The following is a 72,089-nucleotide window of genomic DNA, read 5'->3' on the forward strand; positions in this document are numbered from 1 at the left end:
CGAAGTTAGTATTGGATGATTTTATGAAGGACCTTAGTTTCTTACTGATACTGATTCGGGATGTCTTTCCTTCTTGGGATTTGCTTTTTTTCTGAACTAGTTTCCTCCTTCTGTTGTATAACCTGGTTATGGCAGGGGTCCACCAGACTGGTTTCCTTCTCTTAGGGGAGTGAGTCTTAGTCTTGCTAGGGATGGCACGATCCATGCATCCTTGTAGGTGCTCATTGTAAAGGATTCTGCATCTTGGGCAGTGTTATCCTTTAGCGTGGGGGCTGGGAAACTTACCACCTCTGCCTTAAGTAAGGTGAAGTTTGCTTTAGAAAAGTTTTTCACTGTGGTTTCCTTGGTTGGGGTGGTGTTGGGGTGTGGACATCCAGGGTGATTAGTTTATGGTCTGATCTAACCAGTGATGGGTTGACCTCTGGTACGGAACACCTGTCGCCCATGGTGGTGATGACCAGGTCCAATATGTTGTGGCCTCTGGTAGGGGAGTTTACCAGCTGATCCAGGGCATTTGAGTTGATAAATTCCAGAAGCGCTGAGCCTGGGAGTTTGTACTTAAGTAGTTTTCCAAGTTAATGGTAGGGTAATTAAAATCGCCCAATGTCAGGGTGTTCGGTAGGACCTTCATGTTTTCCATTGTCTCCAGAAAGGCAGAGTGGTGGTCCTGGGTCATGGATGGTGATCTGTAGCAGGCCACAATTTGCATTGCAGATTTGCCCAATGTTAGTTGCACATGGATGATCTCAGGTATCATGCTGCTCCACTAACCTGGAGGTGTGAGTATCCTTGATGAATACGGATACACCCCCTCCTTTTGTGTTTCCATCCATGTGCTGTAGCCGAAATGTGTGGAATGAGTTGTAGCCCAGTAGTGCTGGAGTGCTCTTTGGAGCCTTGAACCGTTCTATACCCCTCCTTTTCTTTTGTCTTCAAACATTGTATAAAATTAATCTATGTTTGCGGTATATACCTCCTCATGACTGTACTCTTAAATACGTAATTGATTGAAAAAATTCATTGCTGTAATGGAGCTTTTCTCCTTGGGTCTCTGCGAAAAAGGGCATTTGCCCAGCCAGACCAACCCAGTTAACAATGGCAAATAAATAATAAATAAATAAATAAACAAATAAATAATGCAGTACTCTGACTTTCTTCCATGGCCCTGTAGAACTTGCTTGTTCCTCCACAATGCCCCTACACATGTTAGTTGGCAAATACTGACATAACATCAGGGTAGGTTGGAAGGCATGCCTCCTCTGAGCAGCTCTGCTGACACCCCTGTATGGTTCTTCACCCTCATGATGATTGTGGGAGACTCCACCAACTATGGTGACCACTCTGATCAACGTTCTCACCCTCATCCTGCCCTATCTCAGATGGCTCTGAGTCATGGCTATGTGCAGGCATACTGTGTCCAAACTGGTGAGGGGATGTGGGAGCCACAACCTCATTTTCAGACATGTCCTCTGCAGCCTCAGACTGTGCCTCTTCCTCACCATCACCATCAATTGCTACTGATACTCCAGCATCATGGGGTGGGCACCCACAATAGCTTAGAAGATGATCTACACCAAGAAGAAAACATTACCAAACTTATGCTATGTGACCTTGAGCGAAGTAATAATAGATGCAAATGTAACTAGAAATTTAAGTAAAGTAGATTAAAAATCACTATATAAATGAAGAAAAAAATATGCTCATACTATTTGCAGATGGTTGTGGAACTTCAATACCAGTTGTGTAAAGACAAACAAAATGGAGATGCATAGAGGTATGATAATTAATAAGAAATGACACATGACAGACAGTCATTTAGAACTATAAAATAATTTATTTTATTATATATGTATGTTTGGAAATATATATTTATAATGTATATGAATGGCATACCTGGAGAGTCAGCAGTATATACCCTTTGGTTGTCTTCCACCTCTGTCCCGCTGTCCATCACAGCATTGAGTAACTGCTCTGAGCTGCCTGGATTCCTTACAGTCAGTAGGAACTCTTCCCTCTGAGCGAGTGGTGTTTCAGCAGCAGGACCATCCTCAGTAGTTCTCAGCTCCCATGAAAAAGTACTGGCTCTCTTTTTTACCATTGTGATATGTCAGTGTCTCAGTGTCTGATAGACTGGTAATCATGACCACGGCCACCCACAGCATTCACATTAACCACCTGCTGCCAGACATGGTCACAGAAGGATTTTTCAGCTATAGTTTTCACCAAGATGTGTAAAACATGTTGATAGTGGGCGTAGGCTATTATCTCCTTCCCAGCATTTGAAAATACAGGTTTATGTGGTCCATATTTTTAAGTGCCATATCCATGTGCTGAACAAAGACACACTATCAAACAAATGTTCACTGTGATATTGTTTCAAACAAATTAACTGGAGCTTACAAGATGATCGACAATAGGCAGAAAAAAGTTTTAATTTATGCAGGCATAATTGTTAACAACTTTTTAATAATTAATCTAAATGAATACACACATCTAACAAATAATGGTAAATTCCACCCCCATAACATAAGTAAATAAAGGGAAATAAATGTGTTTATGTCTGGGATATATAACAGTATTAGCAATGAAACAAGAGCTTATGAAAATACACTTTTAAAATTATATAATATTCTATATTTAGATGTTTGTAAAGGATGCTAAGGACATGTGAGCAGGACATAACTGTGGTATATAATACAAATCAATAATCATTGTAAAAGCAACTGATAAACCTTTCACACAAAAATAACATTGCAAAGTATAGATGGCACTCAGTAATGTAATAAAATCCTAAGGCTTCCTACAAACAGACTATCCCCCCAACCTAGCAATCACAAATGACAAGAGCACAACCATCTAATAGGATAAGATTTGTTTCTGTCAGGCATATACAACTGTAACATAGATTGTTTTTGGAAATGTTATATTAACATTGCATCCTCTCCTAAGTTAAAAATGTGTGTACATCCTCAGAGAAATGTTTCCTTACATCCATTTAACATATGCTGAAGATCATTGCAATAGCAAGTATTATATCTCCATTACAAACACCACCCGGAAGAGTGCAGACAGCTTTCAATTTTCTAGGAAAGCTAAAATTATAACTGAAGATTACTTATAAAGAACATGACACACCTTCACAAAAAGTGTAATAAAGTTCTCCAAAAAGAATGCAATTGCAGCAAAATAATGCAATTGCAGCAATTTAACTCAGTCAAATGGCAATCTCTTAAGCTTTGATGCAGTTTAATGAATACAGGCAGCTTTTTCTTAGCCCCAGGTCGTGCTTACATCATGTAGATTGACCCCTCTGGACATGTGGAATATGTAAACCAGATATCAGCTTGTTGTCATTCCTGAATTGTTCAGTATGCTCTAAGTGCTTGGCAGGTAAACATGGTGAGGCGACCTACACAATGCTATGCACATGCCCTAGCAGTGCAAGAGTGAGTATTCAAAACTATGACTACCTAATGGTTTGCAAGTGTGATTTGTGAGCAATACTGTATGACTAATCAAGGCTTTATCACTCCTGATACTTGGATTTACACTTTCAGAGAGTAGGTCAGAGAGAAAAGGCTTCCAGAAAACAATATTACACTGACTGACTCATAAGATAACCATGATATTACCTTTATGAAAATATGATCAACGTGTGCATTTTTCTTGTGTATGACATGTACAACATGAGTTCATGTAAACTCCTGTGTGACCTCTTTCTCAATAAATGTCATGATATGAAGGCATGATGAGGTGTAACAGAAATGCAAATCATCATGTGTCAAGCAATGTTAAAACAGTCAAAGTTTCAGGGTAAGGGCATAGGTGCTTGTTTCAAATATGGATAAGTTGACTTGCCAGTAAAATTAGCAATTTTTACTATCAGCATTTCACTTTTAGAAAGTCACCTCTTGGATAAATCAGCACACTCTTTATGTTGTTCCATTTTTATTTATGTACCAGCTCCCTTTCCTGAGGCTTGGCATAATACAGTGTTAACCATCAGCAATGACTAGCAGTAAATGAGTTAACAACTCAAGGCAAAAATTCAAAATTTCATTTGGCATGCCCAAAGACTTAGCCATCAGTATTACAAATGGGACTGGGATTGAAGCACTTCAATTAGCACTCTGAACAAAACAGAGTGCAGAAAATATACTTATTATGTAGCTGTCTCTGTGGCTCAATGTGTTAATGCAGTAAAGACTAAATAAGAACAGATGCAATTCACTGTTTTACTCCAGATTGCAGATTGTTTAACTGGGGGGTTAGAAAAAATAGTGGAAATGACTTTTTATTAGTAATTGAACATGAAGTACAATTGACAAGTTGCCAACTGAAACTTCTCTCAGCTCTGTGTAATGACTGTTAAATAAACTATATTCTTTGAGAAATATTTTAATAAAAACAATGATCATAGTTAATTTAAAATAAACTTGTGCATATATAATGTTAACAATATTTATTGGGATAAAATATGACTCATTACAATTTGTAACATTAGATGTGTGGGACAGTATGTCATGCTAATTATGTATGGCCCTTTCCTCAACAAGTGTTGCTGAAATCACTGAAATCAATGCAAACAAAATGTTTTACAGGAGTACATAATTCACTCAAAATATAAGTCCAATAATATTACACAACAACTCAAAGTCAGGCACATACATGCTTGTCAGAAATAGAGCCCCAGTCATGTTCAAATTGTTCCCCCTCAACAATCTGAAAATATTATTTATCCTGTGTCATTAACAGTTAATAAACAAAATGCCAGGAATCAGATTTTGTTTTTTTGTTTTTTTTGTCATGGGTTTAATCAGTTCTCAGGTGCTACCATTCACTGTTAGTGAAATGTATGACCCACCAACCCATTATTTCCCAGTTTATGTAAATTCATCTATTAACAACACTGATTATTATTGCCATTATTGAAAATGTCATGTCACATCTGTCTGCTTCAAGACTAGTATTGAACATACCAGAGAGCATGGTCACAGATGTCAATACAGTATTGCAAATGTAAATCAGTTATCATCAGCAAAAATCATTTGATAAATTCATAGTGGCACATGAGTAGATACACAAGGCATCACGCATGGCCAAGTCCCTCTACTATGTTTCAATGTTTCACACCTGCAATGTCTTCTGAAGCAATCATACACAAGTTGTCTGCCAAACCATTTGTGTACTTTCTATCACGTAAATGTATTTGGCAAGGTTGTTTGTCATTTCACATAGACCGGTACATATGAGATCTAAATTGGACACCAATACTGTGCCACTTTTCTTGATATCCTTGAGAAGACATGACAGATGATGCTGAGCATGGTGCTCAATTTAGAGCCCAAAGGTGGTGTCAAAAGGAGTCAAGGTTCTTTGATGCACTGTTTGTAAAGTGCTACCACCTAAAACTTCTACAGGATGACTATGCCAAGTCTCAGTACAAGATTGAGGCTTGGAATAGTTTGACCAAGGCTGTCACCAGTGCAAGTAGCATGCCATGCACTGAAGAACAATGCCATCAGCATTACAGAGACATGAAAAGGTACAGACAGGACTTCCTGGGCAGATGGGTGACAACATTTAGAACTGCTGACACCCTTGAGTTGTGTAAGTATGGTAAATCATCACCTTTTAATATAATATGATGATATTGGCCTAGAGGTTCCTATCCACTTTCTTTTAGGACGTACAGTAAGAGAACAAACACAATCTTAGATTAGATAGAATACGTAGAAATAATACAGATTGTTGGCTTGAGTTTGTTTTTATTTTTCTCTGGTAGATGTTTTCGTTTTTTTTTTTCTCTACCTGATTAGTACGATATCTATTGTTAATATATGATGTGGATATTTGAAATGGAGCTAAACATTGGAAGCAATTTTGTACATAATGTAAATAGTGTGTGGATTGTATTATGGTTTTGAAAAATAATAAAAATGATTATCGAAAAAAAATAATATAATATGATGGATTGCCAAGGCATGCAGTATTTCACTTTTTTTCTGTTCTGTACTGCTTCTGAAGACATTGAATGGAATAGGAAGGCTCATTAGAAATGGCTAGCATGCCTCAGAGTGGCACGGGGTAAGTATTGCTCAGGTATGAATGCCAGCAAAATTACAATACATCAGAAATGTAATTAACTTTACCAAATTTCAGGGTATCAGTACAAGTGAGTGGAATGACAAGGTGACTGACATCCAGATAATTTTTAAGTTCCATTGTGATGTTATAAGATGTAAGACAGTCATTCAGTCTTATGCGTATGTCCCTGATCATGCTCTCTACTTGTATATAACTAAGTATTTTATATGTTTTAGGATCTGCCAGCATACTCTTCATGGACTTTGTATAAAATTCCCTGTCCATTATGACTGCCATGCCTCCTTTGTCCACTGGACGTATCACTATCTGACTATCTGCTTTTTTTATCATTTTTTGCATTCCTACTCTAATTAGATGAGGTATCTTACACTTGGGACATGGTCATGTATTTTAGGAATCACCCTCTACTAAAGTCCTTTTTTAGGGACTTTATTAGACGGTAGTGTGTAGCATGAGCGCATTTAGTCATTTATGACCAGCAATAATGTAGTAGTTATAAGTGGCCATATGGTATTTCAGTGATGCACTGTTTAGTTGGTGACAGCTTACTATATACTCCATGTTTTTACATGGAAACTCACTATGTTATGTTTTTTAGATGTGTCTGCATTAAATAGGTACATGCCGTAATGACTGGATATAATATGCAGTATGAGCATGTACAGAAGGTAGAAGGTTGAAATGTATTTATTTAGAGTGGCGGAACATGTAAGACATGATGTTATAAGTTTTTATATGCTCCACATGACTGTAGAGTTTCTTATAGAGCTAGAATGAATTTGAGATTGAATGTAATATGCTGTATACATGTTTATTTTTATTTTATAATGATATATTGCTTTAAATTCAGCATGTTAGTCATGTAGATATATGATTACGTTTTTATGACATGGTTTTACTCTGGCATTGTGTGCGATGATTAGAAGCACCTGTGGGCATGTTAGCATTTAGTGAGTATATACTCAAAGTATTTTTATGTGTTTATTTATATGATCTGAAGAAGAGACTCGAGTAGTGGTGAAAGCGCTAACCTAATTAAATACTATTCATTTATACTTAAGTGTGCAGAGCCATTTGTGCATGAATAAGGGTACTGTGCTTTGCTCCACTGTTTGTACATTTTTTGCTTGGGTAGTATTAGTGTTTACTTGCAGTGGTTCGTTTATCCATAGGGTGGTTTGTTTTGCTGTTTTTATTATTAAAATGGCTACAGATGTTTGCCAAACTTTATCCAAATTTAGAGGCAAAAGAATGTTTTTTTTTCTAACTCTATAGTATAGCAACTGCTAACCATATGAGTGGGTAAAATACAACAAGATAGTTGTATATAAATGTGTATGAACTGAACTGAGTCTTTTTTGCCATGGAAAAGATGCTTACAGGTTTGTTATCTTATACAGACCACTTAAATGCATGAGTTGGACAGGATCCTACAGGCTATACATAATGTATTGTATTATGACAAGTATGTCATTGGTTCATAGGTTCATGGGTATACATTAGGCTAATGACTACCAGGGCCTTTCTAAGCCTAGTCATGGAACCCAACCCTTTTGCGTCCATCTGTATCATGGTCATTTATTAAGAGTGGCCATGTTAGGAAGTTACTAGAGGTTATGTGGGTGGGGTATGTTAGTTTGGGCAATACTGTCTGCCCTGTCTATTAAAGATATGAGGGCTAGACCTGGGGTAAATTAATCCCTGATTTTGGAACCAGTCATTTTTCTGTGTTAGACCCTCTTGTAAGATTTTTATGCCATGGCAGTAATCTATGATAGCTCCCAGTTTACAGTCATCAGTCAACTTGACATTAGCCTTTAACTCCAAGAAGTAGATGTCAAACAGGAGTGGTCTTAGCATAGAGCCCTGTGGTACCACATTGGCGATCAGACTCTTAGTGGAGGTGGTCTCACCAATCTTGACTTCCTGAGTCCTATCTGTGAGCAAACTGGCAATCTGGTGAGTTATATACAGGTTTATGGCAAGGTCAGTGAATCTGTCAACTATACCTAAGCATAACACTGTATCAAACACCTTAGCCAAGTCCAGGTAGGCAGGATACACCACTTTCTCCTCATCCATCACCTTGGAGACCTTCTCAAAGAAGTATACCAGATTTAGTGGACATGACCTTAACTAGACAAAGCCAAACTGAGTTGGGTTGAGTTTCTGAAGGTTGCTTATGTCTTGATCATTCCATGATAACATCTTCCATGGCTTTGCATATTGGACAAGTCAGACTAGTAGGCCTGTAGTTTTTGGGGTCAGTTGATAGTCCACCCATGTGAGTTGGAACAAGTGTTATAGTCCTCCATTCCCATGGTACAAAGCCTGTTGATAACCCCATCAAATGCTTCACATTATTATTATTGTTTTTGCTGTAACTTTTTACAGGTAGTTAGAGAGCAGATTTTAGAAATGGAGGATAACTCTACACATTAATACATATCATGAAAAAAAAAATATTCTGACTGCATTTATTCTTATGCATTCAGCAGGAGTAGTAAGTCATGTTTGTATAGCTGCCTGAGGACACTTATAATAATGTTTTACAGACATTGCCTGTATCCAGATTTAAATGTCATTGATAGTATTTTATTTTACGTAATTAGCAAATGATACAAGCAAAGTTAACAAATATGTATTTGAATATTGCTATTTCTTTTTGTTTGTATTACTTAAAATGTTCATGGACAATTTGGTTGAAAATAGTACTACCTCAAGTGATATCTTCTTTCTGATGAACAAACATTAAGCAAAGTAAATAGAAATGATGTTACTTTATGAGTGGAATATCAAAATTGTGAGGGATGGATGCTGGATAATGGCAAAAGCTGGGTTAGGAAATGTGCCATAAACATGAAGAAGAAGGGTGTAAGGATGTAAGGATTTAGCAGATTGTAATAATGGTCTATTTCTGGAAGGATTAGTATTTTGATATTTGCTAGAGGCATTGCAGCCATTTGGGATACATTAGCTAGGTAGCACAAAAGTACTGCATTTTAAATGGCTTTATTTATTTTTACTAGGTCAGTAGCAGAAGATCCAAAATTTGACATCTGAGATGATTTGGAAGAGTAGTTTTAAAATATGTACCACTGGTGATTGCAGTGTTTTATAGCTAAAATGATGTATTTACAATGGTGATGTGTTAAGAAGAGTGGCTAAAATAAATGCAAGATCTTTTTGATGCAAGTAAGCATTGGTGAAAACAAATTTCTATTGGTGCTTTTTACATGATATTTGAAGTGGCTTGAGGATAGGGTGTAGGAGAAATAGAGCTTCAGGAGGATTAGGGTGGGTACACAGCATATCACGTCAGATAGCAATGTTACAGTTAGGATGGGTACCCAGCATACTGAGTCAAATGGCAAAGTTATAGTTAGGATGGGTACCCAGCATACCGCATCAGATGGCAATGTTACAGTTACAATGGGTACCCAGCATACCTCATCAGATGGCAAAGTTACAGATAGGATGGGTACCCAGCATACCGCATCATATGGCAATGTTACAGGCATAATAGTCTGTTTGCTGAGGCATGGATAACACTGCCAATACTATGGTAATGTAACAAAGAACATTGATCTAATAACAGGGAAGAAAATGTAAGCTACATGAGAAATATATGCAAGTAAGGCAAAATTAGAGGTATGTAAGGTAAAAGGGGAATATGTAACTAAAGGGAGTGGACAAACAATATGTCTCCAATTTATCTTCAAATATGATGGCACTTACCCTCAGAAATCAAAAATCAAGTTTCCATTGAAACCTTTATAAAAGCCCTTAAAGAACATCTATACTCTAAAACCACTTGTAAATTTGTTCAAGGCAATGGGTAATACTGATAAATTAACTACCCATTACCTACTTAGATATCGTAACTGCATATACTTTACTGCCTGGGGATCTTATCTTGCAATTGTTATGTGTTTACCACATGCATCATAAGTATTTGTAGATATATAATGTGTTTGCCAATGTTTTATTGTAAAATGTAACTGTTTATTTTTATTTACCTGTGTACGCTGTCCTCATACATCATATTGTTAGGTTGATGTTTTATACCACTTGTGATACCCAGGTCATGATGGAAAATGGTTAATGAACCAGTTCACCTAACCAGTTATCAAATGGAAGGAAATAAATAAATAAAACAGATTGTAAAATAATATTTGAGATAAATATTATTGTAGTGATTTTACCTGTAATGAAATTTGATGACTTATTTAGAATTATTTAGAAATGTGTCCTAGCAAGACTTCCTAATATTTTTAGAAGTATTAAATACCACTTAGAAGTATTAAATACCACTGGCAATAAATTAAAAGTTGTCTGGTGCAGGGCATGAATGTATTCTCAACTATATTTAAAGTGGATATTTATTTGAAGAAAACAGTACATATTTGTATATTTTCTCTTTAATTTGCTTCTCTAAGAGCAGCAAAACTCTGTCATTAAATAAAGATTATGGGCCATGGTACAACTTTCGAACATAAAAATGAAACTTTATGCTAGTAGTGGAATTGCTGCTTATCATTTAATAGTTTGTCATGGAACTGCGCTTACAGTAAGGCAGTAATTGTTTGTCTCTTATGCAATCATTTCTTAATACTTTTAATTTAATCCAAAGATGATAGTGTTTACTATTTATAGAAATATAAGGAAAAAATATACAATTTTAAAAATGTGAATATTTCATGATGCAATTTGCCCACTGAGGCAGCACTTATTTATTTCATTACCTCCCCATCTCTTTAAGAATTAGACCACATACAATTGGTACTAGGGGAAATGCAGTTTTTGTATATCCTTAATTAAAGATGATTTTATATTATCCACTTGTTACATGATATAGCTGAGGCCAAGAAAATACATATTATTTTTCCAGGTGATTCTGCATTGTGCCCTCAGAGACATCCAGACTTCTGTGCCATCCCATCAGGATACCTGACACAAGATTCATGTGTCTGTGTTTGGGCCTTATTCAGCAATTGTGATCTTCAGAAAAGTATTTAAGCCATGTGGTGGGGTCATCATTCAGTGTGGAAATGGCTAGTCAGAATCATTTATGCAATGCATTACACTTTTTAGTTACTGTTGTTTCTTGATGCCCCCATTTTACCAAGACTGTCTTTTTTACTGTTAAATAAATCTTGTGTGGCACACAAGTTTACTAGCAGGATACATGCCATACGTAGCCTTGAATGAGAGCCTAATATGATATATATATCTGGCATATATGAGTATGACATGCATTTCTAGGGTACTTGCAGGATATGTTGTTGTTAGTAGCATTTGTATTGCATATTACCTGGCAGTCAATGAATAGACACCCTTCCTATTCATGTATGAGCATCCTTCCTCACCACCTGTGGTCTGTAGCATATGAATTCAATAAATTGCATCAGCCACCACCAACTGACTTGCCACTCAATTAAATACTTGTATAAAGATTCATCTTTTCTGAAGGATATCAGTGGATGTAATACAGTACCCCAAAAGTCTCAGCATGTAGGTGAAAACCTGTCCTGTAAGACTAATGCATGTGACTGGAATATGCTTTGTGCACAGCTGTAGACCATTGAGATGTGTGCATCACTAATATGGAGAATACTGCTCCAACTATGGTTACAAGTGGGATCAGTCAGCCTCACACTTAGCTAAGGAGAGGCACACACAGTACATGCCATTTTTATGATGATATTCTGATGGTTTACGTTGTGCTCATTTGATCTATATTAATAAATCCTTAAGTGTATGCATGCAAATGTGTATGCATATGTGTGTGTGTGTGTGTGTGTGTGTGTGTGTGTGTGTGTGTGTGTGTGTGTGTGTGTGTGTGTGTGTGTGTGTGTATATATGTGTGTACCTCTCTCTCTCTCTCTCTCTCTCTCTATATATATATATATATATATATATATATATATACATATCACTATGAAAAATTATCCGAGATCATAGTAAAAACCCTCCTCATGGAGTGATATATAACTCATTTGGTTGAGTCCATGTTTGGCTACTGAACATAAAAAATAGCTAACTGAGAAACACAGAAAGATAAACAGTGAATGAGACAATCAACAGATTACAAAATCATTGAAAAAAAATGACATAGAATGGCCATAGTTGGCCAACATCTCGCACACAAACAACCAAGATGGGGAGCTATATATACCAACTCCAAGCTCTACAGTGGGGAAAATGGAAATTTTAAAAGGTTTCCCTTAACTTACCTGACATATGGCATAATTTCCTGGTTGTTAGCCAACTATGGCCGTTTGAAGTAGTGTTTTCTGATGCTGCTTTAGTTCGCTGATTGTCACGTTTGCTCTTCTCCTTTTGGTGTTTTGCAGTTTGCTTTTTTTAAGATTTGGTAGCGGAAGATAGACCCTCTTTGGCTGACAAGTTTGTGTAGGTATAAAAAGAATGACTTCACAAATGTGAAAGCACATTTGGGTCATTTGCATATGGCAGAATTCAGGTTTTACATAGCCTTGGGTAGGACGAGTGTGCAGAAAAATGAAAGTTTCACTTAAAAGGTTGTGGTTGTGAAAATGTGAAAGATTGTCTTGAAGCAGCTAGTGTATATATTTATATTTCCAGGTGAGAGTTAAAGTAAGGGTTAGGTAATGAGAAAAGTTTAGTTGTTTGTCTATTTGGTGTTACACGTCTCATGTAGTAGTACTGTTAGGGAAATGTTTTTTGCCAGTGTAATGTGCAGGATTTCTTTTCATGTGCATGCTTCAAGGATTACCTTGGAGTGGGCCTCTCCTATACTTAGGGTTAGCATAAGGGCACAATGTTGCAGGAGGTGAGGTCATTATATACCTATTCATTAGCTATCCTTGCCTCATTTTAATTAGCCTCTGTATTTCTCTTGCTTTCATCTGTCTTGCTGGCAACCGAGGCACACAACCCACAATAAGCAATGCTGTCTCTTGACTCAGCAGTCACTATGCCACAAGATATATATCTAGTATAGATAGTTGGGTGTATATGTATATTTTATATCTGTATCTATATGTGTGTGTATGTGTATGAATATATGTATGTATGCATATATATATATATATATATATATATATATATATATATATATATATATATATATATATATATATATATATATATATATATATATATATATATATGTAGGTATTTAGATATAGTTATAGACAATGGGATTGTACCGCCTAGTAAGCACTGCGGCATATGAGTTGTTGTCTTTAGGCGTTATGGGAGTAAGATTCCATGTATGTGCCCTGAACGGAGGTAGCCACTTACTTCCCCTGTGAAAAAGGGAAAAAAAGGAACAGTCAGAGAGACAGAAAGGCTTAAGGAAAAGCCTGAGAGATTGTGAAAAAAATCAGACTGAGAGAGGCAAAGCAATCTGAAAGCCTTGCAGTTGCACAGGAAAGTAATTAACTTTGATGTGCTTGTTTTCTACATAATGAAATGGATTGCCTTGAATTAAATAAAACTGAAATAATGAACAAAGGTATAAGTTTGAGTGCAAAACCTATTGGTTGGAGTATAGACTGTGTTTTCTATATGTGTTTAGTGGGAAGTTGTGACATGTCAAAAGTGTAAAGTGTTCCATCATTGTAAGCAATGGATTATAAAAGCGTGAGCACCAGGACCTCTACATCATAACCCAGAACTCATTTCTATCAGTAGAATCCTGGCTTACCATTTTTCAACTCATTCTAAACCCAAATAAAACCAAACTCCTCCTCTTCTACCCATCAAGAACACCTACAACACTCCCAGTTTTCACCCTAGTGTCCATAAATAAAGCTATTATCACCCATGTGACACATACCAAACTGCTAGGGGTCGAAATTGACAACAACCTGAAATTTGATAGCCACATAGCCCAAACTATACATAAAGTTCATAAAAAACTAGGCCTCCTTTACAAAAACAAGAAAATTTAAACCAGATCTACAAAAGCTGCCATTACCTGGACACACCTTCTGTCACCCTTACTCTACGCCTTCCCTATACTAACCAACCTACATAAATCAGACCTTACTAAACTAGACTCATGTTACAATAAAATATCCAAATTTGCTACAAACTTGCCCTACAAAACACACCACTGCACACCCCTTAGACAACTAAACTGACTAGATCTTCCTCAGCTCTTCCAATATAAGCAACTAACCTTCACCCATAAAATACTCCATGAACGAGATAAAACCCCAGCCCTTCAAGATCTCATATACACTACCACTATAACACTCTGTTCCAGTGACAAACTCCTAGTTAAATCCGCCAAAGCTAACAACTCAGCTGGAGAATCCTTATTTTCTAACATCATTCCTAAAATATGGAATAAACTACCCACTTCCATCACTTCCATCGGCACCACAGTACAATTTAAAAAACTTATATTCATTCACTTAGAAAAATCCTGACTTTGCTCTTGCTACTCACCTGACTAACTCTATATTCTCCACTTTTTACCCGCCCTCTGACTTTCTTTACATCTACACTTGACAGTACTATCCTATTATGCCTTCTTCCTTACCTATATATACTTACTCTTTTACCTCAAATGATTTCAAGTCTTCCTCAAAAACATCATACTGTGCTTTCTAATATATATGCTGGTCTAGTTTGTATAATACCATTTACTCTTTGATGTACAAATTTTGTTAAAATTGCTAAGGTGTCATCTCTTTTGGTTATTTATATTTGCAATGTGTACTTTCATTGTTGACCTGTACTCTGTAATTTTCTTGTGGTATAATGTTGGTTTGTTTTTCATATTGTTGGAGCTTTTCTCCCTGGGCCTTCACTGAAAATGGACCTGTGTCCAGTCGGACTTTCCTGGTAAACAAATGTTAAATAAATAAATAAAATAAATAAATAAAAAAAATAAATAAATAATAAATGAAAACAGTGGGCCAGATTAAAAAGATTCATGGATCTCACTGGAGTGCATTGAGTTTGCAACAAGATTTGTGGGAAAGCAGGCAATATACAATTATGTCTCAATATGAGACAATTACCTCAGCATAATGCAGCCATGACTGTTAAGCAGTAATGTCTGTGCAATGTCAGACATAATGGAAACTTCATGCCAAAAAAATTGTCCATAAGGAGATATGGTCCCATTAACAAGGTGTGTGAATGACGTACATAAAACCAAATGTACCTGTCTTTACTATCCAGTAAATAAATGACATAACGTAAAGGAGTATCAGCAATATCCCCAGTATGCTATAAATATCCACAATATATTTTGGATTACATCGTAATATGCAAAAAATACATGAAAAGTACTACATGCGGAAAAGTGGCATACATGGCTACAACTGCCAGCAATAACTGTATCTAACAAAGGCTGTAGGACATGGCAGGGAGCACAAGTAATGAACATACCCTCGGGTGAATTAGGGTGAAAGAAAAGCAGATGGATGATGAGGGTGAAGAAGAAGGCCAAACAAGAGAGATGAGTGAAGAGGAAGGTCAGAGGGAGAGTCAGGGGGTTATGAGTATTTTTTTTTTTTTGTAGGAATAGGTCTCCTTTTTTTCTGTAGGAGAAAAGAATATTTGGAAAAGTGGCAGAAATTTTATGAAGGGAAATGGTTGGATAAAAACATATAACAGATATCACACTGACCACAGGGCATACAAAGATAGGGAAAATGCAAAAAGAGTAGGTAAGACACATAGACAATGAGCATATTGACTACACAGCAGGGGTCAAGAAAAGTTAACAAAAATGGTAGGGATGCATACCAGCCATGGCGCACAGCAACAATACATTATGTACCCATGCAGAAACGCAGAGTGTGATGTTACAAACTGTGTAACAGTCATACAAAAAGGATTATGACTAATGATGGGCATGTGACAGGGAGCATAACTGGGAAATGTTAACACTGCAGTACACAGTAAACAACAAACATCACCATTCAGCAGGATGCCTGTTGGCAGTGAAAAGGTAATCCACTAAAAAGCAAGAGAGATTGCATTAACAAAATAAAATCTAGGAACACAATAGCAGAGGTCAGATTAGAACCCCCGACCCTTAATAACTAAATAAGCCTACACATCCCAAAACTGGACAGGAGACCTGGGACACTTTTATCACAAGAGGTGTTACATGGCAAGGAAAACATACATGGTGTTCAGATATGTAATGCTGATATGTGTCATATAAGTGAAAAGTCCAAATGAGCGGACACATTCCTCCAACAATGGCATAAGTTATGCTGCCTTGCAGAAAGATCATGCTGATAGGGATAAACTAGAAAATATCAAAGAAAGATGATAAATGAATTTCAGCAAGCATGTTCATTTACAGGTATGCAGGAAGTATGGAAAGTAAGTCATGAGAATACATGGCACTCCAGTGAAGGTCACGCACAGGTGGAAACATCACAATGACCACCACATTGTGTGGACATGAACTACATATGTGTGACAGCCTTTCATGGTGCCAGAGTTGTCCCACAGGTACAGCACTCCTATAGGCCAATGATGCTACAGTACAAAAGGTGCACATAAACAAATACTTAAGACATGCAGTTGTGTAACACATTGCTAAAAGATATAAATGGTATGGAAAATGGTCACATTATGACATTAGTAGTAATGAACATCATGTCCGAAAAAGTTGTCACATAAGAACACAGGGCAGGAACATCTGAGTAAAACAATTACAAATGCATGTGTCCACAACACAATACGGTCTGCAAATAGAGCATAAACAATGCTAAAATGTACTAAAAAACAAAAAAGCAAAACATAACTAAAAAAAAAACAAAAAAAAAAAAACACAAAATAAAGTGGGGGGGGTTTGCCCCCCCCCCCACTTAAAAATACCAACTCCAAGATCGCACCACAGTGGAGGAAATGGCAAAGTCCCAAAAATGGCCCAGTTATTTTTTTTTCCTGGGAAAAAAAAATTGCTGTTCTGTGCTTTTGGGATTGCACCTTTTTGAAAAAAAAGGTGGATTAAACAGTGTTCGCTAAGTTAAGCGTTTGCTGATTTAATAGGAACCCATTACACAATGATCATGCCTGGAATTGACACTTCTGAAAATGTATCATAATGCAGATAATTGACATGGCCCCATAAGATCCGAACTGTGAAGTATGCATCAAAAGTACATAGTAAAAGCATGACCGTAGTATGGATAAAGATGCATAAATATCAGCATATAAGTGAAAGCAAACCTAATTAGCAATATACTGTGGTGACAATATTACATGAGTAGAACACATAGACAAAGCTTATGGTCTAGGACAAAGCTTATGGTCTAGAGGCCTCATCTTGATTGGGTAAAACATCATGGATGATCTCCCGAGTGATCTCCCAGGAGGAATCATGCACGGTGGATGCCATGACTTGGAAAAATGTGCCCATGAAGTCCTGCATCTGTGTCTGGAAAACATCTATTATGACATCATGGATCTGGTCTCTCAGGTCATCCTGATGGGGTGGTGTCACCACCATCACTTTGGCTGGAAATATGGCCTCTTCATGTCATCAATGTCTGGCTGTCCTCTCTGGTCCTTGGATTCAGAATCTGCTGGCAGATATTGAGCATACCAATTTCATCTCCTGTGGATGGGTAGTCTGCTTGGGTCCTTGACTATGTAACATGACAGTAACATAAATCTGTCACATTATATTAACAAGCCAAAACAGTACCAAATAACATCAATATGTATGACCATGCACAATTTTCAAAATGTGCAAAGTATTGAATTACTCATTCATGAGACATGTGCATATGATCCCTTTGGTAGTTGTGATGTAACAATGTGGATTATATTCAACCTTAGCACAGTACACATTTGACAACGACAACACAGGTGCAAGTCAAAAGTGTCAGCAGTAATGCAGGCATCAAAGTTCAGGTATAGTCCCAATAATGTGACAGTTAGATGAGGGAAGAAACCAAATGACATTTTGCAGTTGAGAATGGATAGTCTGTCAATGGTTCAGCTGTGTTAGACATCCAGTCATAGTGCATACCATGCATAGTGGACATGTAATAGAACAGAACAATGAGATATCATGCAACATGTCCATACATCACCTACAGTGGCCTGCACACAAATACACACACAAAAACATGAATATCGCTGGTTTAAATTCATATACCAAAGAATGGTATACTCAGATGTACCACAACTGCATAAGCCATAATCAGTAAAGGCATCAACCATAGTACACAATCATTATTGAACAATGTCAGCTGCAGCACAGAATATCTATAGTGACATGACACACACACACACACACACACACACATGCACACATTAATATAATCACTGATCTCTGATGTCTGTTAACCAAATGTAGTGATGTGCATACATGGATAGTGTCATGCTATACTAAATCTAACAGCATTTGCCAATATGGCTGATTACTACAATTATAAGGAAGTTGTCAACTTGTACACATCGCTGCCCTGAAACAAAGGCATGTGTAGCACTAACATCAAAAGAAGGCATAGATGACTGTAATCTTTGCAGATATATATGACTACTGGGTGACTGTGCCTCCCCTAAACAGAAATCCATGCTGTACTGTGATACACTTATCTGAAACATTTAGTAAGACAGCAGAAATAATAATGGGGTAACACATGTCATATATCTGCACAACACACGCACACAGAGCTACTGCACAAAGATGACAAGCAATAATCATAACTTATATATGAGGCCATTGTGCACATGTTGCAAAAAAACCAGCAAGATAGCCAGAATTGCTCATTTCAAAGACTGACACTTGAATGTCACACTCCACTGCAGAAGTTGTGGTTTCCATAATAAAATGCCATAGAATAATGTAGCTGTGACATGTAGAACATGTAAAACATGTTGATGAACTTTGTCTATCATATGAAGCAAATCCCCACATGTGAACACTGCATGGGAGTGTAGCGAGGGTTATGTAAAGCAGTGAAACATTGCATTATGGATACAATGCATACTGACAAAATCTTAAGATAACATTAAGAGTGGAATGTATGAGTCAGGGCTTTACGCATTATCCTGACAATATATAACATGGCCATATTCTGATATATGTACATAACATATGTACATGCATATTGTTGACATTTCATTTTTATATGCAATTACCTATCATACAACACATGCAGCTCATGCAGAAATATTTGCTTGTCATCATGAAACAGCTCATGTTCATAGTGGACATCACTGAGCAACCTCTAGTACTTCAATGCACATCAGAAGTGCAACTTGATATTGTATTCAGCAAAAACATATGTAACGTTGCTAAATGTTACAACACATAAACAGTTGCATGTATACTGTTGTGCATGAAAAGCAGAACCCAAACCCAACATAGTGATACAACTCAGCCAACACCCTTTACAAGGTGAGATGATGATGATGATGAAACACACACACACACACACACACACACACACACACGCACACACACACACGCGCACACACGCACACGCGCACACACACACACACACACATGCACACACACACGCACACACACACACACACAACTTCTGCACAGTCGAGATGTGCACACCATGAAGTTAACTGTGTACATCTGTTATACATGTAAGGTGTTTGTAGCATTTATTCATAAACCAGTGATAACATCAGGAACTGTAGTTTCTGCTGTCAGTAGAAAGCAGCAAACCATCAAATGCACACAAATTGTATGTGAAACAAACACAGCTATACTTCAAGGAGAATTACAACACAGATGACTAGTTAGGTTCTGCCAGCATATGTAGTGTCACCTTACAGTAGAGAGTTTTAAATGTATTGGCAGACTAAAACCTGCAAAGCAAAATGTAATTACCTTTAAAATTGATGTGATGAGGTTGGAAGTAGCCTATTGGTGGGCATAAGGTACATCTTCTATATGTATTCATGCACTGGCAACTACTGAGCATTTGTTCTGAGCACTGTACACTTATGCCAAGTTATTGGTTAATGAATTGAGATTCAGAAACTCATGCAGACACAATTCCAAAATATTCTGTTCTAATGAAACCCACTAATTCTGTATGCTGAACATAGTACTTAATTGCTTTGTGCACTGAGGTATTCTTACTGTTAGTTATGCTTGCTTGTCTCATCTTATCCATAAGGTAAACTTTCATGAGTTCAGCTGCTTGTGTTTCTATAGTCACAAATTGAGCCTGTCTTGTTTTGGGATGGTAAGATTGTCTTATGTGTACCACACAAGTCATATTACACAGAGTTTTTACTTAGACATTGTCAGTATATGAACATGAAGTTAGATAAATGATACAGGTTGGCCTTCTACTAAAGTCATTTGTAGGGACACATTTCTATCATCCCCAGTGAACTGTTATTACTGATGGATTACAACCATGTCAGCCAGGAAGGCAGTAATATCTGTTAGTCCATTGCAGTGTTTGCTGATGATGATAGGTTATGAGAGTGCCCATAAATTATACTTACAAAGTATGGTTTGTGGTATGTGCATATATAGTGATGCTGAGTCTTATACTGGAAGCTTCCATGCCATTCATTGTGACTGCAATGACAACCAGATGACTTATAGTGACCTGTGTGGTGATACTGTTTTGAACTTCTCTGCTTTTTCCATGTTTTAGTCAAAAAAATTCTGTTTGGATTTTTAGTTTATCCTGGGTCCTAAGTTTTTTTTATTTTAATTGTTTATACAGTATTTTGCACTTCTATTTCTACAAGTAGAATTACTAGTAAAAGTTATCCATTTGTATTTTAAACCCTGCTAAACTACAGTCTTGTAGTTTTACTCAAAGTTGTGGCATGACTGTGAACTGCAGCCAGATTTTGAGCCGTAGTCATTTATTTTTGCATTTTTCCATAAACAGTGCTACTGCTAAATTTTTGCATTGTCCTGACCTTAAACTGTAGTAGAAGTTCAACAGTGAGATAACTGTCTTTGTGCTAGTTTGTGCTTCTGTGCTTTTATATTCTACTTATAATTTACCTGCTTAATGTTGCAGTCTGCGTCTGCCCTATCCACTACTAACACATTATGCTGAGGTTTCTGAAAGAGCTCTAATATTGTTGTTAGTTGATTGGGTGCCTCTGTAGCTGGCCTGCCTTAATTTAATTCCCAACCCTCCAACTCTTTTGCTGTGGTGGTTTTAAAAGTCTGTGTCTCTTACCTCCACCTTTTATGGTAATCTGATTTCCAAAATCACTCCTTCAGCTCTTTCATTACTATTTTCTGATATACAAGCTCTTTCTACCCATTGTTTTCCACAGATTCATGATACTAAGTGCCCAACCAGCAAACCAGTGTTGTTCCTGACATAACCTCCTTTACTACAATATTGTCTCTTGCTCATTTTCCTAGAGCTCATCATAGCCTGGAATCCTAGCTGGTGTTCCAGAAGTATGTTACTATTATCCAGTGCCATCCAGGCAAAGTTAAGGACCTTTGATTGCTAAATCACACTTTCTTAAGTTATTTTGAGTGATATCTACTGTTGCCTGATTTTATGTGTGCTTTTCACTTTATTTTTTTAAATTGCTCTTCCTCTCACTGTCACTGCTATAAGACTATCTTTATTTATTTATTTGACATTTGGTTATCAGGGAAGTCCAAATGGATAAGAAACACATTTTCAGTGGATGCCCAAGGAGAAAAGCTCCAAAACAATACAGAGAAAAAAACAAAAAAATAATTTTATCAATAACAAGACAATTAAAAACAATAATGCATAAGTATTCTCATGAAAAGAAGATTCAGAATGCTAATATCATATATAAAAACAACACGTAGGGTATATTTGTCATAGTTCAAATAATGTGGACAAAGGCCCCAAAGTAAGGACATTTTTTTTTTAACTATAGCTCTTACAAACTTAATAAGTTGATAGAATAACAGGTTTGTATTAGAATTAATTTTCATAAGGGTGCAAAGTCTGAATCTCAAATGTCTGTCATTATTTCTTACCATCATTCCTCAATGATTTGCCAGTAATTATCAAGAACACCATAATTTTATGAGGAACAGGCCAAATGTATAAGGCAAAAATCTATACATTCTGCAAAACTCTGTACACCTGAGTGGTATGGCTTTTGTGCAAACTTTAGCATGAAAGTCTGAGATTCACAGTACCTTTTACTTTGGTACAGTAGTTTTCATATTTGTATTCAGACATATGTTTATAGATATGAAGCAGAGGTTGCTGCAAATAAGTTCAAATAAGGGAATTGCAGAAGGATCATTTAGAGTTTGCACAGTGGGAAAGTTTTAGTGATAGAAAAGAGTGTGAAACTGACATTGTTAGTGGTCTAAATTGTCAAAAAGTTTTAGAGTTAGAGAAAAATTAAACAGGGAGGAAAGTAAGTAAAATTGTAAAGAAATGTAGTTAGTTTTTGGATAGAGGCTTAGAAGAAGAAAAATGCAAAGTTTATAATAGAAGGTAAAATACAAGATAGAAAGGAGTGAAATAATGGTGGGGGAGGGGTAAGAAAAAGAAGGAAAGTATGAGTAGGGGAATGTGAGGGAAAAGGAAAGTAGACTGTAAGAGTTAGGTGCAGAGTGATAAGGCAAATACAATTAGCTAAGGTTTGAACAGGGACAAGTATTTGCCAGTAATAGGTGTTCCTTTAGTTTGAATTTGACCTTTTTGAGATTTAATGTGGTTCTAATGTCTAGGGGTACTGCATTCCATAATTTGTTTATTGAATAAGAATGCAAAGATTGCCTATATATATACATATATATATATATATATATATATATATATATATATATATATGTGTGTGTGTGTGTGTGTGTGTGTGTGTGTGTATATAAATGTTTGGAATAAGGTATTTATAGCAGGACAGGATTCAGAGTTGTAGATAATTTTATGGAAGATTGTCAGTTGTAGGTAGGCGAGTTGTTGGGGGACTTTTAGCCAGTTAAGGGATGTAAGAGCAGTACAGTGGTGATAATAGAATGGAGTTCCTGTTGCAAATTTGGGAATACTATTTTAGCATGATTCTAGCTTATTTTTTTAGAGTAGATTGAAAGTTAGTTAATATAAGTGCATCATATAGTGTGAAGGGTAGTAAGTATCTAGTGGCTAATGTAAGAGTTGTGCTCTGTTAAGCTAGGACTCAGTGGATGAAAAAGTAGATTGGGTTATTTATCTAAGGTGGGTAATATTATCGGAGGAGAAGATTAGAGTAGAATTATCTTGAAATTGCCTTCAGCAAGGGATTTCCAGCTAGCTATTTAATTGGTTTGTGGTAGATTTGTACTTGTGGGGCTCTTCTATTATGTTGTTGCATTTGGAGGACTGAGTTTATTTATCTTATGGCAGAAGGAGTTTGCCTGCTCTACCTGAGTTGGGAAATAAATAAAAGGACTTGAAGTGTTGCAACTTTATTGGCCAGTGTACTCATTAGTTAGTTTAATGTCCAATTTAGAATGTACCTGACCAGACTCATGCAGAAACTAGAATGTCTACAAAGGGTCCTTTACAAAAAGAATACAGGAAGTAAACAGAATGCCCTGTGCTGATTGCCTCAAAAACCTCTCTTTTTCCTTGGTTATAAAAAGACCTAAATTTTGCTTGTGACATAAATAAAAATAAATAGGACATGTTGGACAGATGGATATGCTTCTCAGAAAATTCCCACTCTCTGGTACAGGTTCTCTATCCATTTGAAGCAGAGTTCCTCCTTATCCCTATTTATGTGCACCTTAGACTAATGGATGGGTAATTGGAAATTCACCCCATTCTGGTACCTATGTCTCTGATGGCTAGAGGCAGTCAGTAAGTTACCCCCCTATAGAAATCAAATTTGTGAGTCCCATGTGGTTTGCACAATTAAACTTATAATGGCCTTAGTAGTTGTTAGCCTATTATACACCTGGTATGAACATATGAACTTTTCACATACAAGTCAGCATAGTGCAACTAAATTTCGTGGATGTACATTGATACTCTTTCGTCTATTCTTATTTATTTCTCAGCAACAGTTCAGCATCATAAATGGCATCACACATCAGCTGAAGGAAAACTCAGTAAGACTACCTTCATGGGCATGTGCTTACTAAAAACTGCTTATGTGACACCGTGAATATTGTGTGTACTAATATTTTGTGTCCTATGCAGAACCATCACATTCCAACCTCCAGCACTGGCTTTCAGGTAAGTGTCTCCATACTTAGACAGGGTTATGTGTATCAGCTATCCTGCCACTGCCTGATGTTAAGACTGCACTTTACTCATTTGTTGTTCATGTTTCACTATACCCTATAGTCACAGGGCACCACTTACAGAGCGTGGTCTCAACAGATGATGACAGACCCAGTAAAACTGTCTCTACATATGTTATACTAAGGTTCAGTTAGGTGTCAATGTAAGCACTATGTGTACTAATGTTTGGTTCATAGGTCATCAGTTCATAGGATGATACTAGGCTATTGTGCTGTAGGCCCTTGTAACCCTAGCCAAGTATTTAACCCATGTTCACAGAAGGTCAGCACCTGTTTCCCCTGTCCAGCAGCGCCACAGGTGGGATCCCAGGAGTGCATTTTCTGTTTCACATCCAGTCATCCAGGTTCCTCTTAAAGAGCTTTAGAGAGGTACTGTGCTTGACATGGAGAGGGGAGAGGCTCTGGAACACAAATCTATCCCATCAACAAGTTCTATTAATGTCACAGACCAGGTTAAGGCCTTGCATGCGGCTTGAGCGAGTGGAGTTTGACATCCATATACAACTCCATCAAGGCAGGGTCTGAGATGGCCTTGCATGCCAGACACAGGTCACCTCTGAGCCGTCTGTACAAGACTGAGTAGAGGTACAAGGCTTTTAGCCTATCTGTATAGGATAGGTGTTTGAGACCCTGGAGTTTCCTGGTCAGGAACCCCTGTGGTCTCTCCAGTTGCTGCATGTGCTTGGGAAGATACATGCCAAAGGGGGCACTCTACTCGATAATGGGTGTGATATGTACAGGGATGCTATGACTTCTTTGTTCCTGGATGAAATACCCTTACTTATGAGGTGGGCCATATAGAAAGCCTTCCATGCAACAGAGGCAACATGGTGGTCAAAAGTCAGGTTGCTAAACCCTGGGTGCCCAAGTCCCTCACGACTGATTGCCTGCTTAGTACATTATTATTAATGTGATAATTAGTGGGGATGTCCTTTTCTCCAAAGGGGATAATGATTCATTTCCTGGCATTCAGTTTGAGGCCATGGTTCTGGCACCAGTCATTAGCTAGGGAAAGGCCTTCTTGGAGGATGTTCACAACTTTGTCAGCCACAGACCACTGTTTTTGGTTTGCACCTCAGAAAAGTATATCCCAAACAGCAGAGTCCACAAGACTGATCCTAGGGGTACACCACCCATTATGGGTCTACTACTAGAGGTGTCTTCCCCTATTTTGACTGATTGGGTTATATCAGTGAACCAGTTAGCTACCCATCTGGTAACATATGGGTTGATGCCTAGCTGGGAAAGTTTATATATTATGTATGAGTGGGGAATAGTGTTGAAGGCTTTGTGAGGTCAAGCATTTGGAGGTTGCCAAAGTCCTTCTTTATAAGGTCCATGATAATGCATTCCATGGCCTTGCATATCAAGCTAGTTAGGTTGCTGGGCCTATAATTGCCTGGGTCAGTGGACATTCCACTGTTGTGTAGAGGGATGACAGTAGCTGTCCTCCATTCAGCTGGGATGAAGCTGGTGCTCAGGTATTGGTTGAATAGCGTGCCTAATAGAGCTAAGAGCTCATGCCTGAGTTCATGTAGGATACAGCTAGGGATGCTGTCAGATCCCATGGAGACTGTATTTTTTTGCCTTTGACAGGGCATTAAAAACCTGCTCCCTAATCATGGGGGAGGGGGCAGGTGCTGGAGATGTCCTGGTTTAATGATGGGGGGGACAGGGAGATGAAGTTTTCACTGAACCAGTCTGCCACAAGGTTGGCTATATCTATGGCATTTGTGTAGGTGGTGCTATTGACCACCAGTTCAGAGCAGATTTGGGTGTTACCTTTGAGATTGTGTATGTATGTGAAGAAGGCCTTATGATTATTCTTAGTGGATGTGGCCAATTTGGACTCGAAGATAGCCTTAGAATATTTCACCAGTGAGCTTATTTGCTTGTTCAGACAAAGGAGAGATAGCTTCCAACTTGGCACCTGCTCCTTCTTGGTCCTGGACAGCAATTCTTTTCCTTTTATTATAGTTTGTTATTGCTGCTGTCCACCAGACAGGTTTACTGTTCCTTGCAGAATATTATTTGGTACTGTCAGGTATTGCTGAGTCCATACAGCTATGTAGGTGTTCATATAGTTTTTTGGTGTAGGCTTGGACATTAGTGCTAGTTCCAACTGAAGGGACAGTGGCTGTGAAGCTGCTTATACCTGCTTTCAGTGGGCCCATAGGAAATTGTCTGTCCATGGTTGTCAGAATCTGTAGAAGAGAGGTCGGGGATAGTAGAGTGGGTACTATCTGAGAAGGGTACCTATAGGTGTGAGTAAGGCTGGATAAAAGCAATACAGTAGCTGCAAGCAAGAACCTCACTTACACAGGAGAGCTGGTAAGGGAAAAGAATGCAGCTGAGAAGATACCTCGCAAAGGGTTTAAAATAGCTCAGTGGTGGTGCGCAATGCACAAACAAGCACAAACCCATGCAAACAGTGGCTTTAAATACCACAAAAACAAAAGTAAAATAGAAACACTGGAATTGACCAGTTAACCCTTGTCTCTGAGCTCTTAGCTCAACACCCTATGCCAGACCAGTTCCAACCAGTTAACTTACTCCCACTAAGTGCAGACAAGTCCCAGAAAGCACAAGATGTATAACAAGAAGCGGATCTATATTAGAACACTGAACATTCAAAATTTCAAGTGTTCTCATATCGACCCCTATGAATCGAAAATTTAAAACATCGAACATTCAAAACAGTGAATTTTTTCCTAGGGAAAAAGTTTGCTGTTCCAAAACACATACACACAACACAAGCACACCAAACAAACAGCAATCCACACACATACACTTAAACTCTTACAACTAACCCTACAGTAAACTATACATTCACCACTAACTATCCACTTACCTTAACCCAAACCCTAACCCTAAGGTCCGTCACTATCGCACAGTCACCTCACCCACACCCTAACCCTAACTCACCTTCCCTGCCCTAACCTTCACGTCCACACAGTCGCACACTTACCTGACCTGTGCCCTAACCCTAACTCACCTAACCCGTCCTAACCCTCACATCCACACAATCGCATACTTACCTGAACCCAACATGTAACTTTCCACCACAGTGCTGAAAATACCGACGCAACAGAAACGGACAACTGAATTCTTTCCCTAGGAAAAAAATTGGATTTCTGTTTCTTCAATATTTTCAGCATTCGCTAAAAACATGTCTATATTAGAACACTCGGAATTTTGAACATTCAGCGTTCTAATATAGACCCACAGGAAACACAGGAATCATACAAAAGATCTTGATACAGCAATGCCTGCAACCACACTATGGCAAAGATATTTAAACTCTGTTTAGGTCGATTTAACACAGGAGAACAGATACACACTTAAATATAACAGTAGCAAACAAGAGCAAACTGATTTACACAAATTAACCAATTAATCAATAAGAAAGCTCAACACTGAGCCCTGTTCCAGCAAACTTCAATCAGATTAGTTCTAACTGCACACTCCTGCCACTAGGGTGCAGGGGAACCCTCAACAAAAAATATGGCCTGGATTACTACTCAAGTTATACAAACAGAAATAGATTCAGCAGGTCTGAATCTAGTCTATGCTACAGAAAACAAGGTGCACAGATTTCAGAAAGAAACAGTTCAAATAAGCAGGCACAATAAGCTTTCAAACAGTAATTCCATGCTCAGAAGGGCAGAATCTACCCTCTCCTCCCACAAGAGTGTAGACCACAAACATTCTTAATTTAAAATGACTAGCCTGAATCCCCAAGAGCTTAAACCAGAACTAAAACACTTTTAGAATAACAGACATATTAAGCCTTTAACCAGAAATTCCCAACTTAGAAGGATGTAAGCTGTTCAATTGCACAGGGCCATCACATACCAGATCAACATTCGTCTTCAGGTATGTGCTTCTCGGCTATGATTGCATTGCATGCATTACATGCATTCGGATGATGTCTATGTGTTTCTTACTGACTTATTGTATATGTATATTATAGTTCTTTACAATGGCACTGTAGCTTTCATCACAAGAGGAGGAATCAGTGCCATCACGCAGGTAAGGTGATCTCTCCTTTTCAATTCTGTACAGTTAGTGAATTGTCAGTTTGTTTCACTTATATCCTAACTCATTCCCCCTTTATCAATGTATATGACATTCATCATATCTGTATTTGCAGCAGATCCACTTCCTGCCTCTTCCAAAAGCCCATCCACTGATCCCGAGGAGAGATGTAATGTGCCTTATTCAAAGAGTACAGCCAATGGCACACATGACACTGCACTGGGGTAAATTTTGTCATGTCCTAGAGGGGGTCAGTCCTTTGTGTCATGGTATAGCCCCCTATAGGGGGATAGTCTGGCCAGCCATTCTGATGCTGTGGGGGAGGGGCATCAGATATTGATCATTATAATCTTGAGCCAATGTTCCAAGTTGAGTCTGAGACTGGTGGTGACAATGAACTGATACTGTCCATAGGATTGCCCAAGGGCAAGTGGTTATTTGTGGATATGTGTCACATGGTCTACAACTGCTGTCACAGCCTCATAAATGTTCACAGCAAGGTCATGGTAATGACCTGCATGCACTTGCTCATGCTACCGACCATGTAGCATACCATCTCCATGTGCAGCATGAAGGTCAGGAGTGCAGGCTTGGGGATTTTATGGCAACATTGCTTGCACAGCATGATATCATGGTGTCTGCAACATGCGCACTCATCTGCTTTTGGTAGCTGTGACAAAGGAAAATACTGCCAGCCCAGCTATCTGGAATTTTGTAAATATTTACATGTCATTTCTGAATATCAGCATGATGCAATTGCTTGTGTTACCATTATATTTGAACTGTATGTTATGTGTATATCAAACTGCTGGCAGAAAAGTGTGTGTAAAAAGGGTTTGTATTGTACTGAACTTAGAGGTGTGACCGCAGTATACTCTGCTGGATAAGAACAGAAATATACATCAAATATTGTAATTGTATAAATGTATATGTCGTAACAGTGGAGACTATAATACGGAGGGTTAGCTTGCAAAACATTATAACTGCGCTATAAAGGTTAGTTTCAATGCAGCAAGGAGACAGGATGTCTAGAACTAGGGTGCCTTCTGCATTGTTTTGTAAGTGTTTATTGTTTTATGTCTTCCAGCAGTTGCAACGATCTGATAGATATGTATTTTTCATAGGGAGATGCTAAAATGCTGGCAGTTTCTACTATTGTTTTTTTTTACCTGGGATAGTCAGATGACAAATCTGATGTCATACTGCAATTATAACAGCAACAATATCTGAAATATTAATTTAATAACTCTCTTAGAGGGGGACATTTGTATTTGTCTTTGACCTAACAAGAACACCCACTCACCACCTATGCACTTGCCTGTGTGTGTGTGTGTGTGTGTGTGTGTGTGTGTGTGTGTGTGTGTGTGTGTGTGTGTGTGTGTGTGTGTGTGTGTGTGTGTTTGAGTATAAATCAAATCTCAAAGTGTGTGGGTGTCAGCTACTTTGGCAGGGACATGAAGCACTGATGGGACAGAGAAGGTGCAGGAGGTCTTAGCCTGGTCACTCAACTGAGATCTTGACCCTATAGCAGTGCTAGTGGGGAGTCTTATTGAAGATCTGGAGAAAGAGGGATAATCCAGCTCCAGAATGACTGTGATCTATGTGTGCTCTTAAGGGAAATTGCACTTTACTGTGTGTGTGTACCTGTCATCCTCCGAGTGTGTACATCCCCCACTGTAGCCAATGGTGAGGATTGAGGCTCCTTGATTATTGGGCCACTGTTATGGTGTCACATATTAATTGGTGGCCAGTGGTAGGATATCCACATCACATATTAATTTGCTTGTTTTGGTGGGATATCCACATATTAGGATTCAGTGGTGGTGATATTGAATCCCTGTAGCCTGTAAACAGTGGTCACTAAGGAAGGTGTTTGTACTCACAATCAGCCACACAGTGAACATTCAGAGTTTCATATCACAATTGTTTTAGTATTTGTTTGTCATCTTAGTCAGTAAGAGCAGGGAAGCATGTCAGCAGAGGAGTATGGCAAGCTGACAAGGAGACAGTTGGCTGAAATGTGCCAGGCTAAAGGACTGGTGCATGCAAACCTAATTAAATCAGAAATAATTGCAGCTTTAGTCATAGCTGCATCACAGAATAGCAACCAGGAGGACAATCAGACTGGGATTGAGAATGTCCAACTCTCAGAAAATGGACAGTTCAACCTTTCCACGGAGGACAAAAAAAAACCTGTCTGGAGTTAAAGAGACTTGAACTAGAGGACAAAAGTTTGCAAATAGAATCAGTAGAGAGACTGAGATGCCTAGAGGCCAAAGAGAATGAGAAGCTGAGATGTCGAGAATCTGAGGAAAATGATAAACTGCGATGTCTGGAAGTTGAGGAGAATGAGAGGCAGATGCAACATGTGAAGGAGATGATGACTCTTCTCTAGGGTCATGGAGGTAATGGGAAAGGGAATAACCAAACCCTAGAAGCAAAAAGTGTCAGTAAATTTCTTCCACAATTTACAGAGAGGGATAATTGTGATAGTTTCATTCATATGCTTGAAAGGGTATGTAAACAGTATAATGTTAACCAAGGGCTCTGGGTACAGTTCCTGGTCCTCTTACTCCATGGCAAAGCTGTAACTGCTATTTATAAATTGTATGATACTGATTGCTTAAATTATAATGCGTAACATTGTCTGTTAGACTGTTTTAAGTTAACATCTGAGGCTTATATGAAAAGTTTTGTGAGCATAGAAGCAAGGCAGATGAAAGTGTGTGTGTGTATATTGCTGAACTAAGAACTTATTTTCATAGGTGGGTGACTGGATGTCAGATCACCTATTTTGAAGGGATGGCAGATTTTTTAGTGAGGGGAACAAGCCCTTAGCACTTTGCATGAGGACATGAATGTCTGGTTAGCAGATAGAGAATGTAACACAGCAGACAACTTGGGGAAAAAGGGAGACCTATACCTAGCAAGCAGGGCATCACTGCACAGGAAAGGGATACCCAGTGCTGCTCATGGGTCTAAGGGAACCCAAGGTGGGCAGCCCAGACTGCCCCAATAGAGTCCTCCAGTATTAGGGGAAGCCACTAGTCCAGGTACATGTCCAGTACCAAGGGTTACATGTTTTAAATGCAACCAGTGAGGTCATGTATTTATTTTTTATTTATTTATTTATTTGGATTTATTTCAGTTTGATGATGGGGGAAGTCCACTGGCCTTTGAAATGTCCATTTTCTGTGGAGGCCTGGGGAGATAAGCTCCATGATACAATTACAGTAACAAGTCAATTACAATGCAAAAAATGTCAAGAATATTATCAATAGTAAGTTAGATCCATCATTAAGAGGACATTGTTAAAAACAACAGACATATAGTACATGTTACAGTATGACTTAGTGAATTTAGCTGTTCAAAACAACAGACATATAGAACATGTTACAGTACAACTTAGTGAAATTAACATATGTAGATGTAAGAATAAAGTATAAGTCTAGTGTAGTAAAAATCTGTTCTATAAGCAGAGTGAACATAGTATAGTATTTACAGAGAAAGTATTAGTAAGATAGAGGATGCAAGAGATGAGCAGAGTGCTAAGTGTGAATGATGAATTACAAAGTGGGAACTCATGTGGGTGAAGAGCAGGGGCAAATCCACTTGGAGGATAGATATGAGTGAAAGAGGGATTTGAAGTTGGTGGGATTTCCAATGTTTCAAAGGTGGGAGGGAGTTCCAAAGTTTGGCTATAGAGTAAGATAGCAGGAAGCAGCCAGGGGGCCTAGAGGGTTTGTGAATTTGTAATAGGTTTTGGTTTTCTGACCGAAGTGGGTGATTTGGAATATAGGGGGATAAGGTGGAGGAGAGAGCTGGACAGCTAGATGGTTTGAAGATGAGTTTGTGAGCTGTGGAGAGTTTTAGCAGGTTTAGGTAGTTTGGCAACTCAAGTCATTGAAGGGATTGAAGAGAAAGGCAGTGATGGGATGAATATTTTGAGTTGGTGACAAATTTGCTGATTTTATTGTAGCAGGATTCTAACTTGGATTGTAAACCGAGTTGGAGATTGGTGAGCAGGGGAGCACCATATGTGAGAGAGGGGAGAAGGTAGGAGGAGGCTAAAGTCTTTCTGGTTGCTGGAGTAAGGAAGCAGTTATGTCAATACAAGAGACCTAATTTCTGATGAGTTTTTTTAATAACGGTATTTATATGAATGTCGAATTTTAGATGATCATCGATAATGACACCAAGGAGCTTTGTGTGAGATACGATTTTAATGGGGGTGTTGTTTTGGGTTAATATAATGAAGGAAGAATTATCAATGGTGGAAGTTCTGGAGGGAGATAATACCATTAGTTTGGTTTTGGTTGAGTTTAGGGCAAGGTGGTTGTTCTGCATCCAAGTTTTAGTTTTTGAAAAGGATAATTGAGTTTTTAATAGTAAGTCAGAGGGGGTGTCAGCAGTACAGATGATAGCTGAGTCATCTGCATACTGAATTACAGAAGAATTTGGAATTGGAAAAGTTGTTAATGAAAATGTTGAAAAGTAAGGGGGCCTAGCACAGATCCGTGTGGTACACCAGTGGAGGTATGTAGGAAGGAGGATATAGAGGATTTCCATTTTACAGCTTGGAGCTTTCAGAGAGGTAACTAGAGAACCAAGATTTTGTAGATGAAGAAAGGTTGAGAGTGGAAAGTTGTGATAAGAGTATGGGATGGGAGACGGTGTTGAATACCTTAGATAGGTCTAGGTATAAGGAAGATACTAGTTTGCCAGTGTCACGGGCCTTGTTGATGGATTTAAGGAAGGACAGAAGAGCTGTAGTGGTACTATGGCTAGGGAGAAAACCATGTTGGATGGGGGTGGGAGTGAGGAGATTATTGTGTATATATTTAGCATATAGATGTCCACAGAGGCAAGGTGGGGAACAAAAGGTGGGAGAGCCAGTAAGTGGGAATAACAGGATGTCAACAGTAAGTTGTCTCGAGACAACAAGGGTACCAAACTACCACAAGAGGTTATATCCTATCTTAGTAAATAGGCAAGATACCACTGCTAAGAGAGACACAGCCTCTGACCTAACCATTATGAAGCCTGCAATAGTTAAAGAGTAGTACTACTTGCTTGGGCAGTCAACTCCAGTCAGAACTTTAGGAGGGACCCCATTCCAAATACCTTTGGTTAGGGTTAACCTTGACAGGGAGGGTGGAGAAGGAAGCCAATAGGTAGGTGTGTTTGAGGATATCTCTGAAGATGTCCTGATAGGGAATGATTCTGATAATGCAGTACCTTGTGTGCATGCAGTTACATGCTGTCAGGCTCGGAAACAAGCATGTGGGTCTGGTAGCCTGAAGAAGATCCAGACAGACTGCATACTTGCAGCCAGGACTGCTGAGGTGGTTACTTCAAGGATGGAACTTCCCTGTAGAAGTGAGACTGAAGGAGAGTAACAGCTGCTTGTGGGTACTAATGTTCCCTTGGACAGAGTGACTGCAAGGGTAGAAGTGAATAGTAGTAGTACCCAGGCTGACAGGGAGACACAAAATACCAGCCTTCCAGTGGATTTACAGGAAAGGTGCGCCCAGACTCTGCTATTGCCTTTTACCATTTTGTATACTGTGATTTGTTTTCTTTACACTGCATTTTACTTGTATTCTGCTTTTAATTGCATATTAAAACTTGAAAAGAGACCACAGCTTTCTCTCTTGTGAGTCAGACAGAAATGAGAACAGGTCAGTTAAGGAGTCACACATAAGTTAGACCAGGTCAGTTAAGGTTAATCATCTGTGAGCTGAGGGGGTGGAGCTAGGAACTAAATCTTCTATTTAGGGGGTAAAATAAAACATTTCAGAGCTTTACTGGAAAGGTTCACCCAGACTCTGCTACAGTTTGCTGTGTGGGAAAGGTTAGTTTGCTTTTTATTTGTTGTATTTTGCATTACTTATTGCATTTTTTCTGTTTTATATACTATGATTTGTTTTCTTTAAACTGTGTTTTACTTGTATTCTGTTTTTAACTGCACATTAAAACTTGAAAAGAGAACACAACTTTGTCTCTTGTGAGTCAGACAGAAATTAGAACAGGTCAATTAAGGAGTCAGATATAAGTTAGATCAGGTCATCTGTGAACTGAGGGGGTGGAGCTAGGAATTAAATATTCTTTTGAAGAGATAAAATAAAACATTTCACTGCTTTATTCAAAAGGCTCACACAGACTTTCCTACAGTTTTCTGTGAGGGAAAGGTTTGATTGCTTTTTATTTTTGTTTCTTGTATTACTTATTGCCTTTTTCAATTTTGTACACTATTTGTTTTCTTCACACCATTTTACTTGTATTCTGCTTTTAACTGCATATTAAAACTTGGAAAGAGACCATAGCTCTGCAGAAATTAGAACAGGTCAATTAAAGAGCCACACACAAGTTAGACCATGTCAATTAAGGTTAATCATCTGTGAACTGAGGGGGGAGAGCTAGGAACTAAATCTTCTAATAAAGGTTAAAAGGTGCAGTGATTAGCACTGTCATCTCACACCAAGAGGTTCTCCCATTCGATTCTTGGCTGGAGCACCTTCTGTGTGGAGTCTGCATGTCCTCCCCACAGTTGAGTGACGTTTAAAGACATGTAGGTAGGTGCATGTGTGAATGGGTGTGCCTTCCTTGAAGGCTGGGAGTCAGGCTGGCAACTTGGCACCATAAAAATCCACTGCCAATCATTAGCGGACTGGCATTACAGTGTGGCGACCCCTAACTGGGAAAATCTGAAAGACTTTACTGGAAACGCTCATCCAGACTCTGCTACAGTTTGCTGTGAGGGAAAATTAGTTTCCTTTTTATTTGTTGTATTTTGTATTACTTATTGTCTTTTTCTATTTTGTATACTGCAATTTATTTTCTTTACACTGTGTTTTACTTGTATTCTGCTTTAAACTGCACGTTAAAACATGAAAAGAGATCACCACTCTGTCTCTTGTGAGTCAGACAGAAATTAGAACAGATCACTTAATGAGTCACACGCAAGTTAAACCGGGTCAGTTAAGGTTAATCATCTGTGAACTGAGGGGGTGGAGCTAGGAACTAAATATTCTATTTAAGGGGTAAAATAAAACATTTCAGAGCTTTACTGGAAAAGCTCACCCAGAATCTGTTACAGTTTGCTGTGAAGGAAACATTAGTTTGCTTTTTATTTGTTGTATTTTGTATTACTTATTGACTTTTTCTTTTTTGTATACTATGATTTGTTTTCTTTACACTGTGTGTTACTTGTATTCTGCTTTTAACTGCATATTAAAACTTGAAAAGAGACCACAGCTCTGTCTTTTGTGAGTAAGACAAAAATTAGAACAGGTCACTTAAGGAGTCACACATAAGTTAGACCAGGTCAGTTAAGGATAATCATCTGTGAACTGAGGGTGTGGAGCTAGGAAATACATATTCTGTTTAAGGGGTAAAATAAAACATTTCAGAGCTTTACTGAAAAGGCTTACCCAGACTCTGCTACAGTTTGCTGTGAGGGAAAGGTTAGTTTGCTTTTTATTTGCTGTATCTTGTATTACCTATTGCATTTTTCTATTTTGTTCACTGTGATTTGTTTTCTTCACACTGTATTTTACTTGTATTCTGCTTTTAACTGCATATTAAAACTTGAAAAGAGCCCACAGCTCTGTCTCTTGTGAGTCAGACAGAATTTAGAACAGGTCAATTAAGGAGTCACATACAAGTTAGACCAGGTCAATTAAAGTTAATCATCTGTGAACTGAGGGGGTGGAGCTAGGAACTAAATCTTCTATTTAAGGTTTAAAAGGTGCAGCAGTTATCATTGTCACCTCACAGCAAGAGCTTCTACCATTTGATTCTCGGCTGGACCGCCTTCTGTGTGGAGTCTGCATGTCCTCCCTGCTGTCGAGTGACATTTAAAGACATGCAGGAAGGTGTGTGTGTGAATGGGTGTGCCTTCTTTGAAAGTTGGATTGTGCTGGCAGCACAGCACCATAAAAATCCACTGCCAAACATTAGCAGACCGGACTTCTGCTGTGGAGACCCCTAACCTGGAAAAGGTGAAAGACTTTACTGGAAAGGCTCACCCAGACTCTGCTACAGTTTGCTGTGAGGAAAAGTTTAATTTGCTTTTTATTTGTTGTATTTTGTATTATTTATTGCCTTTTTCTATTTTGTATACTGTGATTCCTTTTCTTTATACTGTGTTTTACTTGTATTCTGCTTTCACTGCAGATTAAAACCTGAAAAGAGACCACAGCTTTGTATCTTGTGAATCAGACAGAAATTAGAACAGGTCAATTAAGGAGTCACTAGACTAGGTCAGTTAAGCTCAATCATCTGTGAACTTTTATTTGTTGTATTTTGTATTAGTTATTGTGTTTTTCTATTTTGTATACTGTGATGTCTTTTCTTTACTCTGTTTACCTAGTATTCTGCTTTTAACTGCATAATAAAACTTGAAAAGTGGCCACAGCTCTGTCTCTTGTCAGTCAGACAGAAATTATAACAGGTCAATTAAGGAGTCACACATAAGTTAGACTAGGTCAGTTAAGGCTAATCATCTGTCAACAGAGGGAGTGGAGGTAGGAACCGAATCTTCTACTTAAGGGGTAAAATAAAGCATTTCAGAGCTTTACAGGAAAGGCTCACCCAACTCTGCTACAGTTTGCTTTGAGAGAAAGGTGAGTTTGTTTTTTATTTGTTGTATTTTGTATTACTTATTTCATTTTTCTGTTTTGTATACTGTGATTTGTTTTCTCTACACTGTGTTTTACTTGTATTCTGCTTTTAACTGCATATTAAAACTTGAAAAGAGTCCATGGCTCTGTCTCTTGTGAGTCAGACAGAAATTAGAACAGGTCAGTAAAGGAGTCACACATAAGTCAGACAATGTCAGTTAAGGTTAATCGTCTGTGAACTGAAACTGCATCTTCTATTTAAGGGGTAAAATAAAACATTTCAGAGTTTTACTGGAAAAACTCACCCAGACTCTGTTACAGTTTACTGTGAGGGAAAGGTTAGTTTGCTTTTTATTTGTTGTATTTTGTATTACTTATTGCCTTTTTCTATTTTATATACTGTGATTTCTTTTCTTTACACTGTGTTTTACTTGTATTTTGCTTTTAACTGCATATTAAAACTTGAAAAGAGATGACAGCTCAGTCTCTTGTGAGCTATACAGAAATTGTTCCTACCCCTCCAACCCAGTTAATGTTGTGCTCTTAAACACCACTGTCTTTCTAGCTGCCTGCCTTTTATGTTAATTTGACCATATATCTCATTTATTCTCTGCTTTTATGGGCTGGTGTGGGTAAGCACACAATTATCATTTTGTGAAATCACTCCCCTTCAACTATTTAAATTTATTGGCCATCCTACTGTATTCCATAGTACCAGAATACAAAAGTAACCACCCCCTTTCAATGTAGTTTCTGTTTTAAAAATAGTGACTCTCCACTAAAACTTAACTTTTTAGACAGTTAAAACGTAAGTTACCTACTTCCACATCTAACTCCTCTAGTGCACACTGCAGTGTTTAGGATAAAGCATTGTTTTCATCTTACCTTTAAGCATCTATTGCATGACCATCAGTTATTGGAGAGTCCATATTCTGCCTCGCAGTAGTCATCTTGTGATTAGTGCTTCTGTTTTCTCTAGTGAGAGAAGAAGTTGACAGCTTAGAATCTGTGCTTATATTCTGATCTTGGTGAGAGTAAGAGCAGAGTGCATTGATTCCTGACTCTTTCTGGTTAGAGAGTGAGTGTCTGTGCTTAACTTATATGATTGGTCTTGTTGCTATTCGAGGCATCAACCAGAAAAAGGCTACAAGCCTGCAGACCCTTGCATCATCTGGGACAAGACTGTGGATCACCAAACAGGCTGTGGACTGCTTCTCTTCTTAGGATTGATGCTAACATTTAACTTCTCATGAGAGAAGAAGCAAAGAAGTATTGTATCCCAACAGAGTGAAGCTGTGCTGAGAACAGCATTAGTAGTAGGCATTCATGCAACTCCCCTCTTTTCATCATTCTTGACAAGCTAATTCTTTCTAACTTCAGAATATCTGCCTAAATACTTAATCCTTTATTTTATTTTCAGGGTCTACGTCTTAGTTTCCCCTCAAGTGTTTGGCAGGGCAACTGCCTCATCTACACAGACAATCCTCTCCTCTTACCTCCCAACACTCAGACTTGTGAGACATGCACTTATGTATCCAAAATGGAAGCCATGCACTCTCAAGCCAAAACTGGAATAGCTGGTCAAGAGGAGAAGGTCAACTCCTGCACCACACTACATGCAACACATAGCCCTTGAGAACACCCACCATCACAACCCTCACATAAAAACACAAACCACACACCCACCTTCATGGTGGCTGTCAATAGAAATCTACCCAAACAACAGAGACCTCCAAGGCAGAAAATCACTCGACTACCACAACACAGCACAAACCACAAGACATATAGCTCATCTACACAGTGTGCTCCTCAACCTAAGCCCCTAAGGCAAAACAACTTGCCAAATACACTAATCAGAGGTGACATTCTCAGGTCACTCCACAACAAGTACAAGTATGACTATGTCACTGTCTATGTGGGTGTGAATGACCTGAGATGCACCTCCCTGGACTACATGAAAAGAGACATGGAAGAGCTCTTGGATTATGTGGCACAGCCAGGTATGACCTAGCCCTGAGCAGCATCCTACTGTTGCCAAGAATGATAACACAGTATAAGCAGAACATGATTGATTTCAACAATTGGCTAAGTTTCTGGTGTCATTCTAAGGGAATCCAGTATCTGTCTGCTTGGGATGACATGATTGACAGACCTCAATGCTTTGCCAGAGATGGCCTGCATTTGTCATGCCTGGGTTTCTGGATGCTGGCTAAGGCTCTTGCCACCCTTTCTTAGGCAATGCTCCAAAGACCAAATTACCACCATAAAAGCTGTAAATGCAATCTGAGGGTCATGCTGCTCAATGCTAGAACCTAGAAATCTAAATCTCAAGATGCACTTGCTCAAAGCACTCCTCAAAATGGAGAACATCAACATTTGTGCTGTAATGGAGACCTGGTTTAAAGCAGCAGAAAGCACACCTGAGCTACCATGCTATAACTCAATCCACACCTTTCGGCCCCAGAACATGGACCAAACCTCCAAAGATGATGGTATCTTTATAGTCATAAAGGATATACACACCTCCAGACTAGTAGCCCAGAATAATGCATCCGAGATACTTCAGGTACAACTAACATTGGGTAAGACGGTGATTCAGGTTGTAGGCTGCTATAGGTTCCCAACCTTGTCCTAAGACTCTCACTACACATTCCTAAGCACTCTGGAAACTATTAGGATCCAACCCAAAACTCTCATACTAGGTGACTTCAACTACCCCTTCATCAGCTGGGAAAACTACTTATGCACCAATACACTGGCCCATCGCTTCCTGGAATTCATAATTTCCAATGCCCTGGACCAGCTCATTCTTATCCCCACTAGAGGAAGCAACATCCCTGACCTGGTTATTACTAACATGGGCAACTGATGCTCTACACTAATAGTCAAGTCCTCCCTGGTTAGATCCAACCACAAACTAATCACCATGGAAATCCACATATCTCCCACACCACCTGCAAAGGTATCCACCATGAAAATCTTATCCAAAGCTGACTTTGGGCTCCTAAAAACAGAGGTGGCTAACTTCACCACACCCACGTCAATGGAAAATAGATGCATGACTGCCAAATCATACACGTACATAAATGCATGGAACTAGCCATACCCAACTGAACCAAGACACTCTCCTGCAAAAAAGAAGCCAATCTGGTGGTCCCCTGTCATTAATAAACTCTACAACTGGTGCAGAAAAAGGTGAAGTCCCAAGACTAGAAAAACTCCCTTATTAGCCTCAACAAAAAGTTGAGATCCCTATCAAAACCTCTAAAGACAGCTATGGAGGCAGAATTGCAGCAGACTCTAAAAACAACCACAAAGCCTTCTATAGTTATATTAGGAATCTCCACAGCAATACCCAGGTTTGCTCTGAGTTACTGCATAATGGTACCTGCTATACTGAGCCAACAGATATTGCTAACATACTGGATGACAGATTCAGTGCCAACATTACCCCTCTCTCCCCCCTAAAGGACCAGTCACAATACTGGAAGAATGCCAGGCACCCATCATTACTGCAGCACAGGTTAAAGCTGCATTGTCCAAGGCCAAGAATACAGCTTCCATGGGACCTGAAAATTTCCCTGGATGTGTTCTACATGAGCTACAAGTGAAATGGCACCACATATATGTGCCCTGTTCAAACACAGCCTCACCTCAGGCTTTGTCCCTACCAAATGGTGCACTGCTGCAGTCATCCTTCTCCATAAAGGGAGAGTGACTACAGACCCTGGGAATAATTGCCCCATTAGCCTGATGAGTCTGATATGTAAGGCTATGGAGCACATCATCATGGACCTAATTAACAAAGATATAGGGACTCCCCAAACTCTAGATCCCATGCAATTTAGTTTTGTAAAAAGTAGATCATGCCTGCTCAACCTGGTTGATATTTTGAGTCAGTCACCAGAGCTGTGGATGAGGGTAAGGCAGTTCATACTGCCTACATCAATCTGGCCAAGGCCTTTGATACCATTACCCACTCAGGAATTATTGATAAACTCACCAAACTAGGCATCAACCCCTATATCACTAGGTGGGTTGCAAAGTGGCTCACAGATAGAACCCACAGTGTGAAAGTAGTGGACTCCAAGTCAGACTGCTGACCAGTCATGAGGGTACTCCCACAGGGATTGGGCCTGGGTCCTCTACTGTTTGTCATCTACTTCTCAAACGTCCCGGCCAACACGGAGGGACTCTGGCTGACCATGTTTGCAGACGACTGCAAACTGGGAGCCATTATTAACTCCCCAAGTGATGTAGACATCCTACAGAATGGCCTCACCAAGACCAATGACTGGTGTTGAAACCATGGCCTTAAGCTTAATGCCAAAACATGCATCATCATCATCCCCTTTGGAAAAAACTCAGATACCACTAATTACCTCATCTATGGGAGCCCACTAAACACTGAAGGTATTATAAGGGATCTGGGGACACAGGTTGACAGCAGCATCTCCTTCAACCACCACATTGCCACTGTGGTCAGAAAGTCCTTCTATGTAGCACCTCTCAGTACCAAGGGTTTTGCATCCAGGAAGAAAGAGGTCATCATCTCTCTCTATTCTTCTCTCATTAGGCCAGTCATTGAGTATAATGCCCCATTTGGCATGTACTCACTAGACACATACAAAAGCTGGAAAGGCCACAAAAGTACCTCACAAAGCAGATCATAGGCCTTAAACACATGTCCTACATAGACAGACTCAAAAAACTCCAGCTATTCTGTCTCATATCGTCTACTAAGAGGCGATCTCTGCTTGACTTACAAAGCCACGTCTAACTCAGCTCTGTTAGAAATGTTACATCTAAATAAATCCCAATCCCTCTGCGCTACACACTCCAGAGACCTCAACCTCATTACCGCAATCAACAGAACATGCTGGAGTGACAGGTTTATAACCCAGAGACTGCCTATGCTCTGCAATAGACTTCCCATACATGTCAAGCAGAGCACCTCACTGGCCCTCTTCAAGAGAAATCTTGAGGAGTGGATAGGAAATAGAAAGTTCACCCCGGGGATCACTCTAGTGGCTCTACTTGATAGAGGCACTGGGAACTAACTTCAGGCGGCACGATGCCAGGGCAGTTCAATGGGCTAGGCTTGTAAAGGCTCCAGTGCCATTATCCTAGTACACATCTATGAACCTATGAACATATAAGAGGAGCTAAAAAGGGTTACCAGGAGAGAGTTGAGACAGGCTCAGCTCTCAGATCCTACATTATAAGGCCTGAGGGAGGTAGCTAGTGAGGCACTTGATTCTCAAGGGAAGGGGAAATTGGTATACTGGGACAAAAGGTTACTGTATAGAGAGTGAACCCTTGAGGGAGGGCTAGAGGGTGAGAGATTCCAGTGGTTGGTAGTGCCCAGACCCTACCATATATCACTTCTAACCATAGCCCATATTATTCCCTTTGCAAATCGTATGGGCATAAAATGTACAAAGAGGTGTATTATGCAGAACTTCTATTGGCCTGGGATTTCCAGAGATGTAACAGGGTACTGCAGGACCTGTGAGCAGTGCCAAAAGTTAGGCAAGGCAGAAGACAAATTGAAATCTCCTTTGATGCCTTTGCCTGTGATTAAGGAGCCATTTCAGAGGGTAGCTATGGATATTGTGGGACCTCTGAGCACCCTAAGTTCCGCAGGGAAAAAGTATATCCTAGTGGTAGTAGATTACGCTACCAGATACCCTGAGGAAGTGGCTCTGTCCTCCATTAAGGTAGAAAAAGTGGCAGATGTTTTGTTAGAGATTTTCAGCTGGGTAGGTTTCCCAAAAAAAATACTGACTGACAGAGGTGCTAATTTCATGTCAGACCTGCTGGCTTGTCTGTGGAAGTACCGTGGGGTGAAGACCTAATGACTACCTGCTATCATCCTCAGACTAATGATATTGTTGAGAGGTTAAACTCTACACTCAAGACCATACTACGGGCATTTTCAGACCAGTTCAAGAGGGAGTGAGATAAATATTTGCCCCATCTATTATTTGCTTACAGAGACATGCCCCATGAATCCACAGGTTTTCCACCCCTCAAGTTGCTGTATGGGCATAGGTTAAGAGGACCTCTAGATTCAATTTGAGTGGGAAGGTGAGTGTGAATCCCAAAAGGAGTATGTTGTGGCATATGTCCTAAACTTCAGGACAAGGCTGAGGGAGCTCATAGACTTGGCCCAGGAGAACCTGGCAGAAGCCCAGCATCAGAAAAAGGTCTGGTATGACAGGAATGCTCATGCTAGACAGTATCTGTGGGGCAGTAGGTAATGGTTCTCAATCCTGTCGGACACAACAAGCTGCAGGCAGCTTGGGAGGGACCCTTCAAAGTGGTAAGGAAGGTCAGTGATGTTAACTACATGGTACAACTGCTAGCAGGACACAGGGGCATAAATTGTATCATGTTTACATGATGAAACCTTACCCTGATAGGGATACCCTTGTGCTGAGTAGTTGCAGGTGATGGCAGGAGGAGTCTGAGGGGGATCTGCTGACTGATCTCCTCAGTGAGGCTTGGACTGACACCTCAGTGGCAGGGTTAGCAATGTCCCAGCAGCTCTCCCCTTCCCAGGTTCAAGAAATCCGAGCACTGTTAGAGGAGTTTGGGGATATGTTCACTGGGAAACCATGGTTCACCCCCCTCCTAGTGCAGCACCATGTGGGTACAGGACTCCAAAGGTCTATTAAGCATGTCCCTTATAGGGTGCCTGAGAGGCTCAAACAGTCTCTGAGGAGGAGATACAGGAAATGTTGGAACTAGGGGTAATCCAAGAGTCCAGCAGTTCCTGGGCCTCCCCAGTGGTGCTGGTACCAAAGAAGGATGGCAGCACCAGGTTCTGTGTAGACTACAGGAAATTAAATAGTCACACAGAGTCAGATGCTTACCCCATGCCTAAGACAGATGAAGTCTTACAGCAGCTGGGTGGGGTTAGATATCTTACCACTATTGATCTTACCAACGGTTACTGGCAGTTGCCCTTGACTCCCAGTGCTAGAGAAAGGTCAGCCTTTGTGACTCCTTTCAGCTTGTATGAGATCACAAATATGTCATTTGAGATGTAAAATACCTTAGCAACTTTCCAGAGACTGATAGATGACACCCTAGCAGGAGCAGGAGATTTTGCTTTTGCTTACCTGGATGATATTGCCATCTACAGCCATTCCTGGCAAGAGCATCTTCAGCATGTCAGGGAGGTGGTGGGCAGACTACAGAGTGCAGGGTTGACCAAAGCAAGCAAATGTCAGGTGGATATGGAAGACTTCTCCTACTTGGGACGTAGAGTGGGGAGTGATTATATCAGGCCAGAACCTACCAAAATAGAAGCCATTCAGGCATGGCCTGCCCCTGTTACCAAAAACCCAGAGAGGGCATTCTTAGGGATAGCAGCGTACTACAGAATGTTTGTCCTAATTTTAGTACCATAGCTGCTCCCCTCACAGACCTGACTAGGAAAAACAACCCAGATAAGGTAGTGTGGACCCCAGCATGTGAGCAGGCATTCCAGAAGCTTAAAGGAACTTTGGGAAGACCCCCTGTGTTAGCCAGTCCAGATTACAGCAAAGAATTTGTTGTGCAGGTGGATGCTTCAAACATTGGGATGGGGGCTGTACTCATTCAGGTGCCCTCAGAGGGAGAAGAACACCCAGTGGTATATCTCAGCCATAGGCTCCAAACCAGGGAGGAATGCTATGTACCTGTAAAAAAGGAATGTCTAGCCATAGTGTAGGCACTGCAGAAAGTCTAGCCTTATCTGTATGGAAGGAAATTCAATGTAGTTACACAACACAATGCCTTAACATGGCTCCACCAAGCCAGCCAGCAAAATGCTAAGTTACTAAGGTGGAGTCTAGTGTTGCAGGCATATGATTTGACAGTGCAGCATCACAGTGGTGTTAGCAATGCCACTGCAGTTGGGGTCTCAAGACAGGGTATGGGGCAGTGTATTTCCAGATAGACCCACCTTCTCAAGCAGTGTTTCTCAAGGTTCACTTGAAAAAGAAGCTTGAGTTTTCGGGGGGGGGGGGTGTAACAAAGGGAAATACTGCCAGCCCAGCTATCTGGAATTTTGTAAATAGTTATATGTCATTTGTGAATATCAGCATGATACAATTGCTTGTGTTACCTCTATGTTAGAACTGTATGTTATTTTTATTTTTATTTATTTTACATTTGGTGACTGGGATAGTCCGACTGGATGCATGTCCATTTTCAGCGGAGGCCCGGGGAGAAAAGCTCCAAGGGTAAGCAGATACAGCATTGCATAATACCAGCATTACATATTGCAAACAGACTATTTACAGAGATTACATAAGTAAGCAAGGTAAACATGTGTATATCAAACTGCTGGCACAGAAGTGTGTGTGTGAAAAAGGTTTGTACAGTACTGAGCTTAGAGGTGTGACCACAATGTACCCTGCTGGATTAGAACAAAAATGTAAATAAACTATTGTAACTGTGTAAATGTATATGTTTTAACAGTGGGAACTAGAACATAGAGGGTTAACCTGCAAAACTTCAAGAAAATAGTTGAAAATTAAATTGTTTTATCATTGTGCTATAAAATTTATTTCAATGCAGCAATAAGGCAGACTGTCTAGAACTAGGGTGCCTTCTGCATTGTTTTGTAAGTGTTTTATTGTTTTATGTCTTCCAGCAGTTGCAAAGATCTTGGAGATATGTATTTTTTCACAGAGAGATGCTAAAATTCTGGGAGTTTCTAGTAATGAGGGTTTTCACCTGGGATATTCAGATGACAAAAGTGATGCCATCCTGCAAGTATTCCAGCAGAAATATTTGAAATATTAACTTAAGAACTCTCTGGGGGGGAGGGCATTTTGTATTTTGTCTTTAACCTAACACGAACATCCACTCACCACCTATGTACTTGCCTTGCTGTAAGTAAGTCTAGAGTAGAGTATTTTTTTTTTATATTCAGATAGGAATATAGTAAAGTATAGCTTAGATGTTTTCTTTATTTATTTGAGACTGTCCTGCAATGTTGTTTTAAATATTTCCCGTGATTTTGAAATCTGATGTAACTGATTACTTACTGAATATTGTCTTGTTCTTTTATTATTTATTAAATATATTTAAACCTTTTGCTTGTGGTTGGTCAGTTTAAAGATATTTAAGCTACAGTACTTGCATATCTATTTGGAGACACTGTATAGGCTACTCCTAATAGCCTGGCTCTTGGTCAAAATTCCATTTGGATTAATAGTAACGTTACACAGCAGGATTGGGCACCCTTTGTTAAGGGCCTTAAAGTAGCTGATAAGGAGCTGGATGTTGGCAGTGAAAACTACCTTATAGTCTGGGTAGAGGGGGGCATAGCTAGTAAACCTGTGCCAGCCTTTCCCATGAGTGTGTGTGTGTGTGTGTATAAATCAAATCTCAAATTGTGTGGGTGTTACCTAGTTGGGCAGGGACACACAGCACTGGTTGGACAGAGAGAGTGCTGGAGGTCTTAGCTTGGCCACTCAGCTGAGATTTCAACTCTACAGCTGTGCCAGTGGAGAGTTTTATTGGGGATCTGGAGAAAGAGGGAGAAACCAGCCCCAGACTGATTGTGATCTATGTGTGCTGTTAAGGAAAATTGCACTTCACTGTGTGTGTACCTGTCATCCTCCCTGTGTGTACATCCTCCACTGTTTCCAGTGGTGAGGATTGAGGCTCCTTGATTACTAGGCCAGTATTGAGGCATCACAGTTGCCATGCGCAGAACCCAGCAGTTATATCCTAACATACGACTCACACTACTACTGATACTCACACTGTATCCCAACCTGTAAATGTCAGCACATCCAGCTCATCAGTATAGCACCATTGACACAGTGTTGCTAGATGGGGCAGAGGCAGCCAAGACAACAGTGTGAGCCACTGATATGGGTGTACTCAACTGTGGTAGTATGACACTAACAGTTATTCCATTGTGTGCCTGTTGTGTTACCCTGACAATGTAACAGTGATGACCGCTGTGCTGACCAGTTACTATTTTACCTGTTACTGGTGTACGACATGTCTGATGTCACAGGCTTTTTCTAATCATGCAGCCAACATGAAATACTGCTTACATGTTGTGTCTCGGTGAATATATGTCTTTGTTCTATTTTTTGTAATATAGTGACAGCTTTACTGATGAACTTTATAATCACTATCATTCTATTTGACTTGTTCTTCCTAGTCGCTGTACATCAACCATATCTTCTACTCAGCATACAACCTCACAACTTCAGTACTAATTTCTACATTCAACATTCCATTGTTATCCATCATTACTGCATGCACAGGTATATTTCAGTCTGCAGTGTTACATGTGGTAATTATCTTCTCTTCAACACAACCTTCACCTAAAATTTCACTTTTGATTTTTTTTTAGTTTCTCCAAGTCTTTTGGGTTTCAAATACCATGACAGGAATGGACCCAATTCCTAAGTCAAAGCATAATTAAAGTTCATGAAATTAGTATTGTTTCAGTCTTTGATGTTAGCCAGCAGTGCTCTTTGCAGCACCTGCAATGTGTCCAGAACTGATTCCTTCTGCATATCATATGGTGTTACATGTATCAGAAACAGGTCTACTTCATTAGACCGAAACACCACATAAGCAAGAGCAGTTAGCTTAGTACTAATCTATCAATATATGAACCTATAACTGACAGCCGAAACACAGAGACCAAAACACAGACACCACATAATGCCGAAATGCCACATTGCCGACATGGCATTTCACCAAGTTCCCCACATGTAGCAGTAGAATAGCGGAGTCCAGGAAGTCCTGCCTATAAGTTCAAACAGTGAGATTGTGATACAGTGAGGATCACAAAATATGCCCTCTTGTCACTGTAATGCGATCTCGGAGTTGATATATATAGATAGGGGTGTGTGGAGGGCATAGCCCCCCACAAGAGCAGAGAGGATGTATGGCATTTTTGTAACTGTTGTTTGTTTCTTGTAGGTTTTGTTTGTAGTGTAGATATTGCCTGGGTTGATGGGATATTTGAGTTAGCTTGATAATGGCATTTTAGGATGTTGAGGTATAATGGCATGTGTTTGTTTTGCAGGTACATTAAGTTTTATGTTTTAGTTTTGACAGTTCAGTGTGTAAGTTTAGTTTTTAGTGTTTTGAGTGGGATAAGAGTGTATTGTTTAGTAGAGTTTTTGGGGATTGTTGTTGGGGTTATTTAGGTTTGGGAACATTGTGTAATAGTGTGTCAGTATGCTTGGTGTGGCTTATGTTTATGTTTTTGTCTGTGTTTTGTAAGTCGATGTTATGATAGTCAGTAATGTGGCATTTTGGTATAGTGTAGTTTCGGTGTTTTGATCTTGGCATTTCGGCTGTTGGTTATGTGGTGTTTCAGTCTAGTGAAGTAGACCCATCAGAAACATATCTAAGTAAGATTGTAATTTTTTTTTTAAAAGACCCATTACTGCTACTACTATTGGAACTCTCTGGGTATCTTTCTTCCACATTGCCCTCATTTCTGCCTGCAAATCCTGGTAGTTTGACTTTTTGTCTCTCTGTATGTAAGACAATGTATACCCTGGGTGTAGCAATTTCAATGATCAATGGTACTTTTGTCTTCTTTTCATGAACTACTATATCTGGTTTTCTTGCATCTATTTTTTTGAAATGTTGGTAATGGGTGATACCAACCATGTGATATTAACTTCACCATTTTATTTAATGCTTTGTGGCTCATGTTTCCAGTGTTTTTCATCTACTTAAATATTATGTTTGCACAATCTCCAGTGCAGCAATCTTGCCACATTATTATGCCTTTCAGTACAGTTTTCTGCCATTAGTGTATTGCAAACAGCAACAAGATAAGCAACTGTTTCCAATTCTGTTTTACAAAAACCTACATTTGTCTGTTTCTCCCACATGTTCAATGGACTTTGTAAACCAACATGTACGCAGTCCATTTTCTTGCACCACCAATATTAACCTTTCATCTTTTGGCTGAAATTCTCCTCTCCTTAACCATTCCTGTGTTTGATCCTGATTGACATGAGGTTGTTCCAAGAGTTTTCTGCACTTATAACTATATTTATGTATTTTCTACATTTCTTGCCTTGTTGTCTGATCCTTCACCTTATATTCCTGATTCTGTTTTTGGCACATGCAGTTGCTGCCTGATTTTTATATACTTCTGGTTTGATTTCCATTCCTGCTTGACACCGGTATGCTTCTGCTAAACTAAGCATTGAAGTCATCTTAGACATTCGCTGTATGTTTCAAAACATTCCGTATGTTAGGGACTTGTGAGGTGAGTATATATATATATATATATATATATATATATATATATATATATATATATATATATATATATATATATATATATATATATATATATGTATGCAGTCCTATGATTGAAGGTACATATAATCAATTTCGAGGAGGCCCATACCTCCTTCAGAATGGGGAATATATAGTCTTGGTATACAATGATTTTTATAAATCGTTTGATAAGCATGAAACATTTTGCTTGTTTTCCTGTCCAGCTAATCCAATAACTTTCAAGACCAGTCAATCACTTCAAAACTGTGTTAGGACAAGAAGACCAAATTGGTTTATAGCTTGGACTTTGTTCCTAGCTGTCAGAGTTTTCAGTATTAATCTTTGTCTTCTAAAATGTTTCCTACTAAGTTTTATTTGCATTTGATCATGTTTTATTGTTGACCCTTCATAAATTCTCAAATATTTATGCACACCCTCTTCCTGAAGTTCTTTTATATCACATTTCTGTCCCAGGCTGATGTTTTCTTGGTGCTGCAGCTTTCCTGCTTTAAAGGTTGCTTTTGCACATTTATAAAGACCAAATGACATTCTTATATCATTTGAAAAAGTTTTGTCCACTTGCAGTTGTGCTTTCAGTTCCTTATCTGATGAACTATACAGTTTTAAATAATTCCAAAAAAAGATGAGAAGTCTTTGTACTTTTGTCCTGAGATCCAAACTGTAGCCATGACCTAATCTGTTAGTAGACAGCTTAATGGTTTAAGGGCAAGACAAAAGAGCAGCAGTGACACATAGTCACCCTGGAATACCCCCCCCCTTTGAATTTTTATCCCTGGAATAATAATTTGTCCTTTATCACAGCTTAATTGGAAAATGGATTGCCACTGTTTCATTGGTCATTGTAATATAATCGATCAGTATAGAGTGTATCTTTTACATTTTTAAGCATTCTTTTATCCATGAATGTGGGATACTGTCAAATGCTTTGTGTAGTCTATACATGCCATAGTTAGATGCTTCTCCCTTTTACAGTTCTCCATTGTGAACTTATTTAACAACAAATGATCCTTTGTGAAAGTAGCAGACTCCAAATCCGACTTCAGACCAGTGACAAATGGAGTACCACAGGGCTCAGTCCTGGGTCCTCTCCTGTTTGGTATCTACTTCTCTGAAGTACAAGCTAACACAGAAGGTCTTTGGCTAATGAATTTCGCAGATGACTGCAAACTAGGAGCCATAATCGAAACTCCTAACGATGTGGACATCCTACAAAAAGGCCTCACTGAGACAGATGCCTGGTGTCAAGGCCATGGCCTCAAGCTCAATGCCAAAAAGTGCATTGTCATTCCCTTTGGTAAAGGCTCTGTACCCATGAACTACAACATAGGCGGTAGTATACTTAATAGCGAAAAGTGTGATAAGAGACCTTGGGACACAGGTGGACAGTAGTCTCTCCTCTGATAATCACATCGCCACAGTAGTCAGGAAATCCTTCTGTGTGGCACACCTCATCACAAAAGGTTTCTCATCCAGAAAAAAAGAGGTCATTGTTCCCCTCTACTCATCACTCATTAGACCTATTATAGAGTACAATGCCCCTTTTGGTGTGTACCTTACAAGACATCTACAACAACTGGAAAGGCTGCAGAAATACCTCACAATGAGGATTACCGGCCTCAAAGAGATGCCCTACGCAGACCGTCTCAAAAAACTCCAGCTTTAATCAGTCGCATATCGCCTACTCAAAGGTGATCTCTGCCTAACATACAAAGCTATGTCAAACCCAGAACTGTTGGACATGCTCCACTTAAAGAAATCCCAATCCCTCTGAGCTACACACTCTAGGGACCTAAACCTTGTAACCACAATAAACAGAACATGCCGGAGGGATAGATTCCTGTCCCAGAGACTTCCCATACTCTGGAATAAGCTACCTATCTATATCAAACAAAGCTCCTCATTAGCACTCTTCAAGAAAAATCTTGATGATTGGATGGGAAATAGGAAATTCACCCCGGGGATCACTTCTGTGGCTCTGCTCGACAGTGGCACAGGAAAATAATTTTCTTGGGTGGCAAAAGCCAGGTTATCTTTTTGGCTGGGCTTGTATAGGCCCTAGGGCCGATAGCCTAGTACCTAACTATGAACCTATGAACCTTTGTTCCATATGACCTTTTTTTGTTATCCTTTTGTTCTATTGCCATGACGGAGTTTTTGTCTAAATGACTACAAACTCTGTGGCATCAGTTCTAGTTTGTAGTATATACATTGTTGGAAGGCAAGTTATTGGCGTATAGTTTTTAGGATAGCTTGCAGGTTTTCTCTTAAGAAGTATTGTTTTTCCTGTTGTTAGCCAGGTTGGCATCTGTTCAGGGTGCACATATAAATAGTTCTTACTCATGGCTAAATCTTTCTGTAAAGATGGTAATACTTTTGCCAGACATTAGGTACTGCATCTGGGCCTGAGGTTTTCAATTAGGAACATTTCTTAACTTTGTTTCAATTTCTCTGGCCATTACTTCATCCCATTTCATACCCTGTACATTTGAACTTCTTTTTCTTTATTTTATTCTGCTATCCATTCAGCATATTTGTTATGTTCCACAGGATCTTCATAGATATTTCTCCAAAATGTATCTATTTCTTCTTTTTTTGGTGATGTTTCAATTCCTTTTGCCTTGTTTCCAATTATCTATAAAACTTTTTTGAGTCATCAATAAATTGCTTATTTTGTAATTTTCCTTTATATTTATCTGTATATCTTCTAAGTTTTTCTGGCTGTGCTGATATTTTTAGTTTATTATTCGTGATAGTACATGATAGATCCTGATCTGTTTTGATACTGAACATTACTTTTATCACATCTTTTTGAGTATTTATGTCTATCTGTTCCCTCTTCTGTACTCTTCTAATAGTGACACGTCTTGTCTTAATTGCTTTATGCTTTTTTTCTGTTCGTTACTTCCATGATGCCAAAATGCTGGGAGGTTGGCATAATGATTAAGGTGTTTACCTTACAGGTACAAGGTTTGATTCTCATATGGAGTAATTGGCTAGGTTTAAAAGCCTAATACTAATATATGAATCTACAGAGTAAAAAAATTAAAAATGATTTCTCCCCTTACTGCCCTGTGTTTTTGTGGCAAGACGCTATCTGTTATTAATTTAGCTGCACGGTAATGTTTCCTATTTACTTATGTTATATTGCATAAATTTCTAAAAACAGTCCTAATTACTATGTTCCTTTGTTTTTTCAAACTTCTAACGTGTTGGCGTTTCATTGACTTTCTGTAGTTTATTTCTTTCATTGATCTTAATATGTCTGTTCTTTACTAAATCAAGCAAGTCTTCTCTTAGATCATTTTCCTCTAAACTGAGGGCACATTCTTTGTCCTCCATTTCCTGTGGGCATTCTACAGAAAGTTGCAGAGCATCTTCCTGTGTGACATTCTCTTCAGTTTCATCCTGTGTCATCCATTCCTCTTTTATACGGAAACTCATTGGCCTATCACTCCACAACATTGACTGTTCCAGAGTTGCCACAGTTTCCTGTTCCTTCCCTTGCTGTGCAACTCCAACTGAACTGTTGTGCTGGTTTCATATGGAAGGCTCCAATGTATCTTCATATGGCAACTGATCAGATGTTTCCCACTCCACTGGTTTCCCCTTAATTTGGAGATCCATTTTTCTATCCTGCTGTGGTGTTATCAGAGTTAGATTTTATACACTAAATCTTTCACTTTGCAGGAAATTCATAACTTCAGTTTCTATTTCTTTGATTCCACCATTACTAATCCTCTTTTCTGCTTTTCCTCATTGTTTTCTTACTTTTTGTATTGTAAAATTTTCCATATCTGGGTACGTTGCCCTGTATTTCTCTTCACATATCTTTGGTGCTGTTCTTTTTGCATTGATCACGTTTGCTTTCTCCTTTGCATAAATATTGCACCATATTAAATCTCTTTCTCTTTCCAATGTCCATATTTCTTCTTCAGATCCCTCCAGCTCCTCCTGTTTCTCTTTACTTGGGGGACTCATTATTCCATCATGCTGAGATATAACCTGTGTTAGACTTTCTACACATGAAACCTTTCACTTCACAGGTATTCTATAACTTCAGCTTCTATGTCTTTAACTTCTACTTTATTAAGCTTCTGTTCTACTTTCCATCTTTGTGATCTTATTTTTCGTATTGTAAAATTTTCCATATCAGGATGCCTTTGTCTGTATTTCTCTGTTTCTTTGGAGCTGCTTTTTTTTGTATTCATTAATTTCGCTCACTCCTTTACATAAATATTACACCATATCAAATATCTCTTTCTTTCACATATCCATACTTTTTTTAATCCTTTTGCAAATTTCTAGATTTTGTTCTTTACATTTTGACACTTCATTAGTTGCTTCTTTTTCCAAAAGTCCCAAGGTTTTTTAGTCTATATAATGTGTTTCATGAATCCGTTATATTAATGAGCACAAATATGCATTTGAAGCATTTGACAGTTTTTCTTGTGCAGTAGTTTTCTTTCCTCTAATTTCTCTATTAATCTTTTTGTATATCTTCTGTCCAGAAATTCTGCATTTCTTGCATAATAATAACAATACATTAATAACAATACATAATTTGTTTCTTATCTTCAGTAGTCCACTCTATCATCTTTATGGCTTTTTTTTTCTTTTGGCCTGGCAGTGTTTGTGATTTTTGTGGACTACTACTTCCTTCTACAACGGGGGGCGGGGGGGGGCATCCTCCCCCTGAGCCTTGCCAAGCCCCATTGTAGGAATGTTCCCATGTCTTGAGGATTCCACACTGTCATTTTTTCCATGTCTTGACACCAGTGCACCTACTAGGATTGGGCACTTTTTCATCCCAGGACTTGTGCACCCAGCTATCTTTTTTTTTTAACCTACAATCTATATATCAGTGTTGTCTTGGTGAAATTTTGTAAAAACAGGGTCCACCTCATGAAGGTACTCACCAAGATTTGAGGATAAATTAATTTCCAGAAATACTACTTTGCTTTGCTTGTTGATTTTATCATCTTTCTACTCAGACTCCTTTGTAGTGTAATCCTCATACATACCTGTTTACAGTTTATAGTGTAATGATCATGCATACCTGTTTACACACACACACACACACACACACACACACACACACACACACACACACACACACACACACACACACACACACACACACACACACACACACACACACACACACACACACACACACACACACACACACACACACACACACACACACACACACACACACACACACACACACACACACACACTTGCGCATAGCTTACCCACATTTTCTTCTTCTTTCAGCTTCTGAATATCTATGGCTACTGTGTCATGCCTGTCTTTGATGCTTTGTTGTGTTGGATGAACTTGTGCATCTAAGTGACTTATGTTCTTCCACCACCCATGCATTATGCCATTGCCTTATGTGTTACAGGCCAGGACAGGCATGTTCTGTAATACTTGTATATACCTTGTCAGGTATGTGGCTTTATTAGCACACCTTACCCTGTTGTTGGTATTGTATCTACTGTTTGCTGTATTGCCTAGTGTCCTACATTGTTACATACTCTTATGATATATGCAATGCAATTCAGTGTTACCATATGATCCTTCCACAGTTAGGTTCCATTGGTTATGGTACATCTTCAATACACAATTCAGAAGGCATTGTCATACCAATATTTATGTCGCTACCTACACACATTATTTGTAAGTATGATGACAGCATACCAGGCCATTAACACTTTCTCTTGTGTGCACTTTATACATGCCACACACATGCCAGTATGGTTGATTTTGGCAATGTGCACCTTGCCTACACTGGTTCATTGGTGAATATTTTTCTCTAGCCATCCAGATGTGTACATTTCTTTCATGCACCTATGTATATAATGTTTTTCAGATGATATTGTGGCTACAGTACGTATGGTGCTCTATGTGGACAATATTGACCTTTTCCTGTAGTTGTCTGCTGTGCTGCTGTTATGGACAACAGTGTGTGAACATCACTGGTTAATATGTGTACTTCTGTACATGTGGCTCGTTATGACCCAAAGTTTTGCAACAGATGCTAACATATTGCCTGAGCTACCCCATATGTCCACAGCCTCCATCATCCTTGCCTGGTTCCTTTCACCCTTGTGCCCTCCTGATCATCTTGTGACAGCACTGATAGCTCCATGTGAGAGATCTGGGGTTCTTGGGGTAGATCAACTACACCTAAGGCTTACAAGACATGGTATTTTATTGTAAACATGCTGTGCAGCATGGCACGCACTGTGACCATCTGTGAAGCCTTTTCCAGAGTGTATTGTGGTGCACCCCCCAGATGTGTCCAGACATTTCAATCTTGATTTTAGCATGCCAAACACCTGCTGAATGAAATTACTTATAGTGGTGTGCGCTCTTTTTTATGCATCTTCAGCAGGCATAGATGAGGTTTTGTATGACATCTTGAGCCAAGCTTCCAGTAGATAACTGCAGTTATCTGTAGAAGAAGGCACATTTAGTCACCGCACTTACTGTTGCCAGGTCTTGATTCACATTACATCATAACTGTGGTCCTATACTTACCAAGTAGGAGCAACTGCAGAATGTTATCCTGTTGAAAAGTGCCCCAAAGCTCACTTACTTTCTGTATTGAAGCATCCTGCACAGTACCCAAATGTGTTGCCATGATTTTGACAATGAGACATCTGCAGATCGTATTACCTGACAATTTAATGATGGCCATCCCTTTCTATTAATGTATCTTTCAGCATTGTCAGATTAGGGGTCATGATTGATACAAGGGAGAAGTCAATTGCACTGAGGACACTTTCCTGCACAGTAATGCCACAAACTGTCTTAATATATGACCAGCAATTGTCTGGGACACCACTGGAACATCACCCATATGCTGCTAGAATGTTCCAGAGGTCAGTCAACCCAGACTTAGGCATACTTATGTTTCTACTGGGACAGGTTTAGCCCACAGACTGCTTGAAGACATGTGGGATGCACACATCTTGCACACAACATGCACCAGCTCTATAGCTAATCTGTATCTAACTATGATTTCCTGGTCAGAGAGCTGGTTTAACTGCAGCCTGGCTTGAAAGCTTGTTCACTAACTTCAGGCATGCATTTGCAGTTAGTCCTCTAGTATGGCTTGTCGTACCCTGGTCTGCTGTAGTGCGTTAATTCTAGCTTGTACTTTTTAATAAATGTGCTGCAAAATCTGTAGGATTGTGGCTAAATTTGTATTAATTCGTTTGAGAAAATGGTCAGCACATATGCCCCCAGCCGAGTGCTTTTATAAAATTATTAGCATACTACTCTGTTGCATTTTATTGTCATTGGGCGCACTTGTGTTTTGGAATCTGGCATGCATGCTTAGAGTCTGCAGTTATCCTACACTGTATAAATTATTCCTTGCACTTGACATTATCACGTCCACCACTACTTCACTGATATCTTCCTTTGGAACATTCTGTTGTCCGAACTTTAGTTTGGAATCCAGCATGTTAAGTTAAAAATGTAAAATATTGTATGAAGTTAAATGTGTGTTTTATTGCTAATTCTTCAAGATACTAATTTACACAGACATATATATGCATACATTTTTTAAACCTTTTTGAGAAAGTTACCTGCACTGAAATAGAATGCAATTAAAATTAGAACTTTGTAAGTTAGGCATAGATTTACCTAGATAAATTAACCACAAAAAGGAGCGAAATGGCTTTGCAGTAAAAAATCCAGTTCCCAATGTAAAATAACAAAAACAAAAACAGCAAACCTCTATTTCCAAAGTAAAACAGCTTTTTCAGCTCATAAAAGTAGTATGCTGCAAAGTAAAGCAAGTGTAGCTGGTTCTTCAACCCAAAAAGAATCGCACAAAAGTATAATCCAAACGAGAACTTTAATAGCTAGCGCTTTCACCAAATGGCTTTTTCAAAACTTCAACAACTGCCATTAAAAACAAAGCATTTAAATATACAATGGAAGAAGTTCATTGGTGCACATGACATAGTTAATTGACTTAAACTCTAGTTCATTTACATATATACAGAAATCCTTCTGATATACTTCTAAAATACATTTAAAAAAGCTAAGATAGTTTATTCATCATAATACAGAAGGACATAGTATAAATACACATCTATGACCTAAAACAAATGTAAAATAAGATAGTGAAATGTTATAAAAAGTTATAAAACATCCATAGTGTAGCATGAAGAGGAAAAAAGGGTAAAATACGATTGATTCAAGTGTAACTATATAAAAATGCTCCATAAAAGTCTATATAAGTCTATATGTGCAACACCAGCTACACTTGCTTTACTTTGCAGCATACTACTTTTATGAGCTGAAAAAGCTGTTTTACTTTGGAAATAGAGGTTTGCTGTTTTTGTTTTTGTTATTTTACATTGGGAACTGGATTTTTTACTGCAAAGCCATTTCGCTCCTTTTTGTGGTTAATTTATTTATGATACACTGTCGTCTGAATTAGGAGCGTTTGCCTTTTACTGCAAGCAACTTGTTGCCTGGTTTTATTCTATAGATTTACCTAGAGTAACTAGGGAAAATTCAATACCTATCTGTCCAGAGACTTTTGTTAATCCAGTCTTATCATATTAGGAGGTTTAAGGCACTGTAACAACTGCATTAAGTTTACTGACTGTCCAATGCTACTACTAGATGATAGTATAACATGCAGGAGATACATCTTGTTAAGAAACATGTTGGCAAACCTCATGTATCAATCTACTATCAGTAAGCATCAAACCTTCCCAACACCACATTAATCACAAACCTCCACTAGGCCCATAACATACTGAGGCTGTAAAAAACAATTTGCTAAAGACCTAGAACACACTCTACAAAGATCCCAGTCACCTATGCAGAAAGCAACACCAATTGCTGCTGCATATGCACATATTGTAAATCCATACAGCCCACACAAGAATCATCAGGAAAGCAGATCTATTCACATAAGATCCATTAAGGTCCATTAAGTCTGTTTCTGCACAGAGAAATGTTTTAATCATAGGTGGCTCTATAGTTAGGCATACAAACTCCACACTTAGCTAAATGGATCAAAACAAGGTGACTGTCAGCTGTTTTTCCAGTGTCTGGATCCGTAATGTCACAAGGACCAGACCCTTAAACCAGACAAATATGACCATAACCAAGTTGCTGCTGATAAGGGAGTGAATGACCTGAGGTGCGGCATCCAGAGGGGGCATGATAGAACTTGCAGTACATATGTTAGAAGTCTGGAAAGACAACAATCTTGAGTAGTATCTTGCCTTCACCTAAAATAGTGCCTATATAAGAAGACAAGACAATGGCTTTTCAATAGGCTAAGTAATTCATCTCATTCTAAGGGAATCTAGCATGGGATAAGATTGTAGTTAAGATGTCATACTTTGCCAGAGATGGCTTATACCTCTCATACCACATCTTCTGCATGCTGACTAATGCTTTTGCAGCCCCCATACTAACCTTTTTTTAGGCAGAGTCCTCCATTTAGACATTCCTACATAACAAACACAAACTCCAATTCAGACAACATCATAATGGCCCCATTCAGTGCTAGAAATCTAAGTAGAAAAAAATCTTGAACTTGAGACCCACCTGCAACTTGCACATACTCATATTTGTGTAGTTACTGAGACATCATTTGGAGGCAGTGACAGCACTTCCTCTTTGCAAGGGTTTGCGCATCTATCACTACTTCAGGTCCTTTGGTTACTGAAATACTATCACCTTACATCACATGATCTTAACTTGGAGCTCTTGGAGATCTCCCTCAATGGCCACCTACACCATATCATGAACATTACCTTTACACCAGTGAATGGTTAACTACCAAACCAAATACCTTCTTGCTAGGAGATTTCAATTACCCAGTCATTAACTGGCATAGTTACACCTCTAAAAATGGATATGCTTAGCATTTCCTGGACTTTGCTAATGCCAATGTGCTAGACCAAATTGTAAAACTACCCACTAGAGGTTCTGGTATCATTGACCTAGTCCTTAGCAACTTAGCCCCTAAGTTCTACCCTGTCTCTCCTCATCCTTAGTTGAATCTAATTACAAGTCAGTCATCTTCTATGTCAGGTATAGTGATGCCAAACCATGATTAAGTAAAACCAACTCTGGGGATTTCCCCAGGGCAAACCTACTTCAGCTTGTAGAAGACCTATACAGACTTCACAAAACCTCTTGAAATAGAACCATATTCACCTCTTTTACCAACAACTAAACAGCTACATAGAAAGATCAGTATCTGCTCTTCATAAATAAAATGGAAAAATCAGGAATAAACTTCATTGGTAGAACACAAGTATTAATAAACTGTATAAAAGAAGATGGAAAATGATGAACGCATGCAGTACATCCCCTTCTCCTTATCTTAGAACATTACTGAAACTTGCTAGCAAGTAAATTAATAGAGATTTATTACAAAAATGACTATATATACAAAAGAAAACTACACATCTTTCTTCAGTTATGTCTGGAAGTTAAAGCAGAATGCCCGATAATGCACTGAGGTAATCTATAATGCTATCATATAATCCAGTCCCAAGAATATTATTAATATATTATAAGACAAATTTAGTTCTAACTTTACCATACCTTCCCACATTTCTGCCCCCAGTATCCTGGCAAATTTAATTTCCCCTAAAATCACTTTCAAACAAGTCATAAAATCCCTGTAAAACACTAAAACTAATACTTCCATGGGACCAGATAACACAACAGGTTGCATTCTCATTAATGCCAATTTTATACTTTCAGAGCCTATACTTTTTCGATCTCAACTTATCCACAGGGGTTGTGCCTGATGTTTGAAGAACAGCTACTTTGAGTTCCCTAAACAAGGGTGGCCCCTCTACAAATCCTGGCAATTACAGGACCAGCAGTCTAACCAGTCTTACATGCAAAGCCATGGAACATATCATAGTAGAACGCATTTATGCAGACACAAGCAACTTAACAAGATCCCGATCATTTGTTTTTGTATAGGGTGGCTTCCCTCTTTTAAACTTTTCAAGATTCATTGAAAGTGCTACAGAGGATATGGATATCAGGTTAATCCTTTTTTAATTTCTCCAAATCTTTTGGGTTTCTAATACTATGATTGGAATGGACCCCATTCCTAAGTGAAAGTATAATTAAAGTTCATGAAATTAATATTGTTTCAATCATTGATGTCAGTCAAAAGTCGTCTTCACAGTAAGAGTGTCCTGCTTATCTTGATCTGGCCAAGGTTTATTGACACTATCCCCTATGCTAGTATTGTTAAATAATATTCAAACAATATAAACCCCTATGTTATCTGCTGGATTGCAAACTGGCTATCTGACAGATCACAGGTTGTGAAGGTCACTGTTACGCTCTCTGAATGTACAGTTGGGATCAGTGCTGGGACCCTCATGTTTGGCATTTATTTTGCAGACATCCATTCCAATACCCCTGAAGTGTGGTTGTTGAAATTTGCTGATGACCACTGTGACACCAGGGAAATACTGCCGCTCTAGCTATCTGGAATTTTGTAAATAATTATATGTCACTTGAAAATATTAATATGATTTACTCAGAAATTTGACACTTCCAGCCCAGCTATCTGGAATTTTGTAAATAATCATATGTCATTTGTAAATAGTAATATGATTCATATGCTTGTCCTACAAATGTAAGAGAACTGTATGTTATTTACTGAGCTTCAACAATGTAACCACAGTGTATTCTACTGGAAAAGAACAGGAATGTATATAAACTATATACCTGTGTAAATGTATGTTTTAATAGTAGAAGTTGGAACATACACTGTTAACTTGCAAAACTTCAAGAAAATAAGTGAATTGTTTTATGATTGTGTTATCTCAGTTTCAGTACAGCAAGCAGACACAATGTCTAGAGCTAGACGTTTTCCTATTGTCTGCAAACAGAAATAATTACTAGGTTTCAAATGTAAAAGTTTTTAGTTGTTTTACGACTTCCAGTTCTAGGGAAACATCTGAGAGATATGTATTTTTCACAGAGAAATGTTACATTTTGTTAAGTTTCTGTTAGCCTGGGAACTAAAGGCAAGTGACAAATAGTGATAGCATCTGAGCTAACCCAACAGTAATGTTGATTATTAATTTAAGAACTCTCTCAGAGAAAGTCTGCGCATTTTGTATCTTGTCTTGGACCTAGCAAGAACAACCACTCATCTGCATTTGCCTTGCTCTGTAACTAAGTTATTTAGGGCATAATATCTTTTAGATATAGACAGGAATAAAATAAAGATTGGTTTAGATGTTTTCTGTATTTATTTGAGATTGTCTTGCAATGTTGTTTTAAAATAGTTTCTGTGATTCTGAACTCTGCAGTTACTGTGTTGATTGAGTATTGTCTAGTTCTTTTATTATTTATTATTAAATATATTTAAACCTTTTAATTGTAGCTGGTTTGTTTAGAGATATTTAAGCTCTTAAAAAACTTGCATATGTATTTGGTGACATTGTACAGGCCACTCCTAAATAGCTTTGAAAGTCTTTGTCACACTTACCATTTGGATAATAGTAACATTACACAGTAGGATTGGTCACCCTTTGTAAGGTCCTTAAAAGTTGTTGTAAAGTAGTGGCTGGTGGCAGCTGGTACTACTTTATAGTCTGAGCAGAAGGAGGCATAACTAGTAAACCTGCACCAGCCTTTCCCAGGTGTGTGTTTGTGTATAAATCAAATCTTAAAGTGTGTGTGTCAGTTACTTTGACAAGGACACAAAGCACTGGTTGGACAAAGAGGGTGCTGGGGGTTTTGGCTTGGCCATTCAGTTGAGATCTTGACCCTATAGCTGTGCCAGTGGGAAGTCTTATTGGTGATCTGGAGAAATAGTGAGAAACCAGCCCCAGACTGACTGTGATCTCTGTGTGCTCGTAAGGGAAATTGTAATTTACTGTGTATGTACTTGCCATCCTCCAATTGTGTATGTCCCTCACTGGTGCTAGTGGTGAGGATTGAGGCTTATTGATTACTGGGCCAGTGCAGGGGCATCACAACCACAAGCTTATCCACTCACTGTTATCTAATCATCCACTGATACTAAACAGTTCCAGCTATGGCTAGAATATGTACATTCATGATGCAGGGAAAACAGTCTTAAATTAAATCCCAAAAAGTCCAGTGTATTAGCACTCAGTAAAAAGTTGTTCCATCCTTTTATTTTTTAAATGGTACTCTTCTTCAGAAAAACAATGGTTTTAGGAAACCTTAGAACTTATGTGGACAATTGTCTCTAATTTGATCACCATGTTTTCCCCATAGTGTAGAAATCCTTCTATCCATAATATTTAATTACTAAGGGAATATATTCAAGATCTTAAAAAGCGCCACTGTACTCTTTCCTTATCAGACCTATCACTGAACACAATAACCCTAGGCTTGTATAAATCAAAATATATTGCTCAGCTAGAAAGGCCTCAAAGATACCCTACTAAGAATATCACAATAGATTAGCACAATTCTAGTTATGCTCAGTAGGCTATAGGCTGCTCCAATGTGACCTGTGTCTTGTTTTTATAGCCATGAAAGACCCAATTCTATTTGACCACCTCATTATTTGCAAAACTAGTGGGTCTACAAATACCCAAAATATGGACTTAAATCTACACCAACAAATAAATAAGACTTGCTCGAGAGACTGGTTCTTAACTCAATGTATCTTCAGCTAATGGGATAATTAATTACTAAAGGTCAGAGTTTCACAGCTGAAAGGCAAAGGCTGTCAAGGGATAACACAATATCTATCTCTTCAAAGGCTCTTTTTGGTATATTGGCAGTAATAACAACAGGTTGTGCTGCTGGTGGTGTTGATAGTTAATACTATCCTTTTTGATATGCACACAACATCTGAATTTTCACACTGCATATTTTCTTTTGTCAGGAGAGTACATGAGCAACAATAAACTTTTCCTGGCCTCTCAATGAACAAGAACAGTCACATAAAGGTTTACATAAAATCAAGACATTTTAAACAACATTACCATTGACCAGGCTCACACACTCACACACAAACACACACATGCATGCACATACACCCACACATAAATGTGCTTGCATGTGCATACTCAAGCAGACACAAAAATACACACATACACACACACACACACACACACACACACACACACACACACACACACACACACACACACACACACACACACACACACACACACACACACACACACACACACACACACACACACACACACACACACACACACACACACACACACACACGGACACACACACACATTGAATTTCTACCTGAATTTCTACACCATTTATTTTTACCAACTATATATGCTTTTGTCTTAGACCTTGTTACCATCCAGTGAAACTCTAAGAACATCATCGTTTTTTCAGAATGGATTTTACAGATATAGTCTAACAAGGAATTTGACTCTTTGCTGTTAAATTATTATGTTTACCTAAGTGAAACTTTCCAATTTATTTTCCAGGTTTCAGTTCTGTTATGAATTGATAACCATGATTTTTGAAAGTCTATACATGTTTGATTTTGATCTGATTACCTTTATACACAAACAGTTTTCCATTCCACTTTTAGTCATTGTGCACCTTTCCATTTATACAAAACTATTTTCTAAATTAAAACTTCTAATTTCTTATTTTATTCCCAGGTCTCTGTGAATAACTATAACATTTTCCTGGCAATTTTTTGGGCTAGGCTTGTAAAGGCTCCAGAGCCATTAGCCTAGTACACACCTATGAACCTATGAATAGCTTCAACCCATTACCTGCCTTGGAAATTCCATTTGTTCTAGAAGTGATGCCAACCCCCCACCCAAAAAAACAAAGATAAAAAAAAAGAAAAGATGGCCATGAAACTGAAACAAGTGTTGGAGGAATTCCATCCCAGTTACTTGGGCCTCAACCCCTGGAGTGGTTGGACTTTTCAAAGTCCCTCTTTTGTCATAGTACAGTTGCCTGTCACACGGGGTCACATGTCCACTGTTTTTAATGAATCAAAACTCTTCACATAGAGAAACACCTCCCTTTCTGCAGGGTCAGTGCACTTTGCATTCTTTTTAATTTCCTGCAGTAGGATGTACCCTGAGTAACATTAGCTGTTATTTAGAAGGGAGATATCTCATCAGCACAGCAAAAGCTGAGTCATAACAAGGCCGAAATATGCATCTCCACAGCTAGTGGAGTTTGGCTTTATTGGCCTGAAATTGTCCAGTAAAACAATGAAACAAGTCATGGGTATTTAGAATGGCCAATGAGCTGAAACACCTGATGTTCATAAGGGTCATTTGCATATATCCCATGTGCCTCTACTACAAGAGGTTTGGGAGGTCACTCAGTGGAAGATCTAACTTTGCTGGAGTTTTCATTTTGTTTTTACTGATTGGTTTTTCAGTGACCTTCTCACTCATTGTTTTAGTTTGTTGTTTGGGATATTTTTGCAGTGACTCTAATGATAATGGACATCAGCTGGGTATAACAGCCCTGTGTTTCTAATGCTTACCCAAACACTCTGCTTGTGATATAATGATGAGGTCATAACAAGGCCGAAATATATATATCCACAGCTAATGCGGTTTGTCTTTATTGGCCTGAAATTGTCCAGTAAAGCAATGAAAAAAGTCATGGGCATTCAGAATCACAAATGAGCTGAAACACCTGATGTTCCTAAGGATCATTTGCGTATATCCCATGTGCCTCTGATACAAGAGGTTTGGGAGGTCACTCAGTGGAAGTTTTAGATTTGCTGGAGTTTTTATTTTGATGTTGCCGTTTATATATTTTTGGAAACAGGGAATGGTCCTTAAATATGATTCCAGAATAGATGCAGTCTGATATATTAGTTTTTTTTTTTTCCTTTTACATGTAAATTGGACGAACTGCAGTTCAGCTTGTTCATAGCAACTTGGACATTTCTAGCATACAGGCAAGAACACAACTAAGCTACAAATCATCAGGTTAGTACTTATTTTGTCCCTTAGACTTACTGGTCTGGAAGAATTACAATCAACTATCTAACTGTTATGATTAAAATAAAATATGCAGTTTCCTTCTTAGGGGAAGCAGTTTTACATTCCACTTTGGTGGAAAACTTCAGAAAATATTTTCATTGTTAATGTTAAATAATGTCACAGAGGAATTATTACAGAAATGTAAAGACAGAAACATACTTGTGCACCTACCATTTCTTGATGAACTTTAAAATATGAATGCACTAGTAATAATTGGTTTCTTTATAACAGAGTAATATGATTTAATGAAAGCAGTATGACTGAATATGTTTAAGCAGCTGTGTACCATAAATCTTACCAAGTAAATATAACTTTAAGGGAATGCATCTACTTTCTGTAAATCTTAGACTTGTGATTTTACCAGATGAATGGCATATTTAAGCCATTTCTTTGCATATGCAATGAAATGCAGCAGTCTTCACAGTGGTTATATAACAGAAGCTTTCTTATTCCTTCTTTTTCATACTTTTTGATATTTTGCTACTATAAAACTAAGTGAAGCAGTCCCCTGCAGACCTTCTTTATCCACACCCTAGATTATTAGGAAGAGGACATGCATTATGTATACATAGTATAGCATAAACAACCAAATTGTATATATTTTATGGGGGATCATCAAAGGAAGAAATCAAGGCCATCAGTGTTAGTTCTGTAATCTAAAGCCCTTTTTAAAAATCATGAAAAGAGGTTTATATTAATAAAGAATAAATGCTCAAAACATCATTTTACAAAACCTATGTGATTGCTAACTGAAACATTGTTAACTGCATGATGAATAAAAGCTTATTATTTTTTCATCATTTATTCAAGTCTACCTTACTTGCATTTTGAACAAATTACTTATTTTTCAAGAATTCAAGGAAGGGATTTAGCACAGCAGGCCTGTCCATCCATCACTGCTTATTTACATTATTGTAACTTCCTTTTCGTTACTTCAGTAAAAATTCCTCTCCATGTTAAGTTTTGCTGGCCTCTTCTTATTTTGTTTTTCCTTTTGTCTTTAAGTCACCTGTCCCTTACCATCACTTCTCCTCCCAGCCACATAACTAGACAGTTCATTTTCCTTTGGCTGTCATCAGCAGCAATCCAATTCAGTGGGGATAGAGTCATCCTGTGAGCAAACAGATTTTATGTCCTAGCACCCTGCGCCAATTCCAGGCTTATTATTGGCATTTGGCCAGTAAGGAAACCCCTCCATCTGTGTGCTGACATGCCTGTCTGGGTCCCCACCCTCAAGGACATTGGAGTCAGGCAGTACATGGCTGCACTATGCATCCACAGTAGCAAATCATCTCCTCAGTAGGTGCATTTCCTCTGTCCTGGCATGCACTTCACTGTGTTATCTGTTGGCACCAGCAACACATTGTCTATGCCTTTCCTCAGTACACAGCCTCCATCAGTCTCTGTAGTGTGAATTGAGTGGGCACAGACCCTTCATTCCTCTCCCACCCCTCATCAGCTCCTGAAGTTCTGCAGCCCCTACTTAAACTAGAGTTGTCTGAGTAGTAGCACAGCTTCTTCTCTCTACACAGGAGAGCCAACCCTAATTTTCTTTTGTCTTGAAACTTTTGCAGCATTATTATTCAATATAACAGTGACTCAAAAATCTATACAGTTTGAACATGAGTGCAGATTTTCACCGAACTCCATATGAAAATCTACCAACTTATGAAAGCTTGCTTGGTAAATCATATTTCTAGGGGTGTACCTAGAATGTGATATATCTGTTGCTGCATGCAGGTGAAGATTGTTTCTAATATCCTTAAATAGAATATTTGATCATGTCTAACATCTCATTTGTTAGTTGCCAGAATGCCACTAGCTTGGCTATTGAGTGCATGACAGATTGTCACCCTTCAAGTTGGGCCAGCCCTGCAGACCTCTTGATGTGACATCTGCATGTGACATAAAATTGATGTTGCTCAGATTTACCCAGTCTGTACTATTTCTATCCCTGTACTCTTAATAAGTCAGCATAGCTGGGTACTCTCTGAAACAGAAACAATGATTTTAGAGGGGCCTTTCAGTACTTGGAAAACCTGCTCAAAATGCACCTGTTTTATCCTCCACTGTCAAAGTATAGAGCATTTGAGCTACTTCATGCATATTTGGGTTCCTTCTTTTACACCTGGTAGAATTTTATAAAGCACACTACCTCCCAGTGCTGTAATCAGTGCAACTGCTTAATGTCTTCCAGATCCAGGTGACATCTTGACTTACTGCTCCAGTCCTTATTACTATGCTGCTTTTGCTTGCTAGCTACTCTGTAAGTTCTAATTTTATTTATTTATTTTTTTAAGTGTGTCGACTGAGGTAGAACAGTGATCTATCTGAGAAATTTTCAGGCTTATTCCAGTAATAGGGCCTATAACATTAATAATGCATTCATTTTAAACAAATAATAATACAGAATCATTTTGACATGATAAATAGTTTAGGATGCTATGAGTAGTCAAACATTTGTATCTTAAATAAAATGAAATCAAATACTGTACAGAGGTCAGTGACTAGGAGAAAATTGCCATATTAGGACTAGGAGGTAATTGCCAATTTTATACATTTAAGTATACAGAGGCATTTAAACATTCTGTGTTGAGATATGTGTGGAGAGTTGTATAAAAACTGTAAGTTAGCACTCACATTTACAATTACTGGAATGAAAGGATATCAGAGTTGCTATGGAAATGAAGATGGGAGATCATGAGGTAGAGGAAAGCCAACTGGGAGACAGAGAGAGAGTAAAAGAGAAGAAGAAGTAGACGAGAGGGCAAACAGTGACATTTTAAGTGACATTATTTATGTACCAAAACGTGTCAGCATTGTTGCTACACAAACTCTGCAGTTTACTTATCGGTTTATTTCAGTCTTAGTTGTTATAAATCACACTCTTTGAGTTTCCAGTGACAGCTTCACTAGTGAAGCTACAGCACAGCCACAACAGTAAACGTTGTACATCAGAAATACCTTGTTAAACATTGACATTAAAGTACGATAAAGTGATACAACAGAGCATGTCAGACTTATTGAAATGTATTAATGAGATAAAGTTAAAAAATGTTAGCACAATGACTACCTGAGGAGTATGAATATCCTAAATATATGTTAAGTCTGAGACTGAGGTGCAGCGATCTTGATTAAAAGTATCAGTGGCATGGGAGGCACAGCCCCCCGCCCCCATTGATACAAGATTTGATGTATTCCTTTACTGATCACAATGTATTGTTTGCATTTGTAGGATTCTTGAATACAGATCTCATCCTTCTGATATGGTTCTATTAGCTTATAATGTACATCAGTTTATAGCAAAAGATAACTAGAATCAATAATTGATTTTTAGGAAATAAATGTTGACCACAATCCAAGCTCCTTTGCAGAAATATTTCTGAAAGATTAAAATGTCATCAAATGACAAGCTTTAAATACTCTCATATGGATTTAGCAAGCCCTGCACGATATGCAGGACTAATGCAGGAGCTCCAGCAGGCAATATGTCTGCCATGTGATCCAGGAATAAGCTGTAGGGATGTGCACGAGTGCTCCTGCACTAGTCCTGCACAGACTCAGCCCCTGTATACAAATTACCCCATTTGCAGGAGAAATACATGCAAATGAGGTGAATTTGTGATCCTGGAAGCTGGAAACCGGCTGTGCAGGACTAGTGTAATCTGCAGAAATGTACTCCGCCAGTAACGGAGTACATTTCTGCAAACTACAAAACGGTGCCATGACAGCTCCAAAAAAAGGGTGGATATTATGCAGAAAGCATGCCAATGCCCAGATATAAGGCCACTGACATGGAAAACAGTTGCAAAAAAAAAAAAATCAACTTTTATTTTTTTTTAGCCGATGTCGAATGTTTAAGCATAGGGCAGTGGTGCGCAAACAAGATCGGGCGAAAAATAAAAAAAAATCCTAAAATAAGCATTCTAACCAAAATCACTATTTTGCCATTATACTCTATGGCAGGCAGAAGACAACATGGCCAGTGAATAGTGATTGCTAATGGGGGAGGCACAGTGTGGGACATGTAACTATGCATCAGCAGGCAATCCTATGCAAATGAGGGGAATGAAACTGAATCCCAGATTTCCCCTGCATGCTAGTCAGCACCCAACAGTGTAAGAGCAGGAATAGCTTGGTGCAAGCCTACGAGTTAGCTGACATCATAGGGGTGTGTATCAGGCATACCATAAGGGGATTGGAGCCCTCTGGCTTGGGTTTGCCCTTAGCTTAGCAGAGCTAAGCAAGGGGGTGTGTCCGACACTGCCTAGCACTCTTTACATTGCCTAAGTGGGTGTGCGCGCCGCACACTGGGTTTTAAAGAAAAAAAAAGTAAACCAGGAAATAGCAACACTATGCAGATTTGAGCACTGTGCTTACACGTCATGCACCCAGGCTTAAACAGGAAGGCAATGGGAAGGAAAAACAGCAGTAGGAAGGTAATCTAGGAGACCTAGCATAACTGGCAGGTGAAATGTATCAGAATCAATCAATAAAACATTCAGCAGACCAGCCCAGCCCAGAACACTACTATAAACTATGCAAACACCTTTCCCTCTTGTTTTTCCCACATACTCTACAGCACCAGTGTATACAAGTGGGGAACTTTTAACAGATAAAACAACAAAATGATAGGGGCTGCAATAGCTATCATACAACAACATGTGCAAGAGGCTGAGGGTGGTGAGGATGTGAATGCTGTCGACCAACCCACAGTGAAGAAACAGAGAAGAGTGTACAGACCCAGGGTAACATACCAGAGGCTACATGAGCTGGAGATAGTGGAGCACTATAGGGTGGACAGGGATCTCCTACAGCAAATTGTTGAGATGTGCCGGCCATGCCTGACACACAGAACTAACAGAGGGGAACCCATCCCAGTGGATACCAAGGTATGTGTAGGCCTAAGAATACTAGCTACAGGTACCTTCCAAAGGCCAACTGAGGATTTCATGGGGATCTCACAGGCATCAGCATCCAGGGTACTCCACCAGTTCCTGGATGCAATGTCAGCACATGCCGGTGAGCATGTATATTTCCCCAACAACCGTGAGGCATTGGCCAGCAATATACATCTGTTTCACCAAATAGCAGAATACCCTGAGTTAGTGGGTGTTATAGACTGCACGCACATATGCATCAAAGCACCACCCAGTGAGTGGGGTAGGGTCTACATCAATCACAATGGCTTCCCCTCCATCAACTGCCAGGTCATGTGTGATGCCCAAGGCATACTAATGAATGTGTGTGCAGGCTGCCCTGGAAGCTATCATGATTCCCACATCTGGCATCTGATGCAGCTGTACCAGAGATTTGCCAATGGGGACATCCCTTATAGTCACCTAGTGGGGGTTGCTGGTTATGCACTGGAGCCGTGGCTGATGACACCCATCAGAAATGCACACACACCCAAACAAGAACTCCATAATGAGGCACACGCACAGAACAGAATTATAACAGAGCATGTGTTTGGGATGCTCAAGTCATGGTTTCGGTGCCCGGACACATCTGGTGGAGCCTTGCAGCATTCACCAGCTACATGTACTTAAATTGTCATCATATGTGCCATGCTACACAATATTATCCTGTGGAAACAGCTGCAGCAGGAACAGCACTGGGCAGGGCCACACAGCCCCCCACCATTGCCATGGCATGCACAGGCACAGAGTGACACAGAGGAGGAACAACCTGAGCCTGCCCCAATAGGCAGAAGGAGGCGAGCCCAGTATGCCCTGGCCTTGGCAAAGAGGCAAACCATAGCACATACACTGACACAGGAAGGACACAGGGAATGACACCTCTCTCTGACTCACACATACAGTAAAAGTTATGCAAACATGACACTACCTATGCTCAGCCATGTGTAGGGAGTGTACTATGTGCATCCAACAAAGGCAGCCCTTCAGCACCACCCTCAACACTAGCACACCCACAAGTTAAGTCACTCAACTTACCAGTTGCCGAATGTAGTAGTATGTGTTATTACATCTATGGTATGGATGTGAGCATGCAAGGGAATTGGGTGGCTGAATGGGATGCCAGCAGATAGTAGACACCTATAGTGGCAGCATAAGATCTGTAACAAATACGTGTGTTACCACAGTAACCAGTACTACACATGGTGACAAAAGCCAGTGCAGGAAATTTTCTGGGCCACATGTGTTTCCATATGACACACACATGCCAGTCAGGCAGGCTGACATACCCAACAACAGTCACAGCCAGCAGGGCAGGTGTAGACAAACACAAAAAAAGGCTGTGTTAAGGCCACTGAATGATGCCTATGGGTAACCTCCCCCACCAGGCCTACACAGACAGACTACATCAGGTCAGGCAGTGGGATGCTAGTTCTGAAGTGTAGGAAGTCAGGAACTAATATGTAGGTCAATCAAACATAAGACCTGTAGTACACTGACATGCCTCTAGTCAGCACGACAGGTTAGAAAACAGAATGAAATGGAGTACCTGACATACCAGTACAGTCATAGCAAATGAGTACAGGTGTCAGGTGTGCCCCCACCCCAATCCTGTGTAGCAATGTAGTAACAGTCAGGTGTGCTCCCCATTCTATGTAGAAATGTAGTAACAGTCAGATGTGCCCCCAACCCTACTTAAACATATAGTAACAGTCAGGTGTGCCCCCCAATCCTATTTAGAAATGTAGAAACAGTGAGGTGTGCCCCCCCAATCCTGTGTAGCAATGTAGTAACAGTCAAGTGTGCCCCCCCAATCCTATGTAGAAATGTAGTAACATTTTTCGGATATGTCCAAAGCATTTGACACAGTCTCACACCAAATCCT

Source organism: Protopterus annectens, chromosome 1.part1 (assembly GCF_019279795.1).
Source record: "Protopterus annectens isolate FY-2018-M chromosome 1.part1, PAN1.0, whole genome shotgun sequence".
NCBI classification, from domain to species: domain Eukaryota; kingdom Metazoa; phylum Chordata; order Ceratodontiformes; family Protopteridae; genus Protopterus; species Protopterus annectens.